Consider the following 72,089-nt stretch of genomic DNA (forward strand, 5'->3'; position numbering starts at 1 on the left):
CTCTAAGCCTCTTTGACTTAAAGGTTTTTTAGCACTTTGAACTTTATTATGGGGAATTAGTAAAGTAAAAGGTGAGATGAATGGAGGAAGTTAATTAACTGAATTTGAAATCCATTTGCATGCTTAATTTCCCATTCACATTTGAAATACATGTTGAAAAATGATAAATGCACTTTTGTCTAATCAATCATCATAATTCCCTGACCTTTCTTCTACTTACCCATCTATTCATGCTACCATTTTTTCTTCACTTTATTTGGGTGCATTTGAGCTAGCAAACCCTTATCAAATATTTTTATTTTTCTCTACAATAGTAAGCCAACTAAATCTAACCTTATTACATCCAAGGGGTTAGATTAAACTAATGAGCACCTTTTATTTTACTCTACCTAATCTAATGATCTGCCAAGATTAAAAAATTTGGTCAAATTTTATTCTCTAACTATTAATATGAAATTTAAATCTTGGCATAATCAATATTAAATATTTGAATTACCATGGATTGTGGCATGAATAACAAGCTACACACAATCTTTATTATGTATAAAAGTAAATAGTAGTGGCATTTTGACTTGCATACTTTCATGGTCTTTTGTTTTTGGGGTTCATATTTTTCACTTTTTTGGACCTTTTCCTATTCTTTTGTCCTTTGATTTTTCTTTTAGGACATACCTTATTTTCATATTTTATTTTTTCAATATGGAAAAAATTTGCAGAAAGCAAAGGTATGTACATATTACAAGGCTTAACCTTAGTCATTCAAAATTATGACTCCTATTGGTATAGGAACCTAACAGTATCAATGCATGTATGGAAAACCTTGAGATATTTAACATTATACTTACACTTCTATTTCATTGCGTGCAAGTGTACCACTACTTTATGTATGGGGACAAGATCTTCATACAAGGTTTGCATTGTTTCTCCCAATGCTGATACTTCACCAAGTATGGATTCCTTAAGTTATTCTAGGTAAACTTGTGTGGGAGTTGTGTTTTGAACCTTTGCTCAGAGTTGCTGAACTTCTTACTTCATAGCATATAAGTTATTTTCCAAATGTTTGTTCTCGGCTATCAAATACTAAGTATTAGATTTTTTAGCAAATGTGAAGGCCAACTTGGCTGTGAAAATGGCCTTTGGATTCCTTCTTGTGTCTATCACAATCACCCTTTCTCTTATGAATGCAGGAGATGTGAGATCATCCAAAAATTGTTTCTTTCTTGTTTGTACAATCTTCTTTAGAAGCTCATCATAATTTAGATTGTATGTGTCCATAACCAGACCCTCATAAAGAAGAATAATTTCCTCTTCCTCACTTGGAGTTTGCTCTACTGTGAGAGGATGGGGAGACTGGATGATGACCTGTTGAGTGCTAAACATCAAGTAAACTTATTGATTCAACGGCTCTGGTTCCACCTCCATGTCTTGAATGACAATTAACACATCAATTTATTAAGCGATATCCTTGTCTTGCAACTATTCACTATCCTCTTCTGGTAGCCATCTTTTCTCTTGTTCCTCAGCTTGTTTCCATGTTGCTTCTTCTTATTATTCTTCTTGTCTTTTAATTTCTTCTTCCAATCTCCTCTGCTCTTGTTCTTCCCTTTGCTTCATCTCTTCCTCTTCTTCCTTTTCTTCCTCCTCTTCTCCACTACTATGGCCACTTTCAATATGATTGGGTAAGCTTTCATATTGTCGCTCCTAGACTATGTGCAACTTTCCTATTTCCCTTCTCATGCACTCGGTTTCACCTTTCACTAGTATTTCATTTGTAGTGACTTCTTTCTTTAGAGTAACCTATGATTTTTCAGTGAAGTTGATTGGTTCGCAGGACTTAGAGGAATTATAACAATTTTACCATGCCTCCTCCTCAAGTTTGCGAAAGATCCCTCTTGGCCATTGAAAATGAATCCTCTTATATGGTATTTGCAAACATTCCTGGAATCATACAGATTGAATTCCAAATGACCGAATGCAAATTTTCCAATCTCCTTACCTTCATTGTTTGTAACTTCAAGATTCTTGATCTCATACAATCCAATCTGTATAGGAAGAGAAGTCTAAGGTGGTTTGTTCAACCTATGGAGAACTATTGATAACCCTATGGAAATATGGTAAGAAACTTCTTGCATGACTAACTTATCAGTTTCATACCTCGACATAACATGTGGCGACTTATTTCCGCACACTTTGAGGAAAGTGCCATCTGGTGAGGAAAACCAATCTTCTATCCTCAACACTGCTTCCATTGCCTAACGTGACATGCAATGTGGCTATTCCTCAAAGACTGACTTGTACAAAAAAATGATATAGTGATTGGTCAACCATTCCATTAATTCTTTGTGGTTGCACTCTGATAGCAACTTGCAGTAGATGTGCATGGCAGAATCACTTGTTGTCTAGGTCCAATTCATGCCAAGAGATGAACTATGAGCACAAATTTCATCCAGTAGGTAGGAAGACATGTAAAATCTAGCTTAATTTCCCTTGGGAGGATTCTAGGCATTAGCTAGATGGATCTTCAATTGTTGAGCCAACAATTCTGACCAGTTGAATGGTTTTCATTTGTTCAGGATCTAGTTCACCAAAAATTCCCACCCTTCATGGAAGGCCTTAGTACTCTCTTGACCATAGATACTACAACAAAAAACTATCAATTAATGATAATCCTTCCTGAGATACCTTTTCTTCTAGGTGTTGGTGGGTGTCTCACAGAACTTTGTTGGTTGTTTCACCCAACCTTTGACAACCTCCTTTGTGCTCAAGTATTGGTGGCAACACAAAAGTAAGAATCCATAAGCGACTTCGACTCCGGAAAATGGTACATGAGATAGCAATCCAATGCCACAAAAGAGCCAAGCATTTTTATGTTGTCACTATTAAGAGTCATAGTCTTGGAATCTATATGCGAAATTATCCAACTGATGATGCCTCCACATGGGAAAGTCGGGTACCTACATGTAACGTTGTGTAACCCTATATTTTGGACATTGATATACATCTTTCGGTCATCAAGATCTGCTTTGAATATTCTTGTTGAGAAATCTTCATTTACTTGGTGCCATGTGATATCTGACTCTTTTCCTATGAACAGTTGAGTATCTACAAAAATTGGCAAGTTCATTGGAGTAATCTCAACTGCCTTCCTAATGCTTCTTTCAGTGGTGTCGTTTGAAGGATATATCTTTGGTGCCATGATGATAGTAATTGAGGAAGAGAAGTGCTCAACAACTGCAATACTTGTAGGAGGAAAATCACTCATGGAAAACATGATTTAGCTTTAGAAAAAAGACTCACACAACAAGATTAATGAAGCAAGCATAGGATTGGAGGGAAGAATTGTGAAAATCTTGAGTTGAGGGCAGAGGCTGGCTCCAAGAACTACACATTTCATAGTCTAAATATACACAGGAGTAGCTTGAGGCCTGAGACTTTGCAATGAATAGTGTCAGCTTGGGAAAACTCAACGAGAGACTACACATTGCACAGCCTCAATGGAAAATGGTGACGCTTGATCCCTAGAACTGTGAAATTCGCAGTTGGTCTAGCTAGGTACTACACATTGTGTAGTTGTAGAGGCCAATCATGAAGCTTGAGCCTTGGGATTACGTAATTCCAAGCTGAGCAAGGCAATTGCTGGTGAAACGAATGGAAAATCTTCTTGGAGAGAGGATGGGAAAGAGGTAGGTCTTAGTGATTGTGCAAGTTAGAGTGTAGGTCTAACTAAGGAAAGATAAATAAATGAATATTATGTGTAAAAGATCAAGATGAATAGGGAGTCATCGAAAAAATGACCACTGCTAGGAAAAAACAAGAAAGTTGATGCCACACTTGTAAAAGGTGAATGAAAGATTGAACCAACACTTGTACAAGCTAATATAAATTAAAATTTCAGTAACCATGAAAATAAACAAGCAAAACAGGACTCCCAAAAGAAAAAAAACAAAAAGAGACAAAAGAAGAACTCACCCAGAAATGTGCTACAAACTTGACCGAAGAAGCCTTGACCTCCTTGGCAAGGATAGAGATCCAAGATCAAATGTAAAAATGAGCTCTAGGGGAATATATTATATAGATTTAGGCTGATTTGGGTTTATGATGTGCATGCCTAAAATCAAGGAGAAAGTAACACTCAACAAAAGTAAAAAAGTAACAACTTGTGTCATCCATCGGAAACTAATTATCCACTGCCTATTTTCTAGGGATTTCATTTTATCTTGTTTTCTTTTTACTTTTTTTATATTTCAAGAAACCAACCATTTACACTGCTAAGAAGGATTGCACAATTCCCAATTACTTGGAAACTTCTTGACTCAAATATTTGAGCAATTTTTTAGCTTAGGGGAAGCTTCGCACAATTTCAGAACTCAAGGCTGACCTGTCTCCGAGAATTGTGCAGTTTCTGAGCTCAAGGTTAGCCTTCGTGTCTAAATTGTGAAATTCAAATACTTAAGGCTAGCTTGTCTTTCAAGGTTGTGCATTTGATGGAGGGAAGATAGACAATATTGCAAAATCACGTCAAGGGATAGCTTGTGTCTAAAACATATCAAACCGGGATTAATGCATCAAAAGCACAACATGAAAAGGAAATTCTTGATCTTACCATGAATACTTGATGATGGTGAATGATAAGCTCCCGTGGATAGAAGGGAAGGCTCCAAAATCAAAGCATGAGAAAATTTTTGGAGGTTCTTGTAATAGCTATAATAGTTATGAAATCTCTCGAGCCAAAATCCAATGTTATATGCATAATCAACATGAAGTAGTCTAGATTGCGTCGCTACTCAGGTATATCCTTGGTTCTAATCCTAATTAATGTTAAGATTTTTAAGGAACCCATTTTCATTCCAAGCCCCTCCCAAAGAGCTTTGGAATGTTGTGGTTATTCAAAGGATTGATGAGAAAAATGTCAAATGGATAACCAAAATCACTCATCGCAATCACAAACTCATCCAAAATCACTTTTTCACTCTCAAACTTATTTCTATCCTCAACTGAAAAAAAATAATGTCTACAATATATTTATAAAGAGAAAAAGTGTTTTCCAAAATGTTGAGGTAAAAAAAATCCATTTTTATAATACTGGAATCCACCAATGCCATATACGAATGATTTAAAGGAAGTCTTTTGATTTCGGGTTTTTCCTATGTTTTCTTAGCATGGGTTGTAGAAACTATTGCCTCTTGAAAAGGAAAATTCCATTTCCTTGCTAGGATTTAGGTCTGGTACAATTTATGCCACTTGAATGCTAAAACAACAAACCAACCCATAATACACCAATGAAACACTAACACTTCACACTTCATTCAAAATGATACATTGACAACATAAAATATAAAAAAGCACATAGCCCCATATATCTCATATTTGGGCCCTGGATTAAAGGTGTAACACCCTATAGGGTAAATGTGCATATAAACAACTTAATAGGAACAAAAATATAATAAACATATCAGCCACCATAATCCATATATATAGTACATTTTCACATGAAAATCAAGGGAATGAATTTTTCATTAATAAATGCAATGAATCAACCGGTGATGGGACTACCATGTTCCACCCAACCATAGATTGGCTAAGCCAAGTATCTCTTCATCGAATCACCCCCATGCCATATTCCAAGAATGAATGTGGGACTCATAGAACACATCAAAAACATTAATCAATGTGGATGCCACCGGAGTTCTTCGCCTACACCGTGAGGAATTTGAGTTCCTCCTAACTGTGGATCTGCAGTCTGATCCAAGGATCACTAGGCCCTACATTGAGACATACTTTCCAAGCTTTATTTTTCATTCCATCTTAGAATCACTAGGCCCAACGAAGAGAAAATACACCTCTTGGCTTTATTGTATATCCTGCCATTCAGCGACAAGGATTCCTAGGCTAGCCGAGGCACACAATCTGGCTTCACTACAACCCACAGTTCAGTTCAGGGGTTACTAGACCAGTGGCTTCATACATCCCCAGTCCAGCTCAGGGACCACTACCACCATGTGTTTATCAATTCGAAGATCCACCCACTTAGCTTCGAATCCAATCCAGCCATCATGAGAGAACTCATTTCATCAAAGCTATCAGGAAATGGAAAGGGTAGGCTAAAAATATTTTCACACCTAGCAAGACCCATGCCATGGTAGAAAAGAAACACATGCAATGCCATGCATTCCAAATCTAACAAGGAAAATACACATGAAATCCCACGCATGCCAAATCTAACAAGGAAAATACACATGCAAGTTGATACCTGCAATGAAGGTTGTTGTAGCTGCTTGATCTTGCTTTTCCCTACTTGATCTTTGATTCCTCTTACCTTCTTTTCATTTCTTTCTCCAATGCCAAAGTGCTCAATGAAAATTCTAAGTGTCTAAGAGTATGAGAGAGAGAGAGTAATGAGAGAGATCCAAAGCTAAACTAACCAAGTCTTACCCAATGATCCTCAGGAGCCTTTTTATTAATGATGCCTCAATTTTCTTCATTTTCCATTATTTTCCTTCAATTTCCTCCTCACATGCAACATGTGACCTTTCACCTTCCTTTTCTGCTAATTTCCATTCTTTTCAAAAATAAATGTGCCAAAATACCTTTTTGCCTCTTTAATGCCTTATCCATTTCCTTTGCCAATTTCCTTAGCCATAAATAACCAAATGAACACCCCCTAGGATGTGTTTCCCACCATTCAACTTGGAATACGTGTCCCATAATACGTGGTATTTATATATGTTTACATGGAATTTTCACAAGGCCTGTTACAGAACCCTCCCCCTTGGGAGAACATCGTGCTCAGTGTTCAATGACACCTATAACCAACATGACTACTGAAAAAAAAACATACTGCCCATGGAGATTTATAACACAGCTTGTTGCAGTATTTACACTGAAAGATCTACTCAAAATCAAAACATGATGACAATATGAACAAATAAAAACCATACCATATATTGGAGCTTTATAACATAGCTCATTACAGTATTTACAATACTATAGACATATACACATACAAATTCTCTTAACCAACAAATAAAGGATATGATTCTCGTATCAATCAACAAGGTAATCTAGAGGCTCACACCTCCACCCTCAAAGTAATACCAGGATCCAAATCCTTCCCAAGAAGTCCAGAATTGACAGCAAAGTAAAATCTACATCCAATGTCCAGCATTATAATCCCGCGCCAGTTGTCCTCTCAACAAGCAATTACTGGCTCATTGTTCCAGGGCACACTCCCAATGTGCATCTGATTCCATCTGGCAATGATAATGACCAAAAGAAATCCATTTGTGACCTTCCATTCTCTACTCCACAATCCCTCGGGAATCCGGTCATCTCTTCCATGCAATTACTCACCTTCAAGTTCCTCTGGCACCCCCATCCCGGGTAGTCCATCCCTTGGCAAGGTAGCCTTGCATCAGAAGATTCAAAGACCAAGGCATATAATTGCCTCAAAACTACCATATTGGTCGTAGCATGCTCATGGCAATCAATGGACACTACTGGGTATGAGTGCCCCTCAATGGCCCTACTCCTTAACACTTTACCATCATGTTGTTGCATGTTCCAATTCCTTTGTTGCTATTGCTAATTCTTGTAGTTGTTTTCAACCACCCAACTAGGCATTTCATTTATTCATGTACAAAGCACATAACTTCCATTAGATTTAAAATAAATTGAAATAAATTTGCATCATACCTCATTGGTAGGTCGTCAATAAGGTACATTTGCAATCCGGTTCACTTCTTGTCACAACAAGTCAAACTAGCATACTTGACCAAATCAAGATATATAAAGCTATCACTTCAGGTTAGTTCAAACACAACCATCATAGATGAAAATCATGTGCAATCATCGTAAACCAAAATCATAGATCAAATATAGTCATGATATATCAGAATCATAAATCACATGCATAGTAAAACTAGAATAACATAATGATACTTATCCTTCACCGATCCTTATTTCTTTTGTTGTTCTTTGTTCCATACGCACTACGAATTGGTTTCCACACTTGACAAACACCTAATGCCTTCTCCTCAACCATGTGCATAGACACATAGTGTGCATCACACACATACAACCACATGACATACCACACCATGCAATACATGCATCTACACTTGACATACAACACATACACCTACACCTAGTATATACGATACAATGCATCCATCTATACCCGATGTGAAATACCACCCAATGCATGTACCTACAAAGAGTACTGCACAACGAGTACACAAGCCACAATACCATGACTACATGATGCATATACATAATACCACATGCCCATAACACAAAATCGATGACATGCATACAATACCACATGCACACTAGTATCATATGTACAACATGTACACAGTACCACCTATACACTGCACCACCTGGACAACATGTTCAAAATATCACATGTACATGACGCCACCTTCACAACGTGTACACAACGCCACATGTACACCACACCACTTTTACAATGTGTACACAATACAACATGTAAACAGTAACACATGCACAACATGTACATGACACCACATATACACAACAACACATGCAAGACATGTACACAACATCACCTACACACAACACCACTTGTACAACATGTACACATAGCCACTTGTACAACATGTACACAACACCAGATGCACATAGCACCACTTGTACAATCATGCACATAACACCATATGTACATAGCACCACATGTACAACAGGCATGCAACACCACTTGTACATAACATTGCATTCCCAACATGTAAATAGAATTATCTGTACACAAAACTGCATATCTAACATGCACAGAGCACCATATGCACACACACCGCATATACATCATGAAGACAATACAATATGTATACAACACCCCATACACGGTATTCACATGACCCTATTTGTACCATCCTGTACATAACATTGCATAAATAACATGTACACATGCTATGCATACAAAACACCACAAATGCACACATCATATATACAACATGTACAACATATACAATGTATGCTCAACAATAGTACCACACATCCAAAACCAAACTATCCTTACCAAGAAACCTTATTTCTGATATGTCATCCATGTTTATCCTAGCATGTCGCAGACCACACTACTTTCACCTTGCTGATGTATCCTTCAACATTACCTGTCATAACATAGACATAGGCATAATACAAGTATACGATATCAAAGCATATCCACATGATATTGACCTTGTATATTTGTTGTGACTACTCTTCCCAATTGACTCCTTATAATACCAGGAACCTCTTCATGTCGTTCTCCTACATAAGAAATTATTCCTCCATAATAATGATCCCTGACAACCCTCTCAGATGGTAAAATAGATACATGGATACATAGATACATATATAAACGTTAGTATAAAAAAATCATGATCCTATTAGACAATGACATACATACATACATACATGTATACATATATAAACATCAACATAATCATGATCATAACAAAATTTCCAGATAACATAAGGTTAAGGTTAAAATAACTTCCTTTATTCATGCAACACATGTGCAAAATTGAGAACAACAATTCCCATCATAGCCAAGGCATATGACGCCTCAAATCCATTTACTTTACCTTTTCTTGTTACTTTTCTCATGAATATACTACTACCATCCATTTACCACAATGGACCCACCCAGTCCAACTGACTGTCATAGCCTTAACTTCCACTATGCTTACTCATGCACCGAGCTTCATCTGAATCTTACATTACATTTCAGGTACCACAGAGCTCTCCTTGAGCTCCATCAACTTTCCTCTTTCCCAACCAATTCCTAAGACTCAAAACAATAAAAGAGAAGACAAGAAACCAAGAAGAAGACCACGAAAACCCATAATGATATGACACTACAAAAAAGTTGCAAGGCCTTGCTCTAGACATAAAAAAAACCACAAATCGAGCTCAAAAGACAAAAATCACAAAACTGAAACCACGACTCAATCCCCATGGTTCCTAGGGAAAGCTCAACCTGAGCCTTCTTCAAGATTTCATGGCAACCTCTCTTTCCATGCAACTACCTACATCATGCTCACACATGTCAACCACATGTTCCAAATATCAAGACAATCATATTTATCAAATTGAAATAAAATTTTACAAACAATAATGTCATAATCCATAGTCATTAGAAATAATGCTACAACTATCAACTACATTCAAGTATATATCAACTGTCTCAACACATATATGTTAGTAAAATAATCTTAAAACAAAATAATTGGAACACATACTCATATTATGCAATTAATCAATTATTCAACCAACTCGCAACATACCATGTTAAATAAATCAATTAGACGACCTAATAGGCACCAAACGTTCAAATACCAAATAGACGATGTAATTAACTATGAAACACCAAGTATAATACATAAGCAAAGTCATACCTTAGTGTACCTTAGGGGAGGCTATCTTGTATGCATAATCAATCTATCTAGCAAGATATAACTTTACAACATGTCAAATCAAGCACTCATAAAATCATTATATCCATACCAATATCTAACTAACATGTTCACGTTGTAAACTTATACACAATTATCATTCACACATATGAAAATTCAATCTAGATTAGTATGACACCATCTCGAAAATATGTCAGTTTATACTAGAATACCGCAACCATAACCATCTGCATTGGTCAAACTAGGTTAACACAATACATATAACATCAAGATCTTTAAGGCAATGAACATAACCATCATGCATATGACCAATCCAAATTATAACATCAATATCTCAATGAAATAACCATAATGATCAAGTTAATGACATATAACAACAATAAACTATATATCATGCTCATTTTTAGGGTCCCACCCTAACCCCCTTATTTATGTCATGGGATCACGTCATAGTCAAGAGTCAGTAAAGCCCATATTAATATTTGTAAGTGGTTAACCCGCAATTAATGACGGGACCACAATTAGTTGCAAATGGGCGGTAGTATTAGATAGATGGTATTAATAAAACCCACGATATTGGCCCGTGGTATTGCATGTATGAGTCATATATAAAGGATAGAGACTCCCTGCGAGGAGCATCGTGTCTTGTTTTGTAATCGAGCTCTGCTCTATTGGAGGTTGCCCCCTCGAAGAGGCCTGTGAACATTTCTCTCTGAATAATAAAATCATTGCTATTCTGTGTTCTGGGTATATTTTCTTCGCATATTCTGTGTTCTCGGTATCTTTTCTTCGCAAATTCTATGTTTGGGTATTGCTTTGCAGGTTCAGAGCATAACAAGTGGTATCAGAGCACTTTCTAGGGCTCAGTGGGATCTCCAAATCTTAGCAATTTTTTTTTTGGCTAGAGACGTGTTCCGGCGTCTTTAAACCACGGGATCTGTCGTTAAGCGCATAAACCTGCGGATTTGGGGAGGCATGCACGCAGGAAATACAAGAGGTGGTCACGTCTGTTGGACTCCCTTGTAACCCCTGTGGGTACCCCTTCGAGTAGTAGCGCATTAGACAGAACCGCGCACGGACTGTCTTCCACGTACCCTCAGGGTATATAGGAAGCCCCCTAGCTCCCTTGAAACCTCGCCATAGATAAACCTTCGGCCGTCTTGTGGCTACAGTACACTGAGAACAGCACTCGGAGAGATTACTCGCCCGTACGATAGGGTAGTCGGGTTGTACGGCTAAGGGTACGGTCGATCCTCCTTAGTTAGAGCCCTGAAACATTAGGCCGAGTACTACTGTTAGACCCTTATGTATATTGCGATCTGTAGCACCTGACACTCCCTAAGACCATAGTTCCCTTTCTATCGGGGGATCACACATCATCTATTCCAAATCAGCAGCAGCAGTTGTTCCACCATTCAAATCCACCAGATCGGATATTCCAGATCAACAGCAACAGTTGTTCCACCATTCAGATCTCTCAGATCCACCAGATCGGAGTAGTTGTGAAGGGTTCCTGTACCTGGATATAATTTTTGCAGGACTTTTGGCGGCATTGACATTTTGAGGATTTGGTGACTGTAGTATGGATCAGGAAGGAGTAAAACTCCGTTAGGAGTTTTCCAAAAAAAAAAAAAAAAGTCTGAGATCTTCCGGGGCGCTTATTGGTGACCTAGCCCATCAGTATCAGGACGACGAGCTGAGCAAGGTGGTACCATTCAATTTCTTAGTAAAAATTTTTAGGCGGTCCCAATTTTTCATCAGGTTGGTGTATGGTAGAAACTCGCGCACAAGCGATGGCCAATGATAGGATTGACAAAATTGAAAACCATGTGCACTCCCTCCAAACTGTGATGAACAAGATCGAACTTGAGCTTCAAGGAATGAGTAACCACATACAACTTGAGCTTAAAGGAATAAGTAACCAGTTACAGGAGGCATTCCCAAAGGGCAAGGAGCCAGCCCACGAGGAGGCGTATAATGGCCATGAATATCATGAGGGTGAGTCTAGCCACTCTCCTCACGTTTGGCACTCCCATCCACCACCCAGTCAGCGACCTCCCAAGTTGGATATGTAGAAATTTGACGGTTCTCACACGTCCGCATGGCTAGCATAAATGGAGCAGTATTTCCAATTGAATCATATCACAGATGAGGGGACTAAGCTTATGGTGGGCACCATGTACTTGGACAATGAACGATGGCAATGGAAGGAATGGCATCAGAGTTGCAATGGAAATTTTCAGAATTGGGCCCAATTTGCCAAAACTCTTCGCAGTTGCTTTGAACATGAAGACTCTTTTTTGGGGCGTCTCACTAAGCTCTGACAGATGGGTACAGTGGAGGAATATATTACTGCTTTTGAAGCCTTAGCCTTCTGCACTAAGGGTCTCACAGATGAGTTCTACATGGAATGCTTTATCAGCGGTCTTAAAGAAGCCATCAAAGCTCAGGTTCTACTCCACCACCCTCCCACATGGACATAAGCTTGCCAGGTAGCCCATAAGGTGGAACGTGCATTAACAGCCCAATCCAGCCACCCCAACTTCCCCGCTAAAGGTCGTCCCTCACAGGATCCCAATATGACTCAGACACTTAAGATTCAAAAGGTGTCACCTGCGGAAATGGCCGAAAGAAGGAAGCAAGGACTATGTTACTACTGCGATGAAAAATATTCCCCGGGTCAAAAATGCAAAGAGCACAAGTTTTTTCAAATAGATGCCACTGACTACAGCTCCATCGAGGAAGATCCGCCACTTGAGGAACCAGAGGCAATCGAAGAAGATAACCAACAGGAGATTGTATTTGATGAACCAATTATTTCGCTAAATGCATTGGCAGGAATTTCTTCCCCTCAAACTCTCAAAATCAGGGGTTTTCTTAAACATCGCCCAGTAGTAGTCTTGATTGATAGTGGAAGTACCCATAATTTCATCCACCAAAAGATCGCTGAAGTAGCACATTGTTTCGTCCGGGCAGTTTCTAACTTCCAAGTCTAGATTGCAGATGGGGGCACAATGAAATGTGAAGGTCGCTGTGAAAATGTCAAAATTCAAATGGGGGATTATCAATTGAAAACCCACATGTTTGCAATACACATGGGGGGTTGCGACATTGTCGTCGGTGCGAAATGGCTCCGCACTCTTGGGCCAATCACAATGGATTTCCAAGAGTTATATATGAGTTTTAAGCAGAACAACTCCACACATACCCTCCGTGGACTACAGGCGGGAGCCCCCTCTATCATCAGCTCGCATAGGATGGAAAAATTGTTAAAAAAGGGCCATCATGGAGTGGTAGCTCAATTTAATGCCATCCAGGTAGTAGACACGATGTCTCCGCCAATTCATCCTGAGACGCAACAGATTTTAAATAAACATCGGACGGTCTTTGACAAGCCTCATGAGCTTCCACCCTCACGAGGGGAACATGATCATAGCATCACATTGGTTCCAGGGGCCCAACCCACAAATGTGCGACCATACAGATATCCGTTCACCCAAAAGAATGAAATAGAAAAAATTATCAAGGAATTGTTGGAAGCAGGTGTCATTCGTCCCAGCATTAGTCCTTATTCATCTCCAGTGGTCATGGTCCTCAAGAAAGATGGGGAGTGGAGGATGTGTCCAGACTTCAGGGCGCTCAATAAGTTAACAGTCAAAGATAAATTTCCCATCCCAGTGGTTGACGATTTGTTGGACGAACTCAATGGGGCTCAATTCTTCACTAAGTTGGATCTTCGCTCAGGCTACCACCAAATTCGCATGAAGGAAGTCGACATTCCCAAGATAGCTTTCAGAACTCATGAAGGCCATTATGAGTTCCTGTTCATGCCATTTGGTCTCTATAATGCCCCCTCTACTTTTCAGAGCCTTATGAATCTCCTCCTCAAACCATATCTCAGAAAATTTGTCCTTGTCTTCTTCGATGACATCCTTATCTATAGTGGCACTTGGGTGGCACATCTTCAGCATGTAGATCTACTCTTGCAACTGCTCCGCATGCATAAATTATTTGTCAAGATGTCTAAGTGTTCGTTTGGCATGGAAGAAGTTGAGTATTTGGGCCACATTGTGGGGCGTGAAGGTGTCAAGGTGGACCCAAAAAAGATCCAGGCAATGCAAGAATCGCCTCAACCTAAGACCTTGAAAAGCTTGAGAGGATTTTTGGGTCTCACAGGCTATTATCATAAATTTGTCCGCAATTATGGCCGCATAGCGAAGCCCCTAACGCAACTCCTAAAGAAAAATTCCTTCTTCTGGAACGAAAAAGCACAACAGGCATTTACCGCTCTCAAAACTGCCATGTGTTCCACTCTTGTCTTAGCACTACCGGACTTCACCAAATCATTTGTCATTGAATCTGATGCTTCGGGAACAGGTATTGGAGCGGTCCTAATGCAGGAAGGGCGACCATTGGCCTTCACCAGCCAACAACTAAGTGGGAGGAATCTGGGCCAATCTACCTACGAGAAGGAAATGATGGCCATCTTACATGCAGTCGAGACCTGGCGACCTTACTTGTTGGGGCGACGTTTCCAAATCCGCACAGATCATCACAGTCTTAAATATTTTTTGGAGCAACGCCTATCTTCCCCACAACAAAATAAATGGTTAGCCAAAATGCTGGGATATGATTATGAGATCATTTACAAGAAAGGGAAAGAAAACAGGGTAGCAGATGCATTGTCGCGCCAATTTGAGGAGGAAAGTACTCTGCTCGCAATTTCCCTCCCCATTCCAGACTGGATTGAAGAGGCTCACAGGGAATGGTTTTCACATCCCGGGCTCTCCCAACTCATTTCTCAATTGCAGGTAGATCCTAATTCCAGCAAGGGCTACTCGTGGCAGAATGATATTCTTCGCTACAAGGACAGAGTCATAATATCACTAACAACCACCCTCAAAAGTCGCATTTTGGCAGAATTGCACTCATCTCCCATTGCAGGACATTCGGGCTTTCAGAAGACATATGCTCGCACCAGAAGATCATTTTTTTGGGCCGGCATGAAACAGGACATCCTTACTTTCGTAGCAGAATGTGACGTCTGTCAACGCCACAAAGGGGAAACCGTCAACACACCAGGCACATTACAACCATTGCCCATTCCGGCGTCAATTTGGACGGAGGTCTCCATGGATTTCATTACAGGTCTTCCAAAGTCTGGGAACAAGTCAGTCATCATGGTGGTTGTGGACCGACTGTCGAAGTATGCTCATTTCTGCACCCTACCCCAACCATTCACACCCACCTTGGTTGCTCAAACTTTCATGGATCAGATCTTCAAATTGCATGGCATGCCCACTTCTATTGTGTCTGACCGCGACCCAATCTTCACCAGTAATTTTTGGCAGGAGCACTTCAGAATACAAGGCACTCAACTCAACCTCAGTACTTCATATCATCTGCAAACAGATGGTCAAACTGAAGCCGTCAACAAATGCTAGAAACCTACCTTAAGTGTTTCACTTCAGAAAAACAACACCTTTGGGTACAGTGGTTACCTCTGGCGGAATGGTGGTATAACACCAACTATCATGCCACCACCAAAATGACTCCCTATGAAGCGGTCTATGGACAACTTCCGCCTTCCCCTACTTCTTATCTCACGGGGTGCTCCAAAGTACAAGCCGTGGATCAACTCCTACAACACCGCGCAACCATGCTTGCCCATCTACGCGAGAATCTTCATCAAGCTCAGAACCATATGAAGCAACAGGCTGACCAACATTGCTCAAAGCGCCAATTTCAAGAAGGGGATCATGTCTTTTTGAGGCTGCAAACATATAAGCAAACATCACTCAAAGACAAGGGTTGTCAAAAGCTCTCTCCAAAATTCTACGGACCATACCAAGTACTTCAGCGCATTGGAGAAGTGGCTTACAAGTTGGCTTTGCCACCTACGACAAAATCCACCCAGTTTTCCATGTATCGTGCCTCAAGAAAGTGATTGGGAACAATTGCTGAGTTCAAACCAGTCTACCTGAATTGGACGAAGAAGGGTCAATCTGGCTTCAACCTGAACAGGTTCTAGACACACGAGACAAGCACCTGCACGGCCGCATGCTTAAGGAGGTCCTCGTCAAATGGAAAGAAACCTCTCTGGAAGATGCAACTTGGGAACCAGCCACTATTCTTCAGCAGTTTCCGCAGCTTCAGCCTTGAGGACAAGGCTAGTCTTAAGGGGGAGGGCATGTTAGGGTCCCACCCTAACCCCCTTATTTATGTCATGGGATCACGTCATAGTCAAGAGTCAATAAAGCCCATAATAATATTTGTAAGTGGTTAACCCGCAATTAATGACGGGACCACAGTTAGTTGCAAATGAGCGGTAGTATTAGATAGATGGTAAATGGGCGGTAGTATTAGATAGATGGTATTAATAAAACCCACGATATTGGCCCATGGTATTGCATGTATGAGTCATATATAAAGGATAGAGACTCCCTGCGAGGAGCATCGTGTCTTGTTTTGTAATCGAGCTCTGCTCTATTGGAGGTTGCCCCCTCGAAGAGGCCTGTGAACATTTCTCTCTGAATAATAAAAGCATTGCTATTTTGTGTTCTGGGTATATTTTCTTCGCATATTCTGTGTTCTCGGTATCTTTTCTTCACAAATTCTATGTTTGGGTATTGCTTTGCAGGTTCAGAGCATAAGACTCATCAACAACATAAAACCGAATGATCAAGCAAACTTTCATATAACAATCAACAAGTCAATCTATATAACATACTCATTAGCAACATATACCATAATCATGAGGTTATCTAATATAAAACAACAATAGCAATACATACAACTGTAGGTTAATATCATTCTTGATCATCTGACACGTGCATATAACTACACTAAATAACCAACATCTATCATGAATGTAACCATAACATCAAAATACATGTACATAAACCTAATGTATATAAGCCTAATGCATGTAAAAATCCTTAACTTACATATCTACATGCCAAACATAGAATACTTGTATGACGATCTACTCTTAACCCAAAGTGCAATGCCGCAACCTCATTATGATGATCTACATCTCCTACTCTATCTCAGCCAACACATTAACATCATAACATCCAATAGCACTATGATGACCTAACTTGCATACCATGACTTAACAAGGCATAGTTGACCTACTATACATGCATAATCATAGTCATGACCATACATGCATAACACAAACCATTACTCTATTGTACACATTTCCACATGCAACCAAAAATATGCATAAGAAATGGCAAACCAACTACCAATATGTATAGCCACATGTAGTCAAACATAAGCGATGAATTCTTGTAATAAACCTACAATATTGATACATGTAATCAAAATATTCAAAAATGTAACCTAACATATAAGGATGTAAGAAGGTATCATGAAATCAATGTGTAAGCGACATATAATTCATACACTATCAATCACATGTTCCAAAAATCAAGACATCGTGTCTATTAATTTGAAATCAGAATTCACCAATATTAACAACCTATAATCATACCCCCTTACTATCCATGGTCCACACTAAGGTAGAAGGAGGAAGTTACTATAATGGCCAGATCTCCAATGTCCATTATGGAATTGGGATCTCCAAAGCTCTACTAAATTTAACCACACTTGAAAAGAAATTGATTTTCATTTCTCATACATTTTGCATGATATTAAGTCAAAACATTGCACTTATTCCACTTGTAACATAATAACTAAAAACATATCACTTTTCCATTTCCTTACATGCAACTTTTCAAATTCCTTGCATGCAACCTTTCAAATTCCCTACATGTAACTCTTCAAATTCTTTGCATGCAAATAAGCATAGATCAACTACATCCATATTATCATACTACAATACTATCCCATCCAAAAAATTAACATTTTCTTCAAACAATTACCATACTTTCACATTTTTCTTCAAACAACTACTATACTATTACATTTTCATGTAAGAATTTCTTCAAACACTTTACATGCAAACTAATATAGCAAACTATTTGCATACAACTAAGCATATATCAACTACAATAATACTATTACACATCAATACTATCCCCAACTACAAACTGTTAGAAAAATTATATATATGACAGAGAAATGAAAGACATATAATATGTGGAAAAACATAAACACATAAAATTAGAGACACAAATATACATGGTCCACTCAGTTTGGGCTACTTCCACCTCGAACAACCAGTCCTTCCTTTTTATTATCCAACAAAATGAAGAGACACAACCTACAATAGATCCATTGTAATATCCTCTGTTTTCTCTCACAGTCTCACCTCTCTGTTTCTCACTCGGAGAATACACATATATTGCACAACCTCAATACAATATCCTCATACAAAGAGAGGGGTTGCTTTCTAGGGAAAAAAACCATAGACTAAACATAAGTTCTACCATCAAATCATCCATTTAATGAATGGCCCAGATTGACTAGAAATTACTATACTTTTAGAAAGCAATTTTACATCTGTTTTTAGCTTCGGGGGCGCTACCCCCGAACCCCCGTCAGGGGACTACTAGCCCCTGGACCCCCCCAGCCGGGGGGATTAGTCCCCCCACACCCCCCCGCATGGTGGGGTGTACAATATTCTTGGGGTATACATCCGCTGAAATAAAGACCTCTAAATAATCATGCTCCACACCCAACACAAACAACATACTCAATGGGGCATTTTATCAAACAGTTTGTATGAAATTAATCATCGAACCATTTAAGCATTTCATCAAACACTTTGCACACAAAATAATATAGCAAATGATTCAATGCATATATCCTAAAACTCTAGTAGAAAATGTTATGGAAACTAAACCATATGATTAGTGGTATTTTACCTCACTATGCTTCAAGTTTGAACTTCTCTGATTTCATAGATTAAAAGTTATAACAAAAATACCAACACAATCCTATTTGGTGCACAATTCTAGGAGTATCCATAAATCTCGACTTCCACTCGTCATATCTCCTAAACTATAGTGAATAAATGTATGAAATTTTTATCACAATATCAATGGGATTTCCCCTCATCGTGGAAAACATTTCAGCTCTTGAGAGTGCCCAGAAGAAAAGTTAGAACAAAAATGTCACTGTGACTTGTTTGAGGCCTAATTTTAGGAGAATTTAGAAGGCATGACTCTCTCTACTCATATCTCCTAAAATATTGCAACACAATATCTGAAATTTCTACAAAATAATCAATGGTATGCCCCCCCAATGTGGACAAATTTTCATCTTCTAAAAGCCTACAAAAGATACGTTATTTCAGGAATTCCAACATGACCTATTTAAAGGTGCATTTAAGAAAGTCATCTTCCCAGGATCATAATTCCTAAAGTATTGTGAACCAATATCTGAAATTTTTACCACATTATCAGTGGGATTTACCTTCATTATGGATAAATTTTCATCTTCTAATATGCCACATAAGAAAAATTATAATAGATATGATAGAAAGGTCTAAAATTTAATCTTTGTTCTTCATTTCACCTATGATAGAGCCCATCCAGTCCAAGTGTTTGAACCTGGAAGCTCTAATACCATTCTGTAACACCCTACAAGGTAAATGTGCATATAAAAAATAGAATAGGAACATAAATACAATAAACATATTAGCCATAAAAATCCATATATATAGTACATTTACACATGAAAATCAATGGAATGAAATTTTCATTAATAAATGCAATGAACCAACCGATGATGGGACTACCACGTTCCACCCAACCGTAGATTGGTTGAGCCAAGTCTCTCCTCATCCAATCACCCCTGTGCCATATTCCAAGCATGAAAGCGGGACTCATAGAACACATCAAAAACACCAATCAATGTGGATGCCACCAGAGTTCTCCGCCTACACCGTGAGGAATTTGAGTGCCTCCTAGTCTCTCAGGCTTTACTATGCATCCACAATCTGATCCGGGGATCACTAGGCCCTACACTGAGACATACTCTCCAGGTTTTACCATGAATTCAATCCCAGAATCACTAGGCCCAACGGATAGAAAATCCACCTCTTGGCTTTACTGTATATCTCGCCATTCACCGACAAGGATTCCTTGGCCCACCAAGGCAAATAGTCTGGCTTTACCATAACCCATAATCTGGTTCAGGGGTTACTAGGCTAGTGGCTTCGTGCATCCTTAGTTTGGTTAAAGGACCACTACTACCGTGTGTTTGTCAATTCGGAGACACACCCCACTCAGTTTCGAATCCAATTCGTCCATCCCCCACAAAATGCATGAGAGAACCCACCTCATCAAAGCTATCAGGACACGCCAAGGCTAGGTTGAAAATACTGTCACACCTGGCAAGACCCATGCCATGGTAGAAAAGAAACACATGCAATCCCATGCATGCCAAATCTACTAAGGAAAATACTAATGCAATTCCATGCATGCAAAATCTAGCAAGGAAAGTACACACGCAAATTGATACCTGCAATGAAGGTTGTTGTAGTTGCTTGATCCTGCCTTTCCCTACTTGATCTTTGCTTCCGCTTGCCTTCTTTGCCTTTCTTTCTCCAATGCCAAAGTGCTCTAAGAAAATTCTAAGTGTCTAGGAGTATGAGAGAGAGAGATAGTAACGAGAGAGCTCCAAAGCTAAACTGACCAAGTCTTGCCCATTAATCCTTAGAATCCTTTTTATTAATGATGCCTCTATTTTTTTCATTTTCCATTATTTTGCTTCAATTTCCTCCTCACATGAAACATGTGACCTTTTATCTTCCTTTTCTTCTAATTTCCATTATTTTCATAAATAAATGTGCCAAAATACCTTTTTGCCTCTTTAATGCCTTAGCCATTGCCTTTGCCAATTTCCTTAGCCATAAACAACCAAATGAACACCCCCTAGGATGTCTTTCCCACCATTAAGCTTGGAATGTGTATCCCATCATCCATGGTATTTATATATTTTACATGGAATTTCCACAGGGGTTGTTACAAAGGAAGTGGGCAACTAAAGATTGATAGAGAATAAATCATCGGTTCTTTGTCCCTAGGCCTACCTACTGTAACATAACAATATTTGAAATTAATTTAACAATGAACCAAAATTCTACCCTAGCACATAGAAATCCAGAAAAGAAAGTTAAGACAAAATAAATTTCCTACCATATAACATAATAATTACAAGTTATGAAATGAAAATCTGTATAGAGACAGAAACACTAACCCTATTTTTATTTACATCAAAGGTGCTTTGAGGTAATCGACCGAAGCTGAAGTTACAACAACGTTGAGTTTTTTAAGGTTTATTCTTTCGTCCCCATCTGTATCGACCTTGACAATCATCTCTGTGAACTCTCAAAAACAAAAGGTGTAGCCCATCTTGGCTATGGACTGCGCGAGCTCCACGGCCATGGTGTAGCCATTGTCGTCCCTTTCAAAGGAGTAGAAGAGCTCCATGAGCTACTCCTAGTTGTTAGAGACCTCTATCGTTACACAGGGGGAGATTAGGCTCACTAGTTCCAAGAGCTCTTTCATCCCATTATTATTTGTGTCCACGTGTTTTATGAGGGCATCTATCTAATCTCCATTGGGCTTCAATCCTAGAGATCTCATAAATCCCCCTAGCTCTAGCTATGCCAGGCTTCGGTTTGAGTCAAGATCGAACATTCTAAAGATCTCCTTCAAATCTCCTATTTACTCCTCTAAGAGGCTTTTCTCATAACCCATGGGAATTTTTCCTTTGAAAATCTGCAATTCCCCAACCTTTCTATTAATAAAACAGAGAACTCTAGCCCCAACGACAATCTTAGCGATTGTGTTATATCATCTCATTTGTTTCTTCCCGCAATAGTCCATATTCCAATCCAAATTATCTTTGCCGATTGAAAATCAAAGGGTAGACATTATAATATAGACCTCTTCTATGGGGATGGTGCTTGGAATTTGCATGGGTTGGAATGATTATTCTTGACCTAGAACAATTTCCTTTCAGTGGTTTCCTTCCTCATGCATTCTGGTCGTCAAGTAAGAAGGGACAAAAGGGTTGCATTAGAATATGAACCTATTTTGTGGGGATTGTGCTTAGAAATTTCATAGAATTAGAATGGTTCTTGTTGACCTAGAACAATTAGCTGTAAGTTGTTTCTTTCTTCGTGCATTCTAGCCATGGAGTAAGAAAGGATACAAGAAGACAACACAAAAGAGTTAAATTTTAATAACCCTACCTTCCAACTACCTATCTTCGCTTGATCAAACCACTGAGCATCCTCTAATCATCTAACATATAATCCAACAAGAGAGAATGATAATAGACAGGCTAAAGAAATTCTTATCAGAAAGAACGCCTTATAAGTAAATCGGTCTACCACTGAACATCCTCTAATCATCTAACATGTAATCCAACAAGAGAGAATGATAATAGATAGGCTAAAGATATTCTTATCAGAAGGAACGCCTTATAAGTAAATCGGTCGACGTTTTCTTACTACGAAAATTTAGTTGGATGACATCATCCGTCTAACCGGCTTGGCCGAGTCGTTCAAGTTTCAGTTAAACCTTAATTATATTATGTAATAGTTTAATGTATAGATTCAAGCTCGTGCATAGATTCAAGATTCTTTCTTAATAATATATGTATTTCTAATCGAATTGCTCACATTGATGCATCGATTCAATCTCGTGCATAGACATCTCAGTCAGTCAAACCATGTGTTTTTGACTACCAGACGTTAATAGTTTGCTGACATCATCTTCTGTCCGGTCTGGAGAGTTTTGCATATTTCAGTGCAACCTCTGGCTGTCCAATACATTAGCGGGTTGCCATAGAATCTTTCGTTTTGTCAAACACGTGAATGGCAACTACGACTTATAACCTATTGAATAATTGGCTGAAATATTAAATTGGATGTGACCAGCGCTATTCAGCGAGAAATTTGCACGCAATTAACTGCAAAGCTTGATCTTTGAGGGTATAAATAAGGCTCACTACCCACACAATACACATCCATCCAGCTTCTTCTATAACTTGTCCCTACTTTATTTTGCAGCATCGAGAGGCAGCAGCTACGGACTAATCGATCAATTTCAATTTCGCTGCCCAATCGAACCATGGAGTCTAACGGACAGGCTAATCCATCTGTTGCTTCTGCTCGTAATCTCAGCAACAATGGAGAGCGACGGTAATTGCAACATGAGAACAAGTCGCACTGTGCATTCATAATATCTCTCTTTTTTTTTCGTTGCTTGCAATTTGTTAAGAATAATTTTCTGAAACTATATGATCTTTTAATTTGATGAATGGCATGGTGGTAGCAGATTGGAAGGGAAGGTTGCAATAGTAACGGGCGGGGCAGCGGGCATAGGAGAAGCCATTGTTCGGCTGTTCACAAAGCACGGAGCGAAAGTCATAATCGCAGACGTTGCAGAGAAAGCTGGCAGAAAGCTTGAGGAATCCCTTTCTCCCGCTGTGGCAACTTACGTGCACTGCGATGTGAGCAAAGAAGAAGATGTGAGCGCGGCAGTGGATGTGGCCATGGATAAGTATGGTCAACTGGACATTATGTATAACAACGCTGGAACTAACGACAGCTTTTTGGTGAAAAGCGTAGCAGAGTATGATATGGAGCAATTCGATCGAGTGATGAATGTAAACGTGAAAGGAGTGATGCACGGCATTAAGCACGCCGCCCGCGTGATGATCCCGCGGAAGAAGGGGTGCATCATCTCTACAACCAGCGTGGCGGGTATTCTGGGAGGAGCTGCTCCTTACTCCTACACAGCCTCCAAGCATGCAATCCTTGGATTGACTAAAAACGGCGCAGCTGAGCTTGGGAAATACGGGATCAGAGTGAACACTGTTTCCCCTTATGGCGTGGCCACGGCTCTTGCAGTCCAGTACTTCAAACAAGGGGACGCCTCCTCAATTTCTGAAAAGGATAAGGCTGCCATGGAGGGCTTCTGCGACAGTATTGCAAATTTACAAGGACACACTCTTAAAGCAGAGGATATTGCGGAGGCCGGTCTGTACCTGGCCGGCGATGAGTCTAAATATGTTAGTGGGCATAACCTTGTCGTTGATGGCGGATTTACTGTTGTGAATCACTCGTGGGGACTCTACCGTTGATGTCTGCACAAGTCGAATCGAGAGTTTCCTGCTCATGTGTGCAAACCTTTCAATCTGTAGTTTTCCTGGAACTGTTTTTCTACTGATGATGTCTGTATAAGTATAGCAGAGAGCTTAATGTTCATGTGTGTAGGCCTTTCAAAATTTACTTTCTTCGTACTGTTTTTCCGTTATTTCAACCTCTGTTTCCTTAGGATAATATATTACTCTTTGGAATAGTTTTCGTATCATGTAATTGGACAACATTTAGGTGTTTTGGAAAAAAAAAATAAGTAAAAGGTTGAAGTTAAATTATATGTTTTTTCGGAATAGTGGATTTTGTTGTATCGTCAGCGATAAACCCAATCTCGAATAATGGATTGACACTAACATAATGGATTTTGCTGCATTATTACTTTGATATAGATTATCTTTGCGGATGGAAGGAAAATAGGATCCCTTTCAAATCTCTCATGCGCACCCCAAATCCATCGTAATTGAAAATCTTTTTCTTTGACATATTTCTAAATGAAATGCGAATGAAATGATCTCGTTGAAATGAGTTATTCTTGTGTATCAAAGTACTGTGTCTATTCATTGAGATATACATCCAATTATTAAGTTGGATGGAACAAAGCGAAGGTGGCTAGTGTACGAAGAGAGAAAGGTTCGAACATAAAGTGAAATAACCCCATTTCAACGTGCACGCAGTTCAGGGGACCAATCCCAAGCGTGGTAGCACTATAATCCTCGGCAATTTTCTAGTTCAGTCATATGTCAACAATTCTGCCTTTTTTTGAAGGATTGATTTATACAGTTCCTGCAGATAAATTGGGGCTCCAGATTTTATTTACCGATACAATTGAAAACTTGGTTCCCATGCGTTTGGTTTCATTGGCCTCAATTTCTCATGTGAAACTTAGGACATGCATTGATGCACACGAGGTTTAGGACCTGAATTGAAGCAAACTGATGTTTGGAAAGCTTGGCATGTCAAAGTTTGGGACTTTAGCCGTCTAATTTGAGCATTGCCATATTTCCAGGACCATTGACCTATTCTTGCAAACCTGCGAATTTGAGCATTACCATATTTCCAAGAGCATTGACATATCCTTTCAAACCTGAGAATTGCTGTTTGAGCATTGTCATATTTCCAAGACCATTGACATCCTTTCAAACCTGATAATTGATGTTTGAGCATTGGCATATTTCCAAGACCATTGACATCATTTAAAACCCGAGAATTGATGTAGAAGTTTGTATTCGAGTTATGGTGAAGATTATCAAATTTATTGTTGAAATAATTATTCCATATCCCCACGTGGACTACTTTCTATTTTTTTATTATTATATAAATCACTGTTATATTAATTATTGGTATGTTCATGGGAAAAAAGAACCATCCAAAATGTCATGAAAATAATTAAGAGAGTAGAGTATTATCTTTAATTATTTTTATGATATAATATCAAACCTATGGTTAATAAATAGTTTTCTATATGGATAAATAAAGATAAAGAAACTTATGCTTCTGTAAACGAAGGAGTAGGTCATCCTATTAAATATATCAAAGCTTCTTGGTGTGAGAAATTTTTGAGCCTACCGGAGAGATTGTATTCCTCGCTCAAAAAGAGAAGAATCAATCACATGATTTTTCTAGAGAAGAAGATAGTAAGATAGGACGCAGAAATAAGAATGACAAAGGACAAAGGTGGGGATGGGAACAATCATGTTGAGATGTTTGATTTTCATTGTGTTCAGAGTGGTAAAATGCATGCGAATCTCCATGGGAGAAGATTAAATAAAGACAAGAACAAAATAAAAACTAAAGTAAAGCACATGAATATGATCATTTAGTTGGAGAAGAATCAATCATATGATTCTTCTAGAGAAGAAGATAGTAAGATAGGATGCATAAATAAGAATGACAAAGGAGGGGATCGGAACAATCAAGGTGAGAGGTCTGATTTTCATTATGTTCAATGTGATAAAATAAATGCAAAGATCCATGGGAGAAGATTAAAGCAAATAAGAACAAAATGAAAATTAATGTAAATCACATGAATGTGATCATCTAGTTGTTGCTTATTGCAATATTAACATAAGTGAAGATTTGTTGAAAAGTTCATTTAATTCCCAGAAAGATGTTGGGTTGCTTAATACTTAATGGTAATGCTACTTTCTACACTATGCTTCAAAACATTTATTTATCTTATTATATGACAATGTAAAGGGCATAATGTAAATTTTAAATAGATAGGAATTAACATAGTCAGGCTTAAATTTCTTGGATTCTAGAATTTATTTTGAATGTTGTTCTTTATTTTCTTGATTTGCAAAGTAACTTATTTTACATTATACACATTTGAGAGCAATACCATGCCATTCACATGTTTGATTGAATAGTTGAAATGTGAAGGTATTTCATCAATAAGGTCATCACGATAGGATGGGAAAATGGCACATTGTTGAATTTGAAAGGGATACCTACACAAGACAAATAATTCTACACATCTTTCTTGCTATGATGAAGGTGCATTTCTTCCATTCTTCTGTTGTAATACCCTTTTGTTTCTATGTAAATATCTTTTTAGATTGAATTATTTTTATGATGAAATAGACTTAGAATAAACAATAAATTATGATGTTGTAATAATGAATTGTATTAATGAAAATGACAAGACTCGAAATTACTTGGGAAAGAAACACTGGAATTAAAGATATTATTGCCAAGATCGAGAAACCAAGGTTGATGGATAAAATCAAGACAAACCTTCCCTCAAAATCACTCCTAAAAATCCCTAGGAGTTGATAAAACAAATTAAATATGATTGGAGAGAAAATCTATTAAATCACTAAGTGTAGGAAAAAACACCGAGTAATGGTGAATAAAGCATTGCAGGAGAAAAAGGCGGTCTTTATAGAAAAAGGGGAAGGTACCTTTTTCGATAAAGAAAAAAAATAGAAAAGTGTAGGCTATTGAGGTTGGAATACCCTAGAAAGTAGGACACTGCTAAGAAAAAATCTACTAGGGAAGTAAGGCATACAAACACCTTGACTAGAATCATCAAGAGTGTGTATTCATTGGCAAGAAGGTCTTGGCTCGAGGGGAACTGGTGGTAGTATTTCAAGGTTAGGTGGATAGCAGTTTTCCTAGGTGAATTTCCAAACCATACACAGTTAGAATTTTCATTTATTGTTTGATTAGAAGATTTATGTTGATGATATGTGCAAATAATTTTGATTCATTGAGGTCTTCTTGTCTTCTTGTTCATTGTTAGTTACAAATTTATAAAGTCATATAATTCATTAAATTTATAATTTGAATGGCTAAGAAATGGAAATTGTCGTGGTTAATTTATGTTATGAAAATAACGATATATATGTATGTATGTATAGATACACACACACACACACACACACACACACACACACACACACACACACACACACACACACACACACACACACACACATATAAGTTTAGTGTGACTAGGGCGGTAGGTGGAACAAGTTAAATAGTAGACATAGGAAATTGGTTGAAGGATATGTTATCATAGTTACTATAGTCAAGGAAAGATACAAAAAAGAATGAGAGAAAATTGCCCAAGTTATTATTACTTGAGCATTACTGAACTATACTGGATTATGTCAGTGGAGTGAAACATGAAGCCATAAATTATAAACTAGGAAAGGTTTCCATACAAACCAACATGACGATTACCCTACATGACTGTGACTTGCTTCTGGTTGAGAGATCAGGGTGTAGGGTCGTAGAGGAATTCCACAAGTTATTTTAACAAATTCTATCTAAATAATCAAGCATGTACAATGATACATACATACATGGGAGCATGCAAGGAGAGCCAAATTAATTAATCACCTAAGATATGACTGGGCACAAGTTGGGATGTATTAAGATGATAAAAACCAAAAATTGAGCCCTAGTAAGAGCTCTATGGCCATATTTCGCTGTCACAGAAGACCCTCTTACTCACCAAAGCAAAGAAAATCTTAAGAGTTGAAAATTTGGACCCAATAGGAAATCAACATAGAGCACAATGCATAAGTCTCATTTACAAAGTAAAAGAAATTGCGAGAAAAATATGTTTTCCATCCACATGTACAAAAGTAAACATACACACAGTTGACTCATACTAATTCGAATTTAAAGAAAAAGGTAAATATTTTTATAAACTATATACATTGTTCCACGAAACCAATTAAATGCCATAATATAAGTATATAATTTATTCTCCAAAAATAGTAGTGTACATCGAAACCATGAGTGGTATATGAATGCAATGAAGTGATTCTGGAAATATGACATTCTATTTAAATACAGGTACAGGAGAATGTGTGTAATGTATGCCATTAAGAAACCCAGAATATTAAACCACAAATAAATCCAACAGGACTTAGTTTTTAGGAATAAACTGTAACAACCCTGGTGAAAAGTTCATTTCATAAAAGTTAATAAAGGGAAAATAAGACAACGGTTAAGGAACACTTATTCCAGGCTAAATGTTGGGCAAAGATATCCTAGTGGGCATCACTGAATGTGTTTTGGCTAAGGAAAATTGACAAAAGCTAGGGCAAAGGAATTAAAAGGAAAATTGACATTTTTGGCACATTTATTTATGAAAATAAGGAAATTAGGAGAAAAGCAAGCTGAAAGGTCACAAGTTACATGTGAGGAGGAAATTGAAGGAAAGTAATGGAAAATGAAGAAATTAGAGGCCTCATTAATCAAAGTGCTTCTGAGGATCAGTGGGAAAGTTTTTGCTAACTTTTTGTCAGTGCAAGTTTGGAGCTAGATGTCATTATTCTCTCTCTCTCACTCTTGGTCACTTAGAGTTTTCTTGGAGTAGTCTAGCTTTGGATCAAGAAAGGAAAAGAAAACAAAGGGAAATGAAGGAAATAAAGGATCAAGAAAGAAGAGAAGGATCAAGAAATTTCAGTAGGAATAATTGCAGGTAACCTTTTACATGTGTGATTTCCTAGCTAGTTTGGACATGCATGACTTTGCATGTTGGTGTATGGTTCTCTTGCTATCGGTGGCATGGTTTTGATGGGTTATGACAGTGGTTTTTAGCCTAGACTTTAATTTTTTTTGGATTCCATGATGTTGGGATGTTTACCTCAGTTTTGAGATTTGGTTTACTGCATGGATTTCGGAATTCGTGGTGGAGGTGGCCTCAAGGTTCGTTCCCAAAGACCTAGGAATCCATTGATCGATTTTGGCGAGATACACAGTAAATCCTAAGGGATAAGTCTCGATTTAAAGCCTAGTGATCTAGGTTTAGATTGCAGTAAATCTTGAGAGACTAGTCTTAGTTTAGGGCCTAGTCATACATGTTTGGATTGGAGTAAAGCCTGAGAGACAAGGAGATGGGAAATTTCTCAAGGATAGTGATGGATTCTAGATAGCATTCCATGTTCGATTCGATTGTGATTGGAGCACTAGTTTTTGTGTGATAACGGTTTGGTGAGGGTGGAAGTGGTATAACCTATGGATTCCTATGGTTGTTCTATGAGATCCCACATTCATGCTTGGAATATGGCACGAGGGTGGCTGGTTGAGAGACAAGTTTTGTTCAACCATGTCTATGGTTGAATGGTACGTGGAAATCCGAAACCTGTTGGGATTTTCCTACGATTAAAAAGAAAAGCTAAGTTCTCTTACTTTTTCATTGGTTTATATGTGGATTTAATGGTTGTCATATCTATGATATTTATATGGTTATATGGTGGTTATAAGCATGGTTAAATGACTTGTTCATGCCATTGTTAATTCATGTATTTACTTGTAATTGTTAAATGGATGGATGCAAGAACTAATTGATGATATAATAGTTCAATGGAAAAGGAGGTGATCCTTCTGGTTATGTTTCATAAGTTATTTTAGGCATTTATGCTATGTCTTGTATTCTGGACCCGTACGCTGCATTGATGCCAAATGTTTGACAGAATGTCAGTCCTGGTCGGGGATGCTCAGGCCTAGTCCTTAGGTTGATTTTTTATTTATCAACATTTTCTTCATGTATTTGATGGATTCTAAAGGTTGTATCAAGTTTTGGGTAGAGACGGGATTCTGGGATAGAAAATTGGCCCAATCGTGGGGTCACTAGAACAGGACTGCTGAGAAAAGTACACAATCGCTGGCACATATGCCTATGAGAGCAAATTTGGGTTGTTGGATACTTTCATGCCTATAATATGAGAGAGACCAGGTGTTGAAAGGCTTAAATCATCAGTGGCACTCAGAGACAAGATGTCTAAGTAGCTGACATCTCTCCTAAGGGTGTCGTTGCTAATGTGTAAGGGTTTCTTTGATATGTTTTGTTAGTTCCATTTACTTAAGGTCACCAAGCAAGTAAAATCCCTTATAGTGGCCTCTCTGATCGCATGTTTACCCCAGTTGTTTGGTTGCTTTGGTGGACCTCGAAGGAGGGGGTGTTACAAATTGGTATCAGAGCATGGTAGCACTCTCTTTGGGTGAAGGGGCTTGGTCATGCATGCATGTTAGTTTCATGTCTATCTCTTACACTTGTATTCCGTGTGCTTGTTTCATTGCATCACGTTGATCATGATTGTAGTAATGTTTTCATGAGGAACATGATGTGATTTGATGAACTTGCACACAAGGTATCCTCCCAAATTATGATAAGGTACATTGGTTTATTGCGATTTGGTTTAGCTGACATAATATGCCTTGCAGGAAAGAGATTAAATGGATAGCAAGGTGGTAGAATACATAGAATCTCCTTATGCATTAGATGTATAGCGTGGTGTGGGGCACTCTTATGACTTGAAAAACACATTGAGAAGCCTGAAGGAAGAAATAAGGGGTTGCAAAGAAGATAATGAAAATATCATTCAAGCATAAGAGAAAAAACTAGAGGTGAATGCAATACTACTTCAGAGTTTGTCAGATTTTCGGCGACAGGGATCGCTTCCGATTAGCCATGGACATGAGGACAAAACTAATGGTGCATATGGTAGTAGGTCTCCTACTAGACATAGGTCAAATAGATCTGACACAGTCAGAGATGGAAGGTTGTTGGACACTCCAAATAGGAGATGTGATTGACATAGGTACTATTCCAGTTCTAGTTCTGATAAGCATCATGATTGTCATCGTTATCATCCTTACAGGAGGAGTGATAGGGGATACTTTTCAAATGAGTTTCAGAAGAAAAAGACACCTACCTTTGATGGAGAGAAGAAGAAATCATAGGATGTAAAAGCATGGTTATTCGGTATGAAGAAATTGTTCCAATTAGATGACTATTTAGAAAACATGAAAGCAAAGATAGCCACTTCGAGTCTCAAAGGTAAAGCAGATATTTGGTGGGAAGACATGAAGAATGTCAAAGGTATACATGAGGAGGATTTGACTTGGAATGCATTTGAAAGGATCTTTAAGAAGAAGTACTTGTCCACTAGGTACTATGGATAGAGCTATGCAATTTTATGAGTTGTAGATGGGTTCTATGACAGATGATGAGTATACTAGCCGATTTTTGGAGTTATTGAGATATGCTCCTTATCTCAAGGAGGAGAAGGAAAAGGTTTAGAGGTTCATTCATGAACTGCCAGTTTCATACAGATACCGGATTGAGTTCTTTGAGCCTAGATCATTGGAGGAGGCCATTCGAAAGTTGAAGCATTGTTATGAGTAGTCGAAGTGCAAAGTTGAGCCTAAACATGACTCGAAAAGAAATGAGAAAGATAAAGGAAAATGACTAGCAAATAGAGGAATACCTCAAGATGCATGTCAGAAAGAGAATGCACTTCCTTACAAGTGATTCAATACAACTGTGAAGGGACGTGGAGAGCAGCAAGCTAGACGTAATGGTAGGGAATCATTGCAGTGCTGAATATATGGTAAGGATCATCATAAGAGGGATTTTCCTTAGTATCATAGTGATGTTAGACCCTAGATATACAATACTTAGAAGGCACATAAAATTGGTGCTTTTGGTCAACATTACTCAGATCTATGCATCTGTGGACCATAGGCAGGCGGATCATCAAGCATCGATTATTGAGATGAACGATAAGCTTTGCGATCAAGTTGTTTTGATTTTGATTGATCCTAGATGTAACTATAGTTATATTAATCCTGACCTGGTGGATAAGTGTTGTTTAAGAAAAGAAGTGCATGCAGAATCTTGTATGGTACAGTTGGCTACAGGTACAAAGAAGCGAGTTCACCAATGGGTAATAGCTTGTGCTTTTGATTAAATTATATGCCTACAACAACACATTTGAATGTATGTCCATTGGGATCGTATAGTATGCTTTTGGGTATGGATTGGATATACCTTCACAGAACCAAAGTGAATGATAATGGAAAAATTATGACTTTTCAGGGGAAGAAGAAGACTACATTAGTGAGGATGATTGCTACTATGTAGGCTAAGCATAGTTGCAGAAAAGGTTGTGTGATTTTTGTAATACAGATTTATAGTGACAAGGGTAAGGAGGTTGAGGATAGATGTTTTAAGAAGGTACCCAATTTTTCAGTAATTTTAGGATGTATTTCTTGAGGACATTACAAATTTTCCACCACACGGGGAGGAAGAATTTTCTATTGAGTTGGTGCCAGGGGCAGCCCTAGCATCAAAATCACCTTATAGGATGAGCACACCTAAGTTGGTTGAGTTAAAGTTGCAGTTGAATGAAATGTTGGACAAGGGGTACATTAGGCCGAGTGTATAACCTTGGTTTGCATCAGTGTTGTTCATGAAGAAGAAGGATGGTACTCTTAGATTGTGCATTGACTACAGGTAGCTAAACAAAGTAACATTGAAGAACATGTATCCTTTGCCGACGATTGATGACTTGATTTATCGGCTGAAGGGAACAATAGTTTTCTCTAATATCGACTTAAGATTTGGATACCATCAAGCACACACCAAAGAGGAGGAAATTTACAAGACCATGTTCAAGACTAGGTATGGGCATTATGTGTTTGTTGTTGTTCCATTTGGCTTAGCTAATTCTCCAACTAAATTTATGTGTTTTATGAATAGAGTGTTGCATCCTTATTTGGAGAAGTTTGTTATTTTATTCATTGATGACATACTGGTAACTAAGAATGAGGAAGAGCATGTCGAGAATTTAGCAACAGTGTTGAGATTGCTAAGAGAGCATCAGTTGTATGCTAAACTTAGCAAGTATAGCTTCTTTCAGACTAAGATACATTACTTGGGGCATGTTGTGTCCAAGAATGGCATAGTAGTGGATCCATAAAATATAAGGGCCATCATGTAGTGACCAACTCCTAAGAATGTGGATGAGGTCAGATCATTTATGGGATTGGAAAGTTACTACAAGAGGTTCATCAAGAAATTCTCACGCATTTCATATCCTATGACATCATTGCAGTGAAAAGGTAAGAGTTTTGAATGGACATAAGAATGTGAGGCTAGTTTTGGGCAGCTGAAGTAGTTATTGACACATGCACCAATACTCAAGATTATGGATCCAGACAAGGAGTTTGTAATATGTACCGATGCTTGCAAGAGAGGACTTAGTGTATTTCTCATGCAAGAAGGATAGGTAGTGTGTTATCATTCATGGAAACTGAATGAGTACGAGCATAACTATCCAATGCACAATCTTAAGCTAGCAATGATTATACATGCATTAAATATGTGGATACATTATCTTCTTGGCAGAAGGTTCACATTGATGATTTGTCACAATGGGTTGAGGTATTTATTTGACCACTCGAATATAAATTCCATGAAAGCTAGATGGTTGGTTACCCTTAGTGAGTTCAGCTTCAAGATCAGATATGTCAAAGGGAAGGAGAACTAGGTTGCATATGCTCTTAGCAGAAAGGTACAGATAAATCATATAACAGCTATGAGATCTTATGGGACAAAGTTATAGGATAGGATCTTGCAGGCAACATAGCAGGATTAAAAATACATGGAGATTATGTATATGTTACAACAGAGCATAGGTATGGTTACAGGTGATCGATATGCAAACTATCGTCTCACAAAAGATGGTTTGGTGATATTCAGAGACAAGATCTATGTGCAAAATTGCAGTGAGCTCAAGAAGCTTATCTTTAGGGAGTTTCACATCAAGCCATACTTGGGTCATCCAAGATATCAGAAGACATTGACGGTGGTGAAGAATTTCTACTATTAGCCGAATTTGAAGAAGGAAGTGGCAGATTTTGTGGTTAGATGTTTAGATTGTTACTAGGTAAAGGTGGAATGTAAGCATCCAAGTGGGTTAGTACAGTCAATAGTGATTCTGAAATGGAAATGGGAGGTCATTTCCATGGATTTCATTATAGGTATTCCGAAGATAGTGAGGCAACATGATTTTATTATGGTCATGGTTAATAGGTTGAGCAAGGTAGCTCACTTCATTCTAGTAAAGACTACATATTCAACCAATGAGGTAGCAAAAGTGTTTATCAGAGAGATAGTGATACTGCATGTTGTTCCAAAGAAGATTGTGTTGGATAGGGATGCAAAGTTCACTTCCAATTTTTGGAAGGAGTTATTTGCAGGTTTGGGCATAAAGCCGGCCTTCAGTATAACTTATCATCTGTAGAAAGATGGATAGACAAAGAGGGTCAATAGGATCTTAGAGGATATGTTGAGGATGTACGTGATGCACCAGCAAAAGAAATGGTAGGAGTATATTCCATTGGTTGAGTTTGAATAAAACAATGGTTATAAGAGTCACTTAGGATGAGTCCTTTTGAGGCATTACATGGAAAAAGTTGTAACACTCACATTTGTTGGAGTGATATAGTGAACAAGGTACTTATTGGAACGGACATGGAGAAGGAAATGAAGGTTATAAAGAATAATCCAAATGCATCATATGATAGACATAGGATTTACGCAGATCAACATAGGGTGTTCAATGAGTTTAAGGTTGGGTAGCATGTTTATTTGTGCATCAAGCCCAAGAAAATATATTTGAGGATTGGTTCATGTGCCAAGTTGGCACCATGGTATTGCGGGTCTTTCGAGATCCTTGAGAGGATTGGACTAATGGCATATCAACTTGCACTACCTCCAACAATCAATGTCCATGATGTTTTCCATATTTCATTGCTTATTAAGTATATAAAGGATGTTGATCATGTTATTGAATGCTCTGTATTGTAGGTGGAGCAAGAAGGAGAGTCTTAGTTGGAGCCTTAGTGAATATTGAAGTAGAAACATATCATGCTCAGACACATAGCCATAGAGAAAGTTAAAGTGCAGTGGAAGCACTTTGGGCTTGAAGAAGCTACATGGGATATGGTGGATAAAATGTGGGCCCTATATCCTTCATTGTTTATCAGTTGAGGCAAAGAAGTTTTGGCTTAATGTTGGTATATGTTTGGCATATATTTGATGATATTTTGGTATATGCATATATATGTATATGGACGTAAATAATTCCAATAAGTATTATGGGTGTCATATTATTATGGTTGTTATATTGTCATGTTTTCATGACATTTTTATTTTGAGAGGGTATTTCATCGTAAATACTGCAATGAGCTAAGCTATAAATCTCCATGGGAAGTTTGTTTTCTTTTAAGTGGTTTTGCTGAGGTCATGGTGTGGTTTAAGTCTAAGGATAGTGTTCCCCAAGGTGGAGGGTTCTGTAACAACCTTGGTGAAAATTTCATGTAATAAAAGTTAATAAAGGAAAAATAAGACCGTAGTTAAGGGACACTTATTCCAAGATGAATGTTTGGAGAATATATCCTAGTGGGATTAATAGATGTGTGTTTTGGATAAGGAAAATTTGCAAAGGCTAAGGCAAAGGCATTAAAAGGAAAAAATAATTTTTTCACACATTTATTTCTGAAAATAAAGGAAATTAGGAGAAAAGTAAGGTAAAAGGTCACAGGTTGCATGTGAGGAGGAAATTGAAGGAAAATAATGGAAAATGAAGAAATTATAGGCCTCATTAATAAAAAGGCTTCTGAGGACCGGTGGGAAATATTTTGATAACTTTTTGTCAATTCAAGTTTGGAGCTCTCTCATTATTCTCTCTCTCTCTCTCTCACTCTTGGTCACTTAGGTTTTTCTTAGAGAAATCTAGCTTTGGATCAAGAAAGGAAAAATAGGTAAACGGAAAGGAGGGAAACCACAGATTAGGGAAGAAGAGCAGGATCAAGCAGCATCAATTGGAATACTTATAGGTAACCTTTTGCATGTGTGATTTCCTAGCTGGTTTGTATATGAATGGATTTGCATATTGGTGTATGGTTCTCTTGTTATTGGTGGCATGGTTTATCCAGTTATGATGGTGGTTTTTAGCCTAACCTTACCTTTTTCCATATGTCATGGTGTTTGGATTTTTATATTGTTTTTGAGCTTTGGTTTGTCAGATGGATTTTAGAATCCGAGGTGGAGGTGATCTCAAGTTTCATTCCTAAAGGCCAAGGAATCCCTTGATAGGTTTTGGCAGGATATAGGGTAAAGCCTAAGGGAGAAGTCTTGGTTTAGGACCTAGTGATCTAGGTTTGGATTGTGGTAAAGCTTGAGAGACTAGTCTCTGTTTAGGTCTTAGTGATCCGACATTGGATTGCGGTAAAGCCTGAGAAACAAGGAGATGAAAAATTCGTCAATGATAGTGATGGATTCCAGACGGCATTCCAAGTTCATTTCGGTTGCGATTAGAGCACTGTATTGGTGTGATCACTGTTTGGTAAGGGTGGAGGTGGTTTGACCTTTTGAACCGCTTGGTTGTTCTTGGATTGTTTGTTCTATGAGATCCCACATTTCAGCTTAGAATATGGCACGGGGTTGACTATATGAAGGGGAGATTTGGTTTAGTAATGCCTATGATTGGGTGGTATGTAGAAGTCCAGAACCTGGTTGGATTTTCGTATGATTGAGAAAAAAAAGCTAATTTATTTTACTTTGGCACTAGTTTATATGTGGATTTAATGGATTTCATATCTCTGATATTTATATGGTTTTATGCTAGATATAAGCATGGTTAAGTGACTGGTTCATGTCATGGTTCTTTCATGTATTTACTTGTAATCGTTAAATGGATGGATTCAAGACCTAATTAGTGATATAATAGTTCAATGGAGAAGGAGGTGATCCTTTTGGTTATGTTTCATAAGTTATTTCAGTCATTATGTTATATTATAACATAAGCCTATACGTTACATTCATGCCAAGTGTTTGATACAATGTTAGTCCTAGTTGGGGATGTCGAGGCCTATTCATGAGGTTGATTTTTCATTTATTAGCATTGTTTTCATGTCTTTAATGGATTCTAAAGGGTGTAGAAAGTTTTGGGTAGAGGTCGGGATTTTGGACTAGAAAAGTTGCTCAAATCTCTGGGTCGCTAGCACATGATTGCTAAGAAAAGTCCATAGTCATTGGCACATAGGCCTATTAGAGTGAATTTGGGTTGCTTGACATTGTCATGCCTATAACATTAGATCGACTAGGGGTTAAAAGGCTTAAATTGTCATTAGGACTTAGGGACATGATGTCTGAGTGGCTAAAATGTCTCGTGAAGGTGTTGTTGCTGACGTGGATGGGTTTGTTTTTGTTGACGATGCTAGACTCACCAAAATGTCAAGGGATATCCCTGGTAGGAAGTCCCAGCTAGCCCTTAGACCATTTGGTGTAGGAGTCCTAGCAGTGGGTCATGCAGTATCGCCTTGATCACAGTTGTGTGCAGAGGCAAATAGGATGTCCCTATCAGTAGCAAGGGTGTGACATGTGCAAGAAGCCAAGGAAGGTGAATGAATGGTTCTTGTTATCCCCCACAATGTCCCAGGCTAAGAGGAAGTGACAGAGGTAACCACAAACCAAGCTTTTAGTTTGGTAACTAGCCCTACCAAACTAGAGAGGGTTCTCTCTACGGAATCAAAGCTAGAAAATGACTAAGATGTAAGGGATTTTAGGCTAGATAGATAAGCTGAGGTAGGTTTTGGGAAATTTAGGGTTTTTGATGCTGGATAAGGGAGGAAAACCAAGTAACTTGGTCAAAGGGTCAAAGGATTACAACAACAAAGATATGAAGGAGCAGGTTAGCAACACTTTTGTGATGGATTTTAGGTTTTGTCAGTGTAGTATGGTGTTGAGAAGAAGCATATGTAGAAACTTTGAATAATATAACACTTATTCACAGAGATTATCCTGATTATACACTATTTGCAGAATGCATCCATAATACATAACCTCCTCTACTATCTATCATCAATTTTGCGGAATTCAAAACAATCACATGCGCACATTGAAACATCAATCAAACATATCAACACAGTATGTACTGGGGAAAGCATACAGCTAAAAACCGCCAACTATATGTATATTATAATGATAGAGAACATGTAACAATACATAGTACAATACTTCTCACAAGTACTCAGTACTATCTCCACCTGCTACACACAAACTAGCTCAGATCTGAATCAAGTCACAGGCTCAAATCTCGTCCGCTGTTTTCCTGCCTCTACTGCGCAATCCAAAGTGAGAATACCTATAATCCAAGTTTGAATTCCCTTGGTTTGTACTACGCAATCATCATTCGCAATCTCCATCCATTCGTTGTGCAAATATCATGCACAACTAATAGTAGTCTCACCCTTTCACTCTCCTATAACACTTGTCTCCACTGAACTGTCCACGCACTGAGTTAACTGATGTATTCTTTAGTTGATTTATGAGTTAATAATTAGTGAATTAATTAATAATTAATTCACATCACTCATCACTAGTGTATTTGTTAGTTAGACTAATATACAACTAGTTCAACTAAGTCAAACTGAACACAACTCCATCAACTCCTCAATCAACTCCACCAAACTCAATCACTTGAGTTCTAACTGAAGTCCATCATGTAATAGCTCCACTAACCCATAGGAAAAGCATATTTCCTTCTGGTAGTTGCATGTGCCACATCCGTAGCTCGAACTTAAGTGTTGTAAGAGGATAAGCTAATGTTTATAGTCCAAATATTATTAAGAGCTAATAATATTTGACTGTTCTATTTTTTGACTGGAAGTCTAAAAATAGACTCCGCCCATATGTCTAAAAATAGAAGTCCATCTATTTTTACCAACCTGACCAATCATCCATAAATAGCATCCTACAACTCATAGACCTTGATCCATATGTCTAAAAATAGACTTTGCGCCAAAAATAGCCTGTGGGCCCACTTAGTGAAGGCAACTTCTTTTCACTAAGCTCCATCATCTTGTTGCATTTTCAACACTCCCTCTCAACAAGATATGGATTATCTGGAACCCCTATCCTGTCTCTGTGGTATTCGAATTTGCTCCTGGTGAGCGCCTTCATCAAGATATCAGCATCCTGATCCTCCATGGGAATGTATGAAAGTAACATGATTCTCCACTGCACATAATCTCTGATATGATGGTACCTAATGTCGATGTGCTTTCTTTCTGTTAGGCTCCCTACCCAATCTACATCCGTGAGGCCACATAGCTTGACCTCATCCTCCTGTCTGTACAACAATCCATATCCCAATGTGCCTCTGAGATAACACAATACATGCTTTCCTACCTTACAGAAGAACTTCTTTAGCTTAACCATAGCTTGTGAAAGCTGGTTAACAGCATAGCATAAGTCGGGTCGTGTATTGACCAGATACATAAGCGACCCCACCAACTATTGATAAACAGTGGCATCCACTACCTTTGCTGAACTAGCATCCTCCTTCCTCCAACGTCCAGGAAGAGGAGTTTCAACAGGCTTGCAGCCATGCATGTTGAACTTCTCCAGTATCTCTCGGGCACACTTACCATGAGAAACAAATAGTCCATCACTGTGCTACCAAATTTCCAATCCGAGGAAATAATGAAGGAGGCCCAAGTCCTTCATATCAAACTCTCTAGAAAGATCCTCCTTGCATGAAAGTATCAATATCTCATCTCCCGTCAAAATCAAATCATCTATATAAAGTACAATGATCAGCAACTTACCCTCCACCACAATCTAGTATAGGTTAGGATCTGCCTCACTCTTGGAGAATCCAAGTCCAGTGAAATAATTGTCTATCCGTGTGTACCAAGCACGAGGTGCTTGTTACAACCCATACAGCGCTCTCTTGAGCTTGCACACATGCGACTCACTGCTGAAGATCTCGAAACCTTCAGGCTGCTCTATGTACACCTCCTCCTCAATGACTCCATTGAGGAACACAATCTTCACATCCATCTAATGGATGTGCCACCCCATCTACACTGAGAGAGAAAGAATCGTTCATATGGAAGAATACCTTGTGACAGGTGTAAAGGTCTCCTCATAATCGATCCCCTCTATCTGTGAGAAGCCTCGGGAAACAAATATTACCTTTTACTTCTCCACATTCCCATCAGCTACCTACTTCACTTTGTAGATCCATCTCGAACCCACCACTAATTTCCCTTCCGGTCTTGGGACAATCTCCCATGCACTATTTCTGGCAATCGAATCATACTCTTCCACCATGGCATCTACCCATGTGGGATCCTCCACAGCTTCCTCGAAAGAGGATGTCTCAGTCACGACACATTTTCTCACAAGAGCCATGTATCCAGTGTACAGATCAGGTGACTGTCTCTATCTGCATTGTGTTGTAGGTGGTCCTACAACCTTCTCTGCATCTTGAGCCAGTCGCTCAGCTTCTGTAGTGCACTTTCGCCCTATGATGGTTGGCGCTGCATGAGTGGTCTCTTCCACTCCATGAACTTCATCTTGTGGCTGATCCACATCCTGAAGCTCATCCTTAGGAACTAATAGCTCCTCATCTGCATGCAAGTGTGGCTCCCTCTTAAGTGAACACTTCATGGCTTTCTCCTCCTAAAATTTGATATCATATCGCACAACAATCTTGTGACTCTTTGGCAAATACACATGATAGTTGTGGGATGTATCAATGTACCCCAAAAATATCCCAACCTATGCGGTCAGCTCCAGCTTCTTCCTGGCATCCTTCGTCACATGCATGTAAACATGAGAACCAAAAATCCTCAAATGGGATATATCAGGCCTCTTACCAAAATAAGCCTCCTCGGGTGTACTCATGCCAAGTTTCTTGTGAGGACAACGGTTCTGCACATATACTGCAGTATTGCATGCCTCCACTCACAAGTGAAGGGGTAGGCCCTGATCATGCAACATCGCCCATGCAGCACCCACAATCATTCTGTTCTTCTGCTCAGCAACCCCATTCTGTTGTGGGTTATGGCAAGCTATGAGCTCTCTTCGAATCCCTTCTGCACTACAGAAGTCCTTGAAATCGCCAGAGATGAATTCACCACCATTGTCGCTCCTAAGAGCCTTCACCATCTTCCCTGATTCCTTCTCAACCAGTTCTTTGAAAACACAAAACTTTGAGTGTGTCTCGCTCTTCTTCTGCATGAAGAAGATCTAGAACTTTCAAGAGAAATCATCAACAAAGATCACATAGTACTTGTGATTTGCTATTGAGGCTACTGAGAAAGGTCCACACACGTCTATGTGAATTCTCTCAAGGATCATCGTGGCATGACTATCCTTCTCGTGAAAAGTTGCTTTCACAAATTTTCTCAAAGTACACCCCTTGCACTGATCTAACTGCACAAGAGTGCCTATAGGAAGCCCAGTAGAAATCTATTGCAGTATCTTCAAGGCTCCATGGTGAAGGTGGCCCAATCTTCGGTGCCACAACTCGCCATTATCCCTGCTCACCACTCCTTCTGCCTTGCATGCCATTATAGCGTAGCCATCTACATACAACTGATAAAGGTTCTTGACTCAAACCCCTATCTTCGGGTTTCTCCAGTTGTCTTACTGCGAAGGAAAGCCTTTCCCTCACTGAAGACAACATCATATCCCTTGTCTTCTAAAATCGCCACAGAGATAAGATTCTTCTTCAATCCTGGAACATGCATCACTTCCTTCAATACAAAGGTTTTACCAGACTCCCTCTCAAAGGAAATGGTACTGATACCAGTCTCATTGTATCTACCATCATTGCCCATCTTGATGTGCACTCGAAGATCTTTCTCATCCAGATCAGAAAACAAATCTCGATCTCCTGTCATGTGAAAATATGAACCATTGTCCAAGAACCATACTGATCCCATCACACTTGATACCAAGCATGCGATCAACGAAAAATCCAGCTCAAACTGCAAGGCTAAGGCCTCTCCCGCCGCAGATCCAACAACTTGCTTATTTTTCTTCTTCGGCAGACAATTTGTGCCATAATGTCCGTGCTGGTGACAATGAAAGCACTTCACCTTCGACATGTCCTGCTTCTTTCCTTTTGCATCGAAATGAGAAGCTTTCTTGTTCTTCCCCTTCTTTTCTTTGGCAGCCAAAGAGAAATTTTCTTCATCAGATGCCTTTGATGAAGATCTGTCCTTGGTATTCCGCCTGATCTCCTCTTGCACAAGATCCGACCAAAGTATCTCCCGACCATTGACAGAGTCTTGATAGGAATGCCAACTCTTAGGAAGACCAAGGAGAGCCAATCTCACCAAGTCCTTAGCATCAACAGTCACCCCCACACTTCCTAGCTCATCCTGGCATTGGGTGAACTTCGTGAGATACTTGGGCATACTGTCTCCATTCTCACACTTAATGTTTCTGAGTTTATCCTTGAGCACCAAATTCCTCTGGTCGCTCTTGCTTTGGAATAAATCTGTCAACGCTTTCCACATCAAGTATGGAGAAGCCTTTCCATGCATGCTGGATACAATGTGATCCTTCATGCCTTCCAACAGAATCCTTCGACACTTTGGTGTCTTCTTTTGCCAAGCGTCAACTTGAGTAGCATCAATAGGCTTTGGGAGTTTAGCATATATGAACTCATTCAACCCATTGTCATCTAACACTGCCTCCATCCTGTCTTTCCATGCAATATAATTTGAGCTACCTTCAAGGTCATAATCTAATCGCAATCCATTGAAAGACATTTCAACTTCGACACCAAGAAAACATTGTTGCAAATTCGAATTCCACTAGCTCAAAACTCAACCGCTTCTGATCTAAAATTCATGAGAACAAAGTATTTCTCGTACAGAGATTGATTGTATGGGAATTTACTAGATATCTCACCTTCCAAAAGAAGGATGAATCCAGAAGTTACCTGGCACAATTACAGACTCTGCCTAAAGAAATAAAATGTAATCACTTTCTGAATAATAGATCTGATGATCAACTTCGCTCTGATACCATGTAGAAATTTTGAATAATATAACACTTATTCATAGAGATTATCCTGATTATACACTATCTGCAGAATGCATGCATAATACATAACCTCCTCTATTATTGATCATCAATTTTGTGGAATTCAAAACAATCTCATGCGCACATTGAAACATCAATCACACATATCAACACAGTATGTACTAGGGAAAGCATACAGTTGGAAAACCCGAGCTATAATTTTGAATAATATAACACTTATTCACAGAGATTATCCTAATTAAACACTATTTGTGTAATGCATGCATAATACATAACCTCCTCTACTATTGATCATCAATTTTGTGGAATTCAAAACAATTGCATGCGCACATTGAAATATCAATCACACATATCAACACAGTATGTAATGGGGAAAGCATACAGCTAAAAACCCCCAACTATATGTATATTATAATGATAGACAACATGTAACAATACATAGTACAATACTTCTCACAAGTACTCAGTACTATCTCCACCCGCTACACACAAACTAACTCAGATTTGAATCAAGTCACAGGTTCAAATCTCCTCCACTGTTTTCCCGCCTCTACTGTGCAATCCAGAGTGAGAATACGTGCAATCCAAGTTTGAATTCCCTTGGTTTGTACTGTGCAATCCTCATTATCAATCTCCATCAATTCGTTGTGAAAATCTCATGCACAATTGATAGTAGTCTCACTGTTTCACTCACCTCTAACACTTGTCTCCACTGAACTGTCCATGCACTGAGTTAACTGATGTATTCTTTAGTTGATTTATGAGTTAATAATTAGTGAATTAATTAATAATTAATTCACATCACTCATCACTAGTGTATTTTTCAGTTAGACTAATATACAACTAGTTCAACTAAGTCAAACTGAACACAACTCCATCAACTCCTCAATCAACTCCACCAAACTCAATCACTTGAGTTCTAACTGAAGTACATCATGCAATAGCTCAACTAACCCATAGGAAAAGCGTATTTCCTTCTGGCAGTTGCATGTGCCACATTCGTAGCTCAAACTGAAGTGCTGCAAGAGGATAAGATAATGTTTATAGTCCAAATATTATTAAGAGCTAATAATATTCGACTGTTCTATTTTTTTGACTGGCAGTCCAAAAATAGACTCCGCCCATATGTCTAAAAATAGAATTCCATCTATTTTTACCAACTTGACCAATCATCCATAAATAGCATCCTGCAACTCATAGACCATGATCCATATGTGTAAAAACAGTCTAAAAATAGACTTTGCACCAAAAATAGCCTGCAGGCCCACTTAGTGAAGGTGACTTCTTTTCACTAAGCTCCATCATATTGTTGCATTTTCAATAGAATAAATGTCTTAATAGATAAGCTCAGGTAGGTTTTGGGAAATTTAGGGTTTTTTTATGCTGGATAAGGGAGAAAAACCAAGTAACTTGGTCAAAGAGTCAAAGGATTACAACAACAAAGATATGAAGGAGCAAGTTAGAAACACTTTTGTGATGGATTTTAGGTTTTTTTAGTGTAGTATGGTGTTGAGAAGAAGCATAAAAATCTTAATGAGCATGAAACATGAATTCATTAAGAAAGAGTGAAAATAACATATAATAATTTTCCATCAAAAAAGAGCTTAGTGAAAAGGATTATGTTTATAAACTGTAAGGGAAACTATTAAAGAATTGATGAATGGAAAGAGAAGATAAGTATCATTAATATAAAGTAATAACAAAGGAAAAACAACATCGGAAACTTACTGGACAAGAATTCCTAAATAATAGCTACAAATTGTGTCCTTTGATTTCCAAAAATGTCAAATACAGGCTAAAATAGTTCTCTCCTCAAATATCCAACCCCTCGAAAATGATTCTCCTCTATCTCATATAGGAAAATACAACATATTACATCTCATCAGGGCAAAAATTCTATCCATTATTCATCGTAAATGGATTTGATGAGTCCTCACCTAAAAATTAGGATAGTTGAGACAATTTCCACAATTTAGGCTAAAGTTTAGGAGAGCATGTCTCCTCACTAATTACAAAAGCCAACCAAGAAACATAAAGTAACATTAATATATCAAAAAATCTCGAATTTACCACCATTCAGTGCTCAAAACGTTATTAGACTAGATGGGTTGCGCCAAAACCGGAAGGGTTGCACCAGTCAGCAAAAAGGTCGCACCAACATGCACCAAAACAAGACTTTTTTGCATAAGGGTCACGCCTATTGAGAGCTGATTTTGGCAGACTTTGAGGAGTCCATTCTGCAATTTGAAAGTTGGCTCAAGTAGCCCCGCATATCTACTTTCCAATGAGCCATCAATCTCCAAACAATACCCATGGGAAGGTCTACAAAACTTGTTTTTTCCAACCTTTGAAGCACCATGCTAGTCCATATTTAATGGTAGAGACATGAAAAATGTGAGTTTGTTTGAGTTCCTGATCAAATAGGAAGTTTTCATGCAAAAGTAAGTTGAGATTTGGCATGTAATCATCATTATGCATTCATTCATGTACTAAATGTTTCATTTGGATGTACAGGGAAAAGGGGTCACACCTCTGCATGACACTTCTGTGTGCCATTTCTTGCAAAATTTCAGAAAAAATTCAAATTGCTCCAAAATTTTCAAACTTTTCTCCTTGGCTATTATGGATGATAGTCTAAATATCCAAGGATGTTTTATCCACCAATTTCATTTTTACCCCTTTTTCTTGACTCCCTTTACTTGTCTTAGACCTCTTTCATTCTTATTTTCAATTTCTTGCTTTTGATTTGTGCAATTTGATTCCTTGTTTGATAGTGGTGGTCCATAAGCCTCAACATCTGATTGTCCCTATTAGCCTTGTCAAGAAGCTTCTCTAGATGGCCATTTAATTTTCCTAGCCAATATTCCATGTCTTCATTGATTTCCATAGCAATTATATCTTCTATACTCAAATCCTCATTTAGTAGGTTTTGGTCTCTTTCTTTCTGCAATGCCCTTTTGGGACCCATTTTCCTAGGCCTCTTCCTTCCAGCCTAATTTTATTATTGATCATGCTCATCATGGTCTAGCACTGCTTTACCTTTTACCTCTTGCATACTAGCTTCAAACAAGTCCTTATCTAAAAGTAGTTGTTTTGCCTTTAGCTGCTCGCTTTCTTGCTCAAGGAAGCAAATGATGAATCTCGCCCTTGCCAAATTATCTAGGAATTCCATGATCTGAGAATCATTCTCTTGTTAACTAGTTGTAGGGTTAGATTATCATATTGGGACTCCAAGTCCATTATGTGTATGTAATGATGGATAATCACCTCATCCTACAAATATGATCCCTGTTGTGCTGATGTAGAATGCTTGGCCCCTTCCACAATCTGTGGAGAAAACACAGGCTTATTCCCTCTTTGATATGTTTGATTAACTTAGGTCTAGATGCCTCAAAAACCTATACCTATTTTCTTGTTGAACCATGGCCCATTGCTCATGTGGACCTTAACCCTAATGATGTTGTTTCGCTGGGAGAAACAGTGGGGAAAATACCAAGAACAATTTTTAGCTTATCTAGAAAGGTTTCCCATGTAATTTGCTTGACTGAAATTTAATGTATATCAGGCTATGGTGAAACAAATTGGTGATATGAGGTTGTCCCCTGGTATGACTTTTTTCAGCCATCTTCACCAAACTCCTAGATAGAAAATTGCACAAATTAAGTGTTATTGTAGAGGTGAAGTGCATAAGTAACCTAACATGATACCTGTATAATCTGGAGGATTTTCCTTCACATGTAAAATAATTCATAATAAGCTTCATTAAAGGGGCATACTTGTTAAGTAGATGTCTAAAAGGAAAGAGGTGTTCAAAAGTCTCCCTGACATTATGTTTTAGGAACATCTTATAATCATCAAGGTGTAATTCCATGCCTTTGAACCATGTGTCACCATGATTTGGAATACTTGTTGTTGAAGAAATAATATCTGATGAAACACTAAACTCTATACCTACTATGACAGCCTTTTCTATGTTTAAATTTTGGGCATAAAGGCTTGTCAAAGGGACATAAGAACCAGCCTCTACAACCTTCTCACAAAACTTCATACAACCAACATTTATGAAACATTTTTGGACAAATGGAGAAGCATTGACTTCTCTCAGGTTGGATGGCTCAAACCTTGAAAGATGTCCTCCCTTGTGAACTTTCTTTTCACTCTCTCGTTCACTCTCCATTAAATTTGTTAAAGGATAATACCCTAGCCAAATGATGTTGGTAAAAATTATGTGGGAGTTTTATGAAAGGTGAAAATGTAGTGGAAGGCTAGGGTTTGATGAAATTGATGGAAAATGAGTAGTGAAATGATAGGAGCTCTTAGGTTAAGGCTTCATGGATGATAGATGATAGTGGTAAATCAACAGAAGTTAGGTTTCATTCACCAAAATATTTGTTGGAGAAAACCCTAAGAAGAAATCAATTTATCTTGATGAAATTCTTTGAAATTATGGTGTAGATGATTACTTACTATTTGTGGAGGCTTAGGAGTCCTTGAATGAGCTTTGGAAGCTAGAAGAAATCGAAAATCATCTTGAAACCAAGAAGAAATTCAAGCACTTGGAATTTCCTAAAAGAGTCGCGATGTGGGTCGCTCCTTCGGTTGCATTGCCAAAAAGGTCAAGGAAATAGTAGTAGTGATCACAAAGGTCACACCTCCTCAGAAGGGTCGTAGGAAAGGTCACACCTTTTTAGAAGTGTCACACTTCTCCCAAAATGCAACAAAACCCTCAATTTTCACAAATTTTTCTCCCTTTTGAGTTTGCACAATGATGACTGAGAGATCTTGTGATCCAAACTTAAAAAAGAATGCAACAAATTACAGAGATAACCATAAGCACAGATATGCAGTGGAAATAATACTTCATTTCATTAATGTAAAATACTTAAATATGCTTACAAATAGTAATGGAAATAAACCAGCTAGGGCGATGGTAGCTTATCTTTGAGAAGAGATGTGCCAGCTACATGCCTCTAAATTGTCCTACAATGAGGCTCAAGGGCCTTTTTATTATTGAACAATAAGAGAAAACCCTAAACAACCAAAACCCTAACCTGAGAAGATGTAACACCAAGAGTTTGTGGGCCCCGTTGGGGTGAGTTGGACAGCCAACTTCTCGGGGTTGCAAATTGGTCATATTATCTTCGTTTGACGTGCATGATAGCACATTGGAAAGATCTCTCTGAGGACTACGACGAAAAAGGAGATTTTTTTGACAGAAAAATCATTGGCAGTAGATTTCCTTTCCCAAAAAACGTTGTTTAGGGCATCAAAACGGCTCCAGAAGTTTAGGACCAGAAAAACTACTAAAAATAGTGAACTATGCTATAATTAAGGAAACTAAAAAAATGGAAAGAAGCACTAGTGGGGATCCAAGTGGAATTAGTGGGTGGCCACCAATATTCACCTGGATCATTCCTCCCCCCTTAGGAAGCAATGGACCCCATTGCATTGAGTTCCTCCATGAGATGAGGGAACATTTGCTGAACTTGGTCCCTGGTGAGCCACTTGCCCTGGTGAAGGAGTTTTCCTTCTTTCACAACTCGATATAGTTGGATATTCTGCTAGCGAGTGTGCTTGATCTGTGTGTCCATTATCTGATCAGTTGCAACTTGTTCCATGCAATCTCGATTTAACTCTATGGGTGTGAGTTGTTCTGCAATGTCGGACATGTCTAGTAATGGTGGAAAGTATGGTCGAAGGTGATCCACATTGAACACCGGGTGCAGGCCAAGGAATGGGGGAATGCTGAGCTCAAATGCATTATCTCCCACAGCCTTGGTAATGATTTAAGGACAATATCGGATTGGTCTAAGATTCCGATAGGCTTCGGTAAGGAGTTCCTTTTGCAAATACAACCAAACTTTGTCACCCACCTGAAACTTGTGTGGTACCCGATGTTGATCATGTTGTTGCTTGTACTTAGAATTTGATTTCTCCAGAATGTCATGGAACTGCTGGTGAATATGTTGGATTTTCTCAATGAAACTATTTGCCTTATCTGTTTTGGACTGGACATGAGTAGAATATGCGTGAGTAGCTGCAAATGGCATGGCCACATCGATGGGACATAGTGGTTGGAATCCCAAGCCCACCTGAAAAGGGCTGTGGCCAGTCGAGTTGTAGAGAGCCCAGTTGTAGCTGTGCTGAACATAGGGGAGGCTCTCATCCCATGTGCATGGATGCTTTGAGTTGTACATGCGGAGAATTTGTATGATCATCCTATTGACAACCTCTGTCTGGCCATTAGTTTGAGGATGGAAGGCTATGGACTTAGTGAGTTTGGTGTCTAGCATCGACCAGAGACTGGACCAAAATGTACTGAGGAACCTGTTGTACTGATCTAAGATGATAGACTGTGGGATCCCAAAGTGTACCCACACTCGTTCAAAGAAGAGTATAGGAGTGGCTTCTGCTATGATATTATTCTTCCAGGAGGCCATAATGGCCATCTTTGAGAACTTGTCGACGACCACAAAAACATAGTCATTTCCATACTTAGCGGTGTAGGAATTTACAGGGTAAGTTCCTCAGAAAGAATACCAAAAGGACACCGCTCACAACCAGATCGCAGATCAATACACCAGTATTTTTGACGTGGTTAAAACCCTCAAAGTGCAAGGAGGGAAACAGTCCACGGCCTGTCCCAACGTGGGTACTACAGGCAATTTATTAATCAAAGAATGAAAATTTACATAAGCTTCTCTCATGCACGGATTACCCGAACAATGACCCTCCATGCACTTTAAATAGAACTCATGGACCAATCGGGTGTCAAGCCACGGATCAAGTGTCGGTAATACCGAGGTGAGAGTGAACCGTCGGATCACTACATATCGTGACCGTCGGATTGTAAGTTACAAAATGTACAACGGTAAAGAAACACACTTTACCTAACTCTAACCTAACTCTATACTAGACCAAGTTGAACTTAACTATATCCTATGTGTCGGAATATCCTAACATCCCCCCTTAAGAACAACTTGGGATAGGATTGAAGGATTTACAAATATGACACAATAGGAGAAGGAAGGAGGCACTAGAGCCTATCCCCCCTTAGTGACAACTTCCTGAACTCCAAGCATATATCGAAGTTTAGTGAACTTCGCCTCTGTGAGAGCCTTTGTGAAGATGTCTGCAACCTGATCATCTGTTGGACAATATTGCACTTCAAGAACATGGTAATGAATGAGCTTTCTGATGAAGTGCATGTGTAGTTCAATGTGTTTGCTGCGCTGATGCTGGACTGGATCTTTGCATAGCTAAATGGCACTTTGATTATCACACCAAAGTGTGGTTGGATGCTGCTGCTCAAAGCCAAACTCTGATAGGATCTGACGAAGCCACAAGGCTTCCTTACTAGCTTCCACGGCACCACGATACTCTGCTTCTGCTGACGAAAGAGAAATGGCAGCCTGTTTCTTACAAGCCCATGTAATAGGTCCTGAACCAAGAGTGAAGACATAACCGGCAGTAGACTTCCGATCATCAGGGTCACCAGCCCAATCAGAATCAGTGAAACCAACTAACAGAGGAGCTGCTTTGGCACTGTAATGAATCCCAAACTGTACTGTACCTCGAACATAACGAAGTATTCTTTTAGCTGCTTTCCAATGACTTTCACGGGGGTTTTGCATAAAACGAGCAACAAGGCCAACAGCAAAGGAAAGATCAGGACGAGTATGGGTTAAATACAAGAGTTTTCCGACAAGTTGACGGTATAAGGTAGCATCAACTTCAGGAGAAGTACAAGAGACTGAAAGTTTGAATCCAGACTGAAAGGGAGAAGGGGCTGGCTTACAGTCTTCCATGTGAAAATGACGAAGAATATCACAAGCATACTTGGACTGGGAAAGGAAAATACCCTCTTGGGATTGTAAGACTTGAAGACCGAGAAAATAGTGTAAGTGTCCTAAGTCTGTCATTTCAAATTTCTTTTTAAGGCTGGACTTCACATGGTTTATAAGGTTGGGATCACTACCAGTAAGAATAAGATCATCAACATAAAGAACAAGGATGATAAGAGAGTTGCCCACTTTCTTGGTGTAGACAGTATTGTCAGAATGACACCTAGAAAAGCCAGATTCTAAAAGAAAGCTATCCATTTTGGCATACCAAGCCCGAGGAGCTTGCTTGAGGCCATAAAGGGATTTCTTAAGTCGAAAAACAAGGCTAGAGTCTGTTTGTATGAAGCCAATGGGTTGTTCCATATAGATTTCTTCCTGCAAGTCCCCATGCAAGAAGGCAGATTTAACATCCATCTGATGGACTTCCCATTTTAAAGAGGCAGCAAGGGAAAGAACAAGGCAGATAGAGTTCATTTTGGCAACAGGGGAGAAGGTTTCAGTGTAGTCAATGCCTTCGACCTGGGAAAAGCCCTTAGCAACGAGACGAGCTTTATGTTTATCAACTTTCCCATCTGGTCCATACTTGGTTCTGTAAACCCATTTACATCTAACAAGTTTGCGTCCCTTTGGTAGAGGAACAAGATCCCATGTATCATTTGTCATTAATGAATGATATTCTTCATTCATAGCTGCTTCCCAATGTGGATGGCCTGAAGCTTCTGCAAAAGTGTCAGGATCATGATTTACTGGAGCTTGAGCCAGTAAAGAAGAGGCTCTTTCAAACTGAGAACGTGTACGTCGCTGATCTGTAGGATCACCGGCAAGATCACCTGCTGCATCCCGAGTAGCACGGACCCATCTTGGAAGTTGAGGATCCTGAGAAGGTGGGGGAGGATTATCATCCTCGCTTTCATCATCTAAAGAAGAAATGTTTTCAAAAGTAGAAGAGATAGGAAGAGGTGGCACATCCGCCAGACTAGGCTCGCAGGCCGATTTATTTTCATCAAATTTTACATCTCTTCTAATGATAACATTTTTGGACTTAAATGGAATAAGTCTATAACCTTTTACATCTTCAGAATATCCAACAAAAGTACATTTCTCACTCTTAGGTTCTAAAGCTTTATGCTTTTCATCTGGAATATGGGCCCATGCTTCACTTCCAAAGACACGAAAGTGACTTACATCTGGTTTAATGGAACTCCAAGCTTCTTCTGGAGTGATATTCTCTAGAACCTTAGTAGGAGTGCGATTGATTATATAATTTGCACAATTAATTGCTTCGGCCCAAAAACTAAGACTGAGTCCTTTAGATTGCAGCATACAATTAGCCATTTCCTTTAAGGTGCGATTTTTCCTTTCAGCTACACCATTTTGTTGTGGAGTGTATGGAACAGTATGTTGCATTTGAATTCCATTTTCGGTGCAAAAGTTGATGAATGTGTTTTTAACATATTCTCCACCATTATCAGTTCTTAGCTTAAGAATTTGATGTCCAGATTATTTTTCAACAAAGGCTTTGAAGGCCAAAAAAGTGTTAAATACTTCGCTCTTGAGTTTTAAGAAGTATACCCAAGTGCGTCTGGAGAAATCATCAATGAAAGTTAAGAAGTACTTGCAGCTAGAGAATGAAGCAACAGGAAGAGGACCACATAAATCACTGTGCACAAGCTGTAAAGGGGTTGAGGCGTGCCAAGAGGCATGTTTGTCAAAACTGTCCCGATGATGTTTTTCGAGTACACATCCGGAACAAACACCATCTCTGCAAGATACCATAGGAAGACCTGTCACCATATTTTCTTTACATAGATGCTGAAGGGAGCGATAGTTTAAGTGACCAAATCGCTCATGCCAAAGTTTGCTCATTTCATCATTATGAGCAACAAATACTGAGGGAAGATTGGATGACCCAAAGTTGTGAAACTTATACAACCTTTTGGAATCATCAGCAAGACCAGTAGCTAGAATCTGTTTAGGATCTTTTAGATCCTTGATTACAACATCATGAGGTGAAAATTCAACAATTTTACCTTCACCTGAATGAGTTATCTGATAGACAGATAGAAGGTTGCAGGATAAGGTTGGAACACATAATACATCATTAAACTGACCATTGTCTAGATGAACAGTTCCAGTCCCTACAACATTAAGAGATCTATCATCACCAATATATATATTTTTGGTGTTACAATCATTTAAAGAAGAAAACATGGCTTGGTTTTTGGCCATGTGACAAGAGGCTCCAGAATCAATGAGCCACTCATGAGAATGAGAAGAAGAAGAAGATACATTTAATGCATAACCAGACTGAGATGATTGACAATGACATGCAGAAAGTGCCATTCCGGAAGTTGAAGTTGAAGTAGGCTCCACATGGATGTTATGTTTCTTCATTGCGGCTTCCAAGGCTTCCATCTTCTTAAAGCATTTAGATTCTAAGTGGCCATCTCGATTACAAAAGTTACAATGTCTATCAGTCTTCTTCCATTTGTTTTTATTGGTCTTATCATTTTGCTGAAATGATCTTTCATTTTGAGGCTGAGATGGTTTAGGACCATTCTTTTGAGGATATGACTTCTTAGGATTCTTCGAATTTGGTTGTTGCTGGGCGGCTAACGCTTTCGTGGAAGAGTTTCCAAGATTAAGAAGACCAAGGTGTAAGAGTTTTTCTTGTTCTCTTATTAAGGAATCACAAAAGGAGTCAAAGGAAGGGGCCTTGTAGTCTTGTTCTTGACAAATGAAAGCTTCCCTTGTAGAATGGAAAGTGGAAACAAATACAGAGTAGGTTGGTCCCAACTTAGTAAGGATGGAATAAATAAGGTTACCATCTTCTTTCTTAACTTTAACACCTTCCAAGAGATATCTAAGGGTCTTGAATTTGGACAAGAAATCTTCAATGCAAGAAAAATTATTAGGATCCAAAGTAAGCAGCTCATTTTCAAGTTGATGGGCTCTAATTTCATTTTTAATCCCAAAAACTTTAGCAAGTTTTTCTAATGCTTCATGAGGAGTCTCAAGTCCTGCAATGTGGAATCTAAGATCAGGAGAAATAGACATCCCTATCAAACCACGTGCTTGATCTTGTCTATTTTCCCATTTTTCCGCCTTGTCTTCATCTTTTGGTTTCTTCTCTTGGTCTGTGGCTATTCTGAAGAGACCTTTACTTCTAAGTAAATCTTCCATGTAGGCTACCCATTGGAAGTAGTTAGTGCTGTCAAGAATGACTTGGCATGGACTTTCCATTTTAAAAAAAACTGAAGCTGAAGATGCTGAAAGTAAGTGTTCCAACGGATAGATCTCGAAAAAATAGGCGGTTTTAAAAAAAACGGCTCCGAAAAAGGCTTCCGGATGAAGAAGTTATGGCTTTTTGAAAAAAAATTGTTGACGTTGCCGGCAAAGTGCGCGAATGTGCGGGAATGAAAAGAATCCGCCCCCACAAAATGGAGACTTGAACCCAAGACCTCTACTCTCTTAAAATAGATTTGAACCAATTGACCTATACAAAAAATTTGAGAGAGAGAGAGAGAGAGAGAGAGAGAGAGAGAGGGGGGGCCTTGGTTTGCGTGTTTGCCTTGAGAAAGCTCTTTTTTCCCTACAAAACACAAAACCCAACACGAATATGCAAAGAAAAACGAACCTTGCGGCTCGAAGTTAGCTTTAGCCAAAAAACTAGAAATTTAAAAAAAATCTCAAGGTTAGCTTTAGCCGAAAAACTAAATATTTTTCTCAATGTTTCTGATTTTCCGAGATCACACTAAGGTGCAGGGAAAGAGCATACACATGAGAAAAATCCTTCCTTTCTGTTTCTGATTTGCCCAGATCGCACAGAGTCGCAGGGAAAAGAGCATACGCAGAAATGAAAGGTATAGATCCGGTTAAAAAAAAAGGCTAAATAGACTAAGACCGAAATAAGCAGAGAGAAAATAACAGTAAACTGCAAAAAACACTGTATACCTCCCGATCTGAAAAATGACGCAGCTAGGGCTACCGGAAACCTTTTTGCGTGAAACGAAAGGGGTTCCTCACTGGAACAGATGCTCCGAACGCAACAGAGCATTCCTCTCGGCCCGAAAGCAGTCAGAAACAACAGATCTAGGAAACAACAGCCGCATGCAGTTCTACCGGCTTCAGATTTGGATCACCAACGGACGCGGCCCTCAAATGGCTCTGATACCATGTAGGAATTTACAGGGTAAGTTCCCCAGAAAGAATACCAAAAGGACACCGCTCACAACCAGATCGCAGATAAATACACCAGTATTTTTGACGTGGTTAAAACCCTCAAAGTGCAAGGAGGGAAACAGTCCACGGCCTGTCCCAATGTGGGTACTACAGGCAATTTATTAATCAAAGAATGAAAATTTACATAAGCTTCTCTCATGCACGGATTACCCGAACAATGACCCTCCATGCGCTTTAAATAGAACTCATGGACCAATCGGGTGTTAAGCCACGGATCAAGTGTCAGTAATACCGAGGTGAGAGTGAACCGTCGTATCACTACATATCGTGACCATCGGATTGTAAGTTACAAAATGTACAACGGTAAAGAAACACACTTTACCTAACTCTAACCTAACTCTATACTAGACCAAGTTGAACTTAACTATATCCTATGTGTCGGAATATCCTAACAAGCGGAAGGGAGGCCTGACATGTAATCTATGGAGATGGATTCCCAAGGTCGACTAGGGGTTGGCAGCAGGGTATAGAGGCCTTTCTTCTTGATGGTCGATTTGGCAATGGCGCAGGTAGTGCATGAGCTGATGTACTTCCGACATCTTGTCGAAGATTCGGCCAATAGAAATACTTCTACAGTACTGCCACCATTTTTTTGACCCCAAAATGCCCAACAGCCCGACTATAGTGTTCTTCCCAAATCATTTTGGCATGCTCACTTGAAGGAACACAAAGGTGATCCATGTGGCATAACAGGCCGTCCTGGAGGTGAAAATATGGAACATTCTGACCCTCCAAGAGGGTCTAGTATGTGTGGCCGAATTCCAAACTGCTTTTGTAGAGCAGTGGCCAATTAGAAGTCTCATGCCCACAAGAGTTTAGCATGGTGGTTAACGGCATGATCGGTGGTTGACTGAGGCAATCTGCAACATTATTAGTGCTACCCTTCTTATACTTGATATTCAAATGGAACTGTTGCAGGTATGTGGACCACTTTTGATGGTGATCATTCTGCAATTTCCATTGGGTCTGTATGAACTGCAGGGGTTGATGGTCTGTGTGGATGACCGTTTCCTTCCCCAAAATGTAATGCTTCCATTGTCAGCAGGCCTACACAATGTAATACATCTCTTTATCATAAGTGGGATACTTCTGGAATATGTCTGAAAGTGTTTCACTATGATATGCCACTGGATGCGCGTGTTGAGTAAGGACTACCCCAATAGCATAGTCAGAGGCATCTGGCTCGACCTCAAATAGTTGTTGTAAATCTGGTAACGCGAGCACTAGTGCCATGCAGAGGCGATTTTTCAACTCTATGAATGCCTTCTGTTGAGATTCAGACCAAAAGAATTTTTCTTTCGCTCCTCCCTTGGTGACTTGACTCAAAGGCAAAGTGATATGAGAAAACCCCAACATGAACTTGCGGTAGAAGTTGGCAAGACCTAGAAAGTTGTGGAGCTCTATCAAAGTGGTTGGAGATGGCCAATCCCGAATGACTCGGATCTTGGATGGATCCACATGCAACCCCTGTTCATCAATAATGTATCCCAGATACTGAACCTGGGTCATGCCAAAAGTGCATTTCTCCAAATTGGCACATAGCTTGTGTTGCCGCAGTGCTTGGAGAACCTGTCAGATGTGGTGGAGGTGCTCTTCCCAACTGTAGCTGAAGATCAGAATGTTATCCAAGTATACCACTACAAATGAGTTGGTGAATGGCTGCAAGATGTCATCCATTAGCCTCATGAAGGTTGCAGGAGCATTCGTTAACCAGAAAGGCATAACCAACCATTTGAAAAGGCCCTCCTTGGCTTTGAAGGTAGTCTTCCACACATCAGAGGGTTCGATTAGTACCTGGTGATATCCTGATTCCAGATCGATCTTGTTGAAATATTTTGCCCCCTTTAGTTGGTCCAGGAGGTGATCAATCCATGGGATCGGGTACCTATTACGGACAATGATCTTGTTCAGCACCCGATAGTCAATACAGAGTCTCGAAGTCCCATCCTTCTTCTGTACCAACACGATTGGGCTCTCACAAGGTGAGGAACTCAGACGGATGTGACCTTTCTGCAGCAACTCCTAAATCTACCTCTTGATTTCATCGTTCTCCAAAACGGAGTGCCAATAAATTGGCCCATTGGGTAGCGGTGCACCTGGGGTCAGTTCGATGGAGTGCTTGACCTGATAATATAGAGGAACCCCTGTGGGGGAGGTGAAGATGTCCTCGTACTCCTCTATGACCTTGTATATCTATAGTTGTCGTGAAGAGGGGCCCTATTTGGAGGTTGTGGCCACTATCTTCTTCTTTCCTTGAGGGCGTATCATCAGGAAAAAAAATTTCCCAGTTTTGGAAATGAGCTTATTGCATTGTTTTGCAATAATCAAAGAGATGGCGGTAGACGATGCTACCTCTGGTATCCTGTACAACTTATTTCCTAATGTAATAATAATAGCACATGGCCTTGATTCATACACAGCATGTCACTTCCACAAGTATGGTTGTCCTAATAATACATCACAAACTTCAAGGGGAGCAATGTCACACAATACCTCATCTATGAAAGGCTTGATGTTGTATGGAAGGCGACACTGCTGGCTCATGCGAAGACCCCATCCTTGGTGAAGCCACCCGATGGTGTATGGTTGTCGATGTGCTATGGTCGGTAAGCCCAACTGCTTCACGACCTCTGCCAATATGAGGTTCTTTTGGCTCCCACTATTGACAATGAACTGTAGCGGGCAGCCCTTTACCCACATCTGGGAGTGGAAGAGACGCTCCTCCTCCTTTGGATCTTCGGGTTTATTTTTCTGGATCTTGGCAGTAGCAACAGTGGCATTGGGATCTGCATCAATGATCTGCTTCCCTTTGTCATTCCCCTTGTTAGGTTCTGACTCAGGGTCAGAAAATGCATCTGATTCTGAAACCTTTAGATCAACCACCAGTGACTGCTTGGCCCGACACTCACTTGTGTTGTGAGTGGAGCTCTTATGGAACTCACACCATTTTCCGGTGTCCTTTTTCAGCTTCGTGCCACTATTCTTTGCTTGCAGCTTTGGCAGGTTGTCTTGGGCTGCCCTGCCTTGGCTTTGTCCTTTGTTCTATGGTTTAGGGGCACCTTTCCCTTGCTTCGGATCCACAGATCCAAAGTCTCACTTCTTTTGTTTAAACTTCCGCTCAACTTTGACGACATATCGATATGCTATGCCAAGTGAGGAGATGTTCAAGAATTCTATTTCTTCCTGGATGTACTTGTGCAGGTAGCTACAGTATTTGAGTATAAAATGCTGCTTCGAATCCTTGATATGGAAAATATTGGTGAACTCTGGCACATCTTGGTCCCTTCCCTGCCGCAGCGTGGTCCACTTTATGTATTCATCCTCATAGCTTCCAACAGGGTAGTACTGCTCGTTAATGGCATCCCGGAATGAGTTCCAGGTTGGTGCGGCTGAAAATAGTGACTCGGTATTTTCATCCTTCTGCTCGCAGTAGGTTTCCCACCAATCCTTGACGTGGGGGGCTACTTTGAGAAGAGCAAAAACAATCTTTTCTCGACTCGAAAATTCATGAACAGAAAAATAACCCTCTAGTAGATTTAACCATTTATCTACGGCATCTGTGTCTATATGACCCTCGAATATGGGGATTTCAAAATTAACTTGTACCTTAAAGGGCATGGTGTTTCCATAGTAGCTACTGGAAGCCGATGCTTTGCTGCTGGGTAGCCGCTGAAGCATCTGGGCAAAGCTGTCCATCATTGTGTTTCGTTGTCACTCGAGGGCTTCTTTGAGCAAGATTTTTATAGGATCTCTTGCCCCCTCATCTTTCTTCTCATTCGCCATGGGAGGCTTTCGGGATTTGTGAGGCTGGTCTTGCAAAGGTTCGTCCAGTTCAAGCCCTAACTCCTTATATCCCGACCTCGTTGGGGACATCCAAAGAAAAACAAAGAAAAAGCAGACCACTCTGATACCACTGATCCGAACTTAAACAGGAACCCAACAAATTACAGAGATAACCATAAACACCGATATGCAGTGGAAATAATACTTCATTTCATTAATGTAAAATATTGAAATATGCTTACAAATAGTGATGGAAATAAACCAGCTAGGGAGATGGTACCTTAGCTCTGAGAAGAGATGTGGTGGCTACATGCCTCTGAGTTGTCTTACAATGAGGCTCAAGAGCATTTTTATTATTGAACAATAAGATAAAACCCTAAACAACCAAAACCCTAACCCGAGGAGATGTAACACCAAGAGTTTGTAGGCCCCGTTGGGGTGAGTTGGATAGCCAACTTCCCGAGGTCACGATTTGGTCATATTATCTCCTTTTGATGCGCATGATAGCCCATTAGAAAGATCTCTCTAAGGAATACGATGGAAAAGATGAATTTTTGACAGAAAAATCATTGTTGGTAGATTTCCTTTCTCAAAAAACATCGTTTAGGGCCTCAAAATGGCTCCGAAAGTTTATGACCCGAAAAACCGCTAAAAATAGTAAACTATGCTATAATTAAGGAAACTGAAAAAACTGAAAGAAGCACTCATGGGGATCCAAGTGGAATTAGCGGGTGGCCACCAATATCCACCTCGATCACGTTGAGATTTTTAAGAGTGCAAATGAGTTAATCAAAACTCATCTTACCCTTTTAAATTCGAATTTTGAATCTTGACACTTTATAAAGCCTTTGTAGCTTTATTTTATTTATTGAAACATTGGATCTTTTTAGAGTTGTGAACTGCAGCCTTTGGAACTTTGAAGTACTTATTACATATAAAAACATAAAATTACATTTGAAATCAAAATTCATTGAAGAGACTTGCTTATTACCACCCCTCCTTTGCTAGATTTTATGTATGAAATGAATGTTCTAGTGACCTTCAAACCCTAATGACCTAATGGAGACACTAAACTAAATGAAATCATGATGGTTATCACTGACATGATGATGATAGTCTCTGAATCATGAAACACTTATCTGAGTGATGAAAGTGACCAATATGTGAAATTATTGAGAGAGTAGAAATAACCCTAGACACACTAATCAATGACCAAATTTTATTCTGAAAACCTAGTGACATGATAAAATTTGACTTTGATACCCCTAACAAAACTTGGTAAAAACATATTTGATCATTGGTGACAGGCATAACTGACTAACACTAACATTGGCTCCATATGGGGATGGCAGCTCATTGGAGGTGTCAAGAACATCGTAGACCTAGTAGCCTTATTCATTGTGCATGGAGTCAAAATGCAAAGACTAACTTAAATCTGAAAACTAACTGACTGTCTGATCTTTACAAATAATAAACAAAGCAAATAGAAACTTTAAACCAACAGCTGAACAATAAGCCTCTGGCCTTCTCCTCAGGCTTCAAACTCCTATAATAGCCACTTTAAACCTTGACATGAAATGTAAACTTGTATATAAAATGATAATGAAAATTTCCAAAAATTTCTTCATGTGTAGTAGTACTTGAGAAGCCTATCAAGATTTCTCCTCCAAAATAACTTTGGGCATTCATTTGTTTCAACACATAAACATTCTTCCCCCTGAAGGCTAATATTTTATATGGTCCCTTCCATAGGTTTTCAAACTTTTCGTGTTTTCCCTTCTCTTCATTTTGTGAATCCCAACGAAGAACCACATCACCCATGTTGAAGTTTTCTTCTTTTGTCTTGTAGTCATAAATATTTTTAATCTTTTCTTGAAGCTTGGAAGTATTTTGAAATACTTCTTCATTAGTTTGTTTTAAATAGATCATTTGACTTATCCTCCACTGCACATCATTAAATTTGTTGCTCACTTCCTGCAGAAGTTTCATGACTGAACAACAAGGGATGAAGTATAAACAATATCAACCTCATACACCAACTGAAAAGTAGACATGCCTATGCATTTTTTAGCACTGACTATGTCCACCCATAAAGAATTAATGATATTTTTGTGCTAGTTCTTTTTATTGACCTCCAAAACTTTCTTAATGATCTTGATCAAGGATTTATTAGAGGATTCAGCTAGCCCATTCACTTGTGAGTAATAAGCGGTAGAATGCCCCAACATAATATGGTACTTCTCACAAAAATCCACCATCTTCTTGGACTTGAAAGAAGCAACATTTTTAGTGATTATTTTCTACGGGTAGCCAAATGTAGACAAGATATTAGTTTCAATAAACTGAATGACAATAGAATTAGTAACTTACTTGGTTGGAATTACTTCAATCCATTTCATAAAGTAGTCTGTGGCTGTCAGGATCCACTTGTGTTGTGAAGATGATGAAGGATGTATTTCTCAAACAAAATCAAAACCCCACTGTTGAAATGAAGTTGAGCCCATAACTGGTTGCAAAGGAAATGGAAAAAATTTTCTTTTCCCTTGAAAAATTTGGAACTCATGGCAGCTCATTACTATTTTGTACACGTCTACAAAAAGGGCAAGCCAATAAAACCCAAAATTCAAGATTTTGTTGGTTGTGATTTTCCAAAAGAGGTGGCCACCATAATATCCTTTGTGGAAATCATTAATTACATCCTTAGCTTCATTTTCAACAAGACATTTCAACAATACACCACCTAGATATTTCGAAAACAAAACATCGTCAAGAATCCAATATTTTGAAGCTTTCAGTTTTAATGATCTACTTTTAACTTTGGGCACTTCCGGCTGAGGACTTAAATGTTGCAATATATAAACGATGTCAAAGTACCATGGAGATGAAGTAAACATGTTTGACACATGTATCTGTGAATCTTTTGCTTCTTCTTCTGAGAGGGTTGCAATTAGATTGATATCTAACGCATGAAAATTAGATTCAGCCATGAGCTTTGCCAAATCATGTCCCTTAATGAGCTTTGTTGGCTTTATTTCCATATCGTATTCTAACATTGCTATTACCCATTTTCCTCTTTGACCTTCTAGATCAATCTGCATAAGAACTTCCTTTATTGTTGTTGTTGGAACATAAGCTATAGTTTGAGAATGTAGAATATATACTCGAAAGTCTTTAAGCGCTTTTACCAAAGCCAATGCCTGCTTATCATTAATGTTCTATTTTAATGTTGCATCCCTTATTGTCTGACAGAAAAATTCTATGGGTTGTTCATTTTCTAATCTTTCTTTTGCATCAAGACAACTACTAAAGTATGCTCCGAGGAAATGAAAATATGATAAAATCTAAAGTATAGTCGGGACTAATTAAAGTAGGACTAGTAGATAATGAAAATTTGACTACACTGAAAGACTTATTGGCATCTTCAGACCCTCTTACCTTGCGGTCCTTTTTCAGCATGTCTGTCATCTCTCTCAAATGTTCAGCAAGGTTGGGGATGAATCTTCTTAAAAAGTTAATTTTCCCATTGAATTACTTAATTTCCTTTTTGTTCCTTAAGAAATATTACTGCAGAATAGCTTCAAATCTTGCAGGGTCAATCTGGATGCCATCCTTGGAAATGATGTGCCCCAGTAGCCTACCTTCCTCCATGGCGAAAAGGCTCTTTTTAGGATTCAGCGAAATGCCAAATTTTTTGCATCTCTAAAAGACAATTCTTAGATGATGTAAGTGTTCCTCATCAGATTTAGAAAAAAATATGAGATCATCTAAATAAATAACTAGAAAACATCATTTTCATTGGTGAAATAAATATCCATAACTAACTGGAATGTTTCTCCTACATTCTTTAATCCAAATGGCATTTTGGCATACATAAATGTACCCCATGGTATTGTGAAGGTTCTTTTCAACTGATCAAACTTGAACATTAAAATTTCATTGTAGCCTGAGTATCCATCAAGAAATGACACTATGGAATATCCAACTACCCTTTGTAGGATATGGGCCATCTTCAGAAGGGGACAATTGTCCTTTAAGGACACTTTGTTCAAATTTTTGAAATCGATACAAAGATGAATCTGCCTAGCCTTATTTCTCACCAGTACACGATTTGACATCCATTCAGAAAAATGGCTAAGAACTATAATACTAGATTTATAAATCCTATTTACCTCTTTTTCGACAAATGGCAACAACTTAGGAATAATCCTCCTCAGCTTATGGTGAAATTGATTTTGATCAGGTTTGACCGATATAGTGTGTTGAAAGATGTTTTTATCATACTCCTTTAAATCTAAATAGTCACAAGAAAATACATCAAAAAAATCTATCACCAAATCAATATACTTACTTTTGATCTCAGGAGATAAACACTTTAATAATTTGACCATCTTGGCCTTATTCATTGTACCAATGTTTACATCTTCAACACCTTTTTCTGTAGGGACCATGGTGGGACTTCTAGCAACATCATCACGATCAAATAACTCTTCCAAATGTACAAGACCTCGCGGAATGTTATTTTCTTTCAACTCCCACACTTCAACCTCTGTTTCTTGAATTTCCTGATCATCTTCATCACATCTGTCATCAATATGAGAGTTTAGAATTCATCCTCCGTCTGCAAAATTTTATTAATTTGTTTTTCATCCCAAACTGCCAATATCTCAGATTGTCAAGGACAGTTGGGTGGTTCTTGACATGAATTGAATACTTCTTACTTGAATGGGTAGGAATCTTAACCATACTTGTTGCAATAGCAAGAGAATCAGCCATCATATTCTGAGTTGTAGAGATCAAAGATAAAGTATATTCTGAAAAAGTTGTAAGAATTTCAAGGACAACATTTCTATAAGCTCGCATCCTTGGATGCTTGGCCTAGTACTCCTCTTTTACTTGTTTAATTATTAACTTAGAGTTGCCATAAACTGGAATTCTCTTTGCTCCTAGTTTTTTTCAGAATTTTAAGGCTAGAAATCAGTGCTTCATATTCCGCCTCATTATTCGAGAAATCAAAATCCAATTTATAAGAACTTAATCTTAAATTTCGAGGAATTTTACATGATTGATGCAAGGGACCATGAATCCACATGTCAATTCCAGCTCCTTCCTTCCCCAATGCACCATCAAATTCCATGGTCCAAAGACCTTCTTCTTCATCGAGAAACATAATTTTGGAAGATTTATCTTTCTGATTTTCTAGAGGATGACTTACTCTCTTAATAATATGAGTTTCTGGCACTGATTCAACAATTTCTTTGGATGAATTTTCCAGCTGAAAAATTTTAGTATCATTTTCCTGTTTTTCTGCAATCAAATATTCTTGTACACTACTTATGACATCGAAAACTTCTATAATATGAACAATTTGACTGTCATCATCTACTGGATTTAGATCACTATGTAAAATGAAAGACTCTAGATTGATATGTACAACATGGATGGGTTGATAATTTGTTCTTTCTTTGCTACTAATCATGAATTTCATCTTCTTCTCCCAGTATAGTTTTTTGAACTGCCCAAATACAAGTTTAATAGCATATGAAAAATCAAGTTGCAAGGTTCCTTTCAGCTTTTCTGACCAGTACCATGAAAGCAACATGCCAAACCGTGGAGGTATATCAGTGACCAGTACATCCATCAATACATTTTTGGCTGGGATTTTGTCGAGGGACACTACTATATCTTTGATAATGCCAAGGAATTTGACTCTCCCCAAATCAAGAATACAAGTCATGGTAAGGTCAAGTAATATCTAGTCCTTGTTTTTGCATAATAGCTTTTGGCATCAGGTTATGTTAGGCACCGAAATATAAACTCATGGAGTTTGAAACTAAGATAAAAAGGGGGAAATTCATTATCCACAGGACTTCCCTCTACAGCTAGACCAAATAAAATTTTAGGCTCATCATCGACAACATTGACAATATCTAACATTTGATCTACTTTCAACAAATTAGCAATCTGGAATTTGTACTTTCCATTTTTGACTTGTTCAGTTAGAGGAATTGAAACCTTCAATTTGAAAATTTCATTCTCTAAGATAAGAAAATTGGATTGTTTGTCTACCTCTTTTGTTGCAGTTTTCTTCCTTTCATGCTATCCTTTTGGCTTGAGATTCCTTCTTTTGACTTTCAGTTTGAACCTCCTTGTCCTTCTTCACATTGCTGGTAGAAGCTTCATTATTTTTATCCCGACTCAGAATGATAATTTTGTTTTCTATTGTTTTTCTCTGCAGGAGTTGCTTCTTTATCTGGTGTATCTTTTTGAACATTCTACCTTTTCAGATGTAATGTGATAGGGACATTTATGCTCCTCAAGTTGTATTGTTTGTGCAAATTATTGAGGGCATTCTGATATCCGCTTTGATACTCTCTGGTCTACATTGCCCGTAAATCATCATTGGAAACGAGGAGTTGTTAATCACTTGGTGTTATTGGTTCCTAAGAAAACCGATCTTCCTCATTCAGAAAGGTAGGTGATTCATCTTCCTCAAAGAAATAATTAGCCTCAACAATTTCTTCTTTGTCATCTTCCAGGCCTTGTGTGTAGTTTTGTTGTAATGGTGTTCTGATCTATCCTTGAGGATCCTTATTTTATTGTTCTTTCTGCTTGTTTCAGAACTGTGATTGTTGCTGGCCCCTATAGTTTGGATTCCTTATTGAAGGCTCCTCTTGCTTATTATCAATAGTCATTCTTTCAATCATCCTTTCCATTATTTTAATCAGAGTGTCAATCTTTACCTCAAAAGAAGAAGACGACTCCTCCTTAATAGTGACTTTCTTCTTAGGTTTCTTTGATTTTATTTTGGACTTTTGGATAAGCAAATTAGCTTCCACACTTACAGCATTGCACTGCGTTTCTTCCAAAGCTACAGGAGCTCTCTCCCTAAGCTGATGTGCCATGTCTGGATCGAAGGCATCAGGATAGTGGAGGAGGGCTAAACCAAGGGGAGGTTTGATATCATTAGGAATGGAATTATAAACCAAATGGAAACGTGTTGTAAACTCCTGCACTATCTCATTTTGGTTTCTTTTCATAGCATGGTACTCAACCAAAATTCGTAATGGATTTTTCTTCTCCTTCCATCGGGCTAAGAATAACTCTATCAATTGTTGGGAACTATTGATGAAATTGGCTACCAAACTGTGAAACCATTTCTTCACATCTCTAGAAAAAATCTAGGCTGTGATTCTCATCTTTTCATCCTCCTCATCAACCTCTTCTAGGTCAATAAAATAAATCTATTTGTCAACATCTTGTTGTGCTGTGATCTATGATGTTCCATCAAAGAGAGGGATATTTTGACCATAGTTTTTAAGTAGGGCAGTAAGTTGACCAGATAATAGTAAAGGAACAAATCATGCCATGACTACTGGAGGAGGTAGTAAATGTACTACAATGGGTTGTGCAGGTATTACAATAGGCTGTGTTGATGGAGATGATGAAACTAGTAGAGGTAGTGGTAAAATAAAAATGGAAGATGATGTAGCTGATGTGTTGGGAGATGAAATAGAGGATGAAACAGTAGCAAGGTTTTCAAGATGATATTGAATATAATATTTCTAGGTAGTGATTTTAAGTTGGTCTGCTAGGCTTTGAAGTTTATCAAAATTTAACCACAACTCCTGATCAGTTTTGGAAGGGAGAGATTTAGTAGAAGGGAGGTAGGAATCAAACACAATAGGGTCAAAAACCACTTCCAAAAGGGAACACTCGGATTTAGATAAAAAGAAAGATTGCTCAAACTGAATATCAAAGTAAATATCTTCAACAATCAATAATTGATCAGGTAGAGATGTAGTTTTTACCAATTTTCTAGGTTCACTTTCAGGAATAGGAGTTTTGAGTTTCTTAAGAAACTTCTTTGGATCATCAACAATAATAGGTGGATTTGGGTCAGGATTTGACCTCGTGTATCTTTTAGGAGCCATATTTTTGACACATTGAACTTGATGTGATTTATTATATCAACCTTTTAGGATATTGGAATCTGTCACCCACATAACCAATCTTGAAGGCACTAATAGAAATAATTCCCAGAATGATATAAGAGTCGTTTCCCCAGCAACAACAACAAAATTTTATCCCCCACAATGTCCCAGGCTAAGAGGAATCAATGCAGGTAACCACAGACCAAGCTTTTAGTTTCGTAGCCAGCCCAACCAAACCAAAGAGGGCTCTCTCTATCTAATCACAACTAGCAGATGACAGAGATGTAAAATATTTTAGGCTAGATAGCTAGGCTTATGTAGATTATGGAAAATTTAGAGTTTTGATGTTGGATAAGGGAGAAAAACCAAGTAGCTATGTCAAAGGGCCAAAGGATTACAACAACAAAGATATGAAGGAGCAAGGTAGCAACACTTTTGTGATGGATTTTAGTTTTTGTAGGTGTAGTATGGTATTGAGAAGAAACATAAAGGTCTTAATGAGCATGAAACATGAATTCATCAAGCAAGAGTGAAAATAAAATATTATAATTTTCCATCAAAACAAAACTTAGGGGAAAGTAATTATGTTTATAAAGCGTAAGGAAAGCTATTGAAGAGTTGATGAATGAAAAGAGAAGATAAATATCATTCATATGAAGTAATAACAAGGGAAAGACAACATCAGAAACTTACTGCAATGGAATTCCTAAAATAGCTGGAAATTGTATCCTTTGATTTCCAGAAATGTCAAATACAAGCTACAATAGTTCTCTCCTCAAATGTCCAACCTTGGAAAATGATTCTCCTTTATCTCATATAGGAAAATACAACATATTACATCTCATCAGGTAAAAAATTCTATTCAAGGTTCATCATAAATGGCTTTGATGAGTCCTCACCTAAAAACTAGGATAGTTGAGACAATTTCCACAATTTAGGCTAAGGTTTAGGAGAGCATATCTCCTCATTAATTACAAATTTCCTCTTAAAGTGAGGAGAAAACCAACCAAGAAACCTAAAGTAACATTAATATATTAGAAAATCTGAAACTTGACACCATTAAGTGCTCAAAATGTTACTAGATCATCTGGTCTGTGCCAGAACCAAAAGGGTCGCACCATTCAGCAAAAAGGTCCCACCAACATGCACCAAGACAAGAATTTTTTGCAGAAGGGTCATGCCTATTGAGAACTAATCTTTTTAGACTTTTAGGAGTCCATTTTTCATTTTGAAAGATGGATCAAGTAGTCCCACGTGTATACTTTTCAATGATCCATGAATCTCCAAACAATACCCATGGGAATGCCTCCAAAACTTGATTTTTCCAACCTTACTCGAAAGCACCACTACAGTCTAGATTTACTGGTAGAAACATGAAAAAGGTGAGGTTTTTTGAGTTTTTGATAAAAATAGGAAGATTTCATGAAAAAATAAGCTAAAATTTGGCATATACTCATCATTATGCATTCATCCATGTAGGAATGATTTCACTTGGATGTGCAAGGAAAAAGGGTCGCGCCTTTGCACAGCGCTTCTGTGTTCCATATCTTACAAAATTTCAGAAAAAATGAAATTGCTCCAAAATTTTCAAATTTTTATCCTTGGCTTCTAAGAATGATAGGCCAAAAATCCAAGAATGTTTTATCCACCAACATCATTCTTTTGGCCCTTTTTATTGACTCCCTTTGCTTGTATTGGACCTCTTTTTGTCTTGTTTTCAATTTCTTGATTTTGATTTTTACAATCTGATTCCTTATTTGATAGTGGTGGGCCATGTGCCTCAACATCTGATTTTCCTTGTTAGCCATGTCAAGAAGCTTCTCTATATGGCCATTGACTTTTCCTAGCCAATATTCTATGTCTTCGTTGATTTCCATAGCAATTCTATCTTCAATACTCAAATCCTCGTTTAGTAGGTTTTGGTCTCTTTCTTTCGCCAATACCCTTTTGGAAGCCATTTTCCAAGGCCTATTCCTTTCTACTTTCTTTTCTTATTCATCATGATCATCATGCTCTAGCACTCCTTTACCTTTGACCTCTTGCATACTATCTTTAAGCAAGTCCTTCTCTAAATGCAATTGTTTTTCCTTCAACTACTCATTTTTTAGCTCAAGGAAGAAATGATGAATTTGGCCCTTGCCAAATTGTCCACAAGCTCCATGATCTGTGGATCCTTCTCTTTGATAAATAGTTGTAAGGTTTTATTATCATCTTGGGACTCCAAGTCCATTATGTGTATGTCATGATGGATGATCTCCTCATCCTGCAAATATGATCCCTGTTGTGCTGATGTAGAAGGCTTGGCCCCTTCCACAATCTATGGACCAAACACAAGCTTGTTCCCTCTGTGATATGTCTTGATTACCTTAGGTATAGGTGCCTTTGAAACCTCTTATTTTTCTCTTGTTGAACCATGCTCCATTGGTGGTGTGGACATTGACACTAATGGTGTTGTTTCACTAAGAGAAACATTGGGGCTAATACCATGAACAATTTTTAGTTTATCTAGAAAGGTTTCCCAGGTTATTTTCTTGACTGGAAGTTGATCCATAACCACAATATTGAACATTCTATGTTGAAACAAATTGGTGATATGAGGTTGTCCCCTGGTATGAATATTTTCATTCATCTTCACCAAACTCCTAGATAGAAAATTGCACCAATTAAGTGTTCTTGTAGAGGTGAAATGCATAAGTAACCGGATGTGATACTTGTATAATCTAGAGAATTTTCCTTCACATGTAAAATATTTCATAATAAGCTTCATTAAAGGGGCATACTTGTTAATAAAATGTATAAAAGGAAAAAGATTTTCAGAAGTCTCTTTGAAATTAGGTTTTAGGAAAATCCTATAATCATCAAGGTGTAATTCCATGCCTTTGAACCAAGTGTCACCATGATTTAGAATACCTGTGGTTGAAGAAATAATATCTGCTAAAACATTGAACTCTATACTTGCTATGACAACCTTTTATATGTTGAAATTTTGCGCAAAAAGACTTGTCAAAGGGACATAAAAACCAACCTTTGCAACCTTCTCATAAAACTTCATACAACCAACATTTATGAAAAAAATTTCAACAAATGGAGAAGCATGGATTTCTCTTAGGATGGATGGCTCAAACCTTGAATGATGTCCTCCATTGTGCACTTTCTTTTCACTCTGTCGTTCACTCCCCATTAAATTTGTTGAAGGATAATACCCTAGCCAAATGAAGTTGATAAAAATGATGTGGGAGTTTTCTCAAAGCTGAAAATGTAGTGGAGGCTAAGGCTTGATGAAATCAATGGAAAATGAGTCGTGAAATGATAGGAGATCCTAGGTTAGGGTTTCATGGATGATAGATGATAGTGGTAAATTAGTAGAAGATAGATTTCATTCACCAAGATCTTTGTTGGAGAAAACCCTGAGAAGAAATCAATTTCTCTTGATGAAATTCTTTCAAATGATGGTGTATATGATCACTTATTAAGGCTTAGGAGTCCATGAATAATATTTGGAACCTGGAAGAAATCGAAAATCATCTTGAAACCAAGAAGAAATGCAAAAACTATGAATTTCCCAGAAGAGTCGCACTCTGGATCGCACTACCAAAAAGATCGTGCAAAGAGTAGTAGTGCTCAGTAAGGTTGTACCTCCTCACAAGGGTTGTAGGAAAGGTCGCACCATTTGAAGGGTCCCACTTCTCCCAAAATGCAACAAAACCCTTGATTTTGATAATTTTTTCTCATTTTTGTGTTTGCAAGATGATGACTAAGATATCTTGAGATTTTTAAGAGTGCAAATGAGTTTAAGAAAACTCAACTCTTAATACCCTTTTAAACTCGAATTTTGAACCTTGACACTTTATAAAGCCTTTGTAACTTTATTTTATTTCTTGAAACATTGGATCTTTTTGGATCTGTGAACTATAGCCTTTGGAACTTTGAAGTACTTATTACATATAAAAACATAAAATTACATTTGAAATGAAAATCATTGAAGAGACTTTCTTATTACCACTCGTCCTTTTCTAGATTTTATGTATGAAATGAATTTTTTAGTGACCTTGAAACCCTAATGACCTAGTGGAGACACTGAACTAAATGAAATCAGGATGGTGATGAATGACATGAGGATGATAGTCTCTTAATGATGATACACTTATTTGAGTGATGAAAGTGACTGGCATGTGAAGTTCTTGAGAGAGTAGAAATAACCCTAGACACACTAACCAGTGAGCAAATTTTATTCTGAAAACCTAGTGACATGATAAACTTTGACTTTGAGACCCCTAATAAAGCTTGGTAAAATCATATTTGATCACTGGTGATAGGCAGAATTGACTGACACTAACATTTCTAACACACGGAAAGTGAGGTAAGTGTGCCCCTTGGAAACCTGTGAGAGCACATGGCTATGAAGGGAACACATGAGTGAAGATGCATCAGAAACTAGAAAGAAAGTAAGCTAACAATCCAAAGTGATGGTTAAACCAACAACACATTTTGTTGGGTGTGGAGCCTGATTATCTTCTATATTCAAAGGTTTTAGCCGGATGTATACCCAGGAAGACTGTACACCCCTCCACACGGGGGGTGTAGGGGGGACTTGTCCCCCCAGCGGGGGTCCTGGAGGGGCTAATCCCC

The 72,089-nt window shown here is 38.5% G+C and overlaps 1 protein-coding gene and 1 pseudogene across 1 annotated transcript; one reads left to right on the plus strand and one right to left on the minus strand.

Moving 5' to 3' along the window:
• Positions 1–21,598: 21,598 nt before the first annotated feature.
• LOC149210199 (putative calcium-binding protein CML16) lies at positions 21,599–22,090 on the minus strand (annotated as a pseudogene).
• A 1,280-nt stretch (positions 22,091–23,370) lies between these two features.
• LOC149210200 (short-chain dehydrogenase reductase 2a-like) lies at positions 23,371–24,862 on the plus strand. The gene is made up of 2 exons (XM_089394370.1): positions 23,371–23,541; positions 23,678–24,862. The coding sequence occupies exons 1-2, from the start codon at positions 23,471–23,473 to the stop codon at positions 24,483–24,485; spliced, it is 879 nt and encodes a 292-aa protein (XP_089250496.1). The 5' UTR covers positions 23,371–23,470; the 3' UTR covers positions 24,486–24,862.
• Positions 24,863–72,089: the final 47,227 nt, after the last annotated feature.

The sequence above is a fragment of the Pinus tabuliformis genome, chromosome 1_2 (assembly GCF_031772625.1).
Source record: "Pinus tabuliformis cultivar Carrire ecotype Pingquan chromosome 1_2, CPIR1, whole genome shotgun sequence".
Taxonomy (NCBI): Eukaryota; Viridiplantae; Streptophyta; class Pinopsida; order Pinales; family Pinaceae; genus Pinus; species Pinus tabuliformis.

What these genes read in the sequence shown, in the direction of transcription:
- LOC149210200 (XM_089394370.1), top strand. Translation starts at nt 23,471, where the DNA reads ATGGAGTCTAACGGACAGGCTAATCCATCTGTTGCTTCTGCTCGTAAT. An exon ending in AGCAACAATGGAGAGCGACG is followed by an intron (nt 23,542 to 23,677) that starts GTAATTGCAACA and finishes TGGTGGTAGCAG; the next exon opens with ATTGGAAGGGAAGGTTGCAA.